Source organism: Antechinus flavipes, chromosome 1 (genome assembly GCF_016432865.1).
Source record: "Antechinus flavipes isolate AdamAnt ecotype Samford, QLD, Australia chromosome 1, AdamAnt_v2, whole genome shotgun sequence".
Lineage (NCBI taxonomy): Eukaryota > Metazoa > Chordata > Mammalia > Dasyuromorphia > Dasyuridae > Antechinus > Antechinus flavipes.
Genome location: NC_067398.1, coordinates 715,425,822 through 715,487,343, shown reverse-complemented (window position 1 = coordinate 715,487,343; position 61,522 = coordinate 715,425,822). Strand labels below are relative to the sequence as shown.

The 61,522-nt window shown below is 53.6% G+C and overlaps 2 protein-coding genes across 2 annotated transcripts; both read right to left on the bottom strand.

Annotated features, from left to right (window-relative positions):
* Positions 1-17,474: 17,474 nt before the first annotated feature.
* MTFP1 (mitochondrial fission process 1) lies at positions 17,475-22,773 on the bottom strand. Its single transcript, XM_051973117.1, has 4 exons — positions 22,604-22,773; positions 20,347-20,474; positions 19,820-20,052; positions 17,475-17,633 (listed from the first exon to the last, which is right to left on the bottom strand). The coding sequence occupies exons 1-4, from the start codon at positions 22,665-22,667 to the stop codon at positions 17,561-17,563; spliced, it is 498 nt and encodes a 165-aa protein (XP_051829077.1). The 5' UTR covers positions 22,668-22,773; the 3' UTR covers positions 17,475-17,560.
* Positions 22,774-24,995: 2,222 nt separating this feature from the next.
* SEC14L2 (SEC14 like lipid binding 2) lies at positions 24,996-49,403 on the bottom strand. The gene is made up of 12 exons (XM_051973115.1): positions 49,249-49,403; positions 44,555-44,630; positions 39,707-39,750; positions 37,819-37,878; positions 37,432-37,620; positions 35,743-35,838; positions 34,925-34,985; positions 33,004-33,087; positions 31,311-31,417; positions 31,066-31,205; positions 29,527-29,696; positions 24,996-26,428 (listed from the first exon to the last, which is right to left on the bottom strand). The coding sequence occupies exons 1-12, from the start codon at positions 49,300-49,302 to the stop codon at positions 26,286-26,288; spliced, it is 1,224 nt and encodes a 407-aa protein (XP_051829075.1). The 5' UTR covers positions 49,303-49,403; the 3' UTR covers positions 24,996-26,285.
* Between the last annotated feature and the right edge of the window lie 12,119 nt (positions 49,404-61,522).

The window sequence follows — 61,522 nt, the reverse complement described above, 5'->3', positions numbered from 1 at the left end:
GACATATTGTATTGCGCTGAACCACATAAGAAAGATGAGAAGGATCTGAGTAGGGATGGAGTCAACTTCACCAATAAAGTGGTGGAACTGGTTAAATATAGTTTATCTGAAGAAGATCTGGAGTTATTAGTGGACTGCAAACTTAATATAAATCCACAGCATAATAGGACTGCCAAGAAAGCTGATTAGATCTTCAGCCTCTAAAAAAAAGGAAGTGGGGGTCCTCCTGCCCTCGATCCTGGTCAGCCCAAACTGGAATTTCATGGTCGGTCCTGACATGAAGAACCAGATAGATTGATGTGCCAGGAGCACGTAAAGCCTTGAACCCATGGCAAAGGAGGGTAAATCAAAGGAAGTAGAGATATTTAGCCTTGAGAAGAAAGAATTCCAGGAGGGGCTGAGAATTACTGGGAGGAGGGAGTCAAGGAGGATGATTCCTAGGAGGAGGATCTAATCTTGATAGAAGAAAAAAATTTGCTTATGAGAACTATCCCCAAAGTTTAAAGGCCATTTGGGCAGGCCTTTGGGGCCACCAATGAATGTTCTTCCTTCCTCTCTCTTCCTCTTTCCCTCTCTTTTCTTCTCTCTCCTTCTCTCACTCTGTGTTCCTCGTTCTCCCTTCCTCTCCTCCTCTTTCTCCTTCCTTTCCCTCTCTCCCTTCCTTCTTTCCCCTCTCTCCCTTTCTCCCTCTCCCTTCCTTCCTTTCTCTCTCCCTTCCTTTCTTCCTCCACAAGGCAATTAGGGTTAAGTGACTTGCCCAAGATCACACAGCTAGTAAGTGTCATGTGTCTGTGGCTAAATTTGAACTCAACTCCTTCTGACTCCAGGGCAGGTGCTCTATCCACTGCACTACCTGGCTGCCCTAAATTGTTCGTTTCAGTATAAAAATTTATACCACACAAATTAGCAAAAAGAAAAAAATAAAGTTGTTTTATGGTTTGTGTGGCCTTAAGAAATTATTGGATAAAATGTTTGCTATTCAAAGTCCTTCCTAGTGCTTTCTAGTGTTCTTACACCTCATTCCCTTTGCTCCACAATGCTGGCCTCCTATCTGTTCCAGAACACGACGCTCCATCCCTCCGCTCAGAATATTCTCTGGTTTCCCCCAAGCCTGGACCACTGCCTCTTCTTAAGGGTGACTATCGACCTCTGGCTTCCTTTAAGTCCCAATTAAAATCCCCCCTTCTACAGAAAGCATTCCCTAACCCCTTTCCATGCCCCCTCAATTATTTCTTGCCTATCCTCTATCTAGTTTGCTTCATATAGATTTGTTTGTATGTTATCTCTCCCACTGAACTTTAAACTCTTTAAGGGCAAGAGCTGCCTTTTGCCCCATTTTATAAAACCGCATTTAACCAGTGCCTGGCACCTAGTAGGTGCTTAATAAATGTTTACTGATTGATGCTGCTTAAACTTAAAAGTATGTCTTGTAAACATTGTTTTTCTTCAGAACTGGCTGTTAAACATTTACCAGCACACCCTATGATAGTATCTCTTAGTTTCAAAAGGACAAGATTACCTCACCCTGGGGAAGTTGGATCTGCCAGGCAGAGAGACAGCAGGAGCTTAAGCAACAGAAAATGGAGAGTGTTTTTCAGGGAAACTGACCCTGAGACTTACAGCAACCGGAGTCTTTCGCTGATTCCTCCCTCTACTTCTCGAAAACAAACAACAAAACAAACAAACAAAAAACATCCAGTAAAGAAAAACTGTCCTACACCTACCTGGAGAAAAGCTGGAAAAAGGGAGAATCTGTTTTATCCTCTGTCTCTCCCTTTTGTTTCTTTGTCCACTGTAAATGGTGAGAAGTGTACGATTAAGCATTTCTCTGCTCTTTCCTTTATTTAAATTTTATAGTGATTTTTCTGAATAAATGTAGGGATTTTAATTCATCCTGAGTTAATGTCTTCCTTAGATAGAATATGACTAAAAGGAAAAGCCAGTGACTATTTGGCTAAACAAAATTTAACTGACTGGGAAGCATCATGTCCTGTAGCGAAGATCACCGGGGACCTGGAGTTTTTCTAAATGTCAGTAATAATCTGTATTTTCTAATTTTTCTAAGCTTAATGGATTTTTAATGGAGTTCTAAGCTAATGGATTCAGGATCTTTGCCCTGGTTGGCTATTGTCCTTAATTCTCAAAGAGCATCAAAATGACATCACTAGTTTGGAATCAAGTCATAGTGTGTCCTACAGTGGCGGATCAGACTAATACGAGCTCGGGATGCTCCGCCACAGATAGGACACAAACAGGCCCTATGAACATTTGGGGCGGATTCTCTAACTCTGTGCGTCTTGCATTTCCTTTGGGCTAATTCAATTCTGCTTTGCTCACAGAGCACAGCCCCTTCTCTGATGAGGACCCGCCATGCTGGGTGGTCCTGGGCCAGGGTCTCCCGTGTTATACTATCAATTCTAAAGTTATTATGAGAGACCTTGAGAGTGTCCTTGGACCGCTTCTTTCTGACCACCTTGTGAGCGCTCGCCCTGTGTGAGTTCTCTATAAAATAATCTAGTAGAAAAGCATACATTTGACATTTGAACAATGGCCAGACCAATGGAGTTGTGCTCTTTGCGGTAGAGTCAGATCGCTGGCCAGTTTAATCAAAAAAGGACCTCCGGGTCTGGTACCTGATCCTGCCAGATCTTTGGGATCTTCCTAAGATAATTCAGATGGAAGCGATTCAGTTTTCTGGTGGATTGTCCAGGTTTCACAACCATGAGGTCAGCCCCACGGCTCTGTAGATCTTTGGTTTGATAGTCAGTCTAACACCTCTCCTTCTCTATGCTTTCCTTCCAAAACTTCCAAACACAGAGCTCTGGCTCAGAAAATAGCAGCCAGTAAGAAAGAGAGTAGTTGATCAGTGGGATAAGTTAGGATCACAGGACAAAATAGGGAATAACTATAGCAATCTAGTGTTTGAGAAACCCAAGGACCCCAACTTTGGGGATAAGAACTCATTATTTGACAAAAGCTGCTGGGAAAATTGGAAACTAGTATGGAAGAAATTAGGGATTGACCCACACTTAACACCATATACCAAGATAAGGTTGAAATGGGTTCATGATCTAGATATAAAGGATGATGTTATAAACAAATTAGAGAACATAGGGTATTTTACCTCTCAGATCTGTGGGGGAGGAAGGAATTTGTGTCCAAAGAAGAAGCAGAGTATGTTATGGAATACAAACTAGATAATTTTCATTATATTAGGTTAGGTTCCAACTCTGATGTCCCATCAAAAATGGTCAAAGGATATGAATAATAGTTGATTGAAATTAAAGAAATTTTATAAAATTTATATAATTTTATTATATAAAAATTATATAATTTGTAAAATTAAAGAAAATTTATACTCATATGAAAAAATTCTCCAATTCACTATTAATCAGAGAAATACAAACTAGGACAACTCTGAGGTACCACTTCACACTTCTCAGATTAGCTAAAATGACAGGAAAAGATAATAAATATTAGAGAGGATGTGGAAAAACTGGGATACTGATACATTGTTGGTGGAGTTGTGAACTGATCCAACCATTCTGGAGAGCAATTTGAAACTCTGCCCAAAGGACTATCAAACTGTGCGCACCCTTGGATCCAACAGTGTTTCTACTGGGCATATATCCCAAAGAGATCATAAAAAAGGGAAAAGGCTCTACATGGGCAATAATGTTTGTAGTGGCCTATTCTGTGGTGGTAAGGAACTGGAAACTGAGTGGATGCCCATCAGTTGGAGAATGATGGAATAAGTTATAGCATATAAATATAATGGAATATGATTGTTCTGTAAGAATTGACCAGCAGGAAGATTTCAGAGAGGCCGGGAGAGACTGACATGAACTGATGCTGAGGGAAGTGAGCAGAACAAGGAGATCACTGTACACGGCAACAACAAGATTATGTGATGATCAACTCTAATGGACGTGGCCCTCTTCAACAATGATGAGATTTAAGGCAATTCCAATAGACTCGGGATGGAGAGAGAGACTGTGGGGACTGAGTGTGAATCACAGAATAGCATTTTCACCTTTCGTTGTTTGCTTGGTTTTTTCTCTTTTCGATCTGATTTTTCTTGGGCTGCAGGACGAATATGGAAATATATTTAGACGAACAGCACATATTTAATCCATATTGGATGGTTTGCTGGCTAGGGGTGGGAGAGAGAGGAGGGGCAATCTGGAACCCAAGTTTTTGGAAAGTGAATGCTGAAAGCTAGCTGCATGTATTTGGAAAAATATATAGTACAATTAAAAAAAACAATAAAAAAACTAAGAAAGAAAGAGGTGGGGGGAGTATGGAGTGGAGAGAAAGATGGAAGGGCTAAGACATATCTGTTGAGCGCCATTATCTACCGGCCCCCTCTCCTTCCTTCTTCAGTGAGGTCACTGCTGGCTCGGTCTGGCTCCATCCCACTCCTGCCTTCATCTTCGACAGCGTCATCATGTGACCTGTCGGCCCCTGCGTCCCCTCCTCCCCCCCACCCTGACCTTGCCTTCACCCTCGGGGCAACTTCCATCTTCATGGACTGCAATTCCTTTATCTGATCATAATCTGTTCTGATTCCACCCTCCTGCTTTCTGACCTGCTTTAACCTCACTATGACAGCCAATCCCGCCATCCTTCTGTCCTTCCCTAGGACACCACTCCCTGAACGGATTCTCCTCTCCTCCCTTCTTCATCTTGACCCTTTAATGGATCCATTTAACCCAATGGTTTCCCGTGGCCAAGCCTTGACTTATCAAGCCCCACAAAGCCCATCGCTGGTCACTCCCCCCATCCAGGGCTTTCGCTCTTACTCTCGTGCTATGGAAAGGACCCGGAGAGTCACCAAAGCTCGTGGAACGGGTCCCTCCCAATGTATGTTACATAATCTCAATAGGCTCTCAAGCTGCCAGGGAACCCTTTTACGCTTCCCTCCTCCACTCACTGTTCCGCCCCCAACAGCAAACTTTCCAAACTATTTCCAAACTATTATTTCTCCTCAAAAACCCTACCCCCACCCTCACAGCCATTCATCATGGGCTCCTCTTCCCATCACTCATTTTGGCCCTGTGCTCCCCTATGGCCCTATTTTCACCCTGTCCTCCCCCTTCTCCCCATTTTTACCCTGTCTTCCCTATCTCCCCATTTTTGCCTCCTCCTCTCCCCATCTCCACATTTTTGCCCCTTCCGCCTCACACGAATCCCAATCACACGGATCCCAAACCCATTTTCTGCAGCAGACTCCCCGCTCCATCATCCTTCCTGTGCAACCTTCCCCATTTCTGATACCACTTCCCAGGGAGGCTGGTTCGGAGCAGAACCACAGCCAGAACCACTCCTGGCCGATGGCTCACCACAGGGAGGGGACCCGGCACCCAGAGGGTCCTGGAGCTCTCCCCTTGCAACTACAGAGTTCTGGAAGCAGGTGACCACCGGGCGTGGACTAAGGAGCTCTTGAGGTTAATTACCAGATATCAACTGGTCCCTAAAGAGCGGGGAATAACAGGAGGCATTCTGGGCCGGCCGATGGTGAGCAGGACCGGAAGCTGTGGATGGGAGATCGCCTGGTAGCTCAGCTCCAATCCGGGGCCACGTGGGGGGGGACAGAGCACCGTGTGTTATGGCTCCGGGTAGGGCACACGAGGGTGAGGAGCAGAGAAATCGGCCCCAGAGAGGGAGAGGGCAGGGGGCCTGCCTAGACTCAAACAGCGCGCCAGCCCCAGAGCCACGGCTTCCCAGAGCCATCAGTTCATTGTGAGGGAGAAAAGGAGGGAGGGAAGAGAGGGAGGGGGGGAGGGAAGAAGGGAGGGAGGGGAGAGGAAAGGGAGGGAGGAAGGAAGGAAGGGAGGGAGGGAGGGGAGAGAGGGAGGGAGAGAAGGAGAGAGGGAGGAACCCTTAAGTACCTGCTCTGTGCCAGGCACTGTGTAAGGCTTTACAAAGTGTACAATCAGCTGCCTCTGGAGATGGTGAGCTCCCTCCCTCCTCCCTATCCCTTTCATTGAAAGTCTTCAGTCGGAGGCAGGACAGCTCCACCCCCATCCAAGCATATCCTAGCAGGGATTCCTCTGGTATCTTAGGCCAGTGCCCTCCGAGGGCCAGGCAGGGCAGGACTCAGTCACTAGGCCCCTCTCTGACGGAGGCCCTTTTCCCCTCTGGGTCTCAGACTCTCCTTCTAAAACAAGGACTCAGTGAGAATGAAGCTCCCTTTCTACCCCTAGGATCCCCTCCCAGACCAGGGAGATGCAGGCAGGGGGCACCTACACACTGAGAGCACCGCTCTAGGGCCCTGGCCTGGGAGGCAGGAAAATCTAGGTTCAACTTCTGTGTCAGACAATTATATATGACCCATAGTCATCCGCCGCCTCTCTCTAGAACTCTCTCTTCTGTAAAATGAGGGGCTTGAATGCAAGTCTCGAGTCCTTCCTAACTTTAGATCTAGAACCCCCGACCCCTCGGGACTGTGACCTTTCAGGGCCCTTCCAGGCCAGCTTAGCGTTAGGATTTAAGTGTTTTGCTGCTCAGATTTTCCATGAGGGCCCATAACCTTCGCCCCAATCTCTTATCTTTGTTCCTCCGCCTTTTAGGACTAGGGGAAGAGTGAAGAGCAGGAAGTCTGCCTTTATGACCACTGGATTGATTTGTACAGGAGTAACTTTGGAGGGTTCCCCAAATCCTGAAAGACAAAGGGCCCCCTTATTTCCCCATCACTTTCATCCCCCTGTTACCTCAGTGCATCTGCCCCATTCCCTCTCAGTGTCACCTTTCTCCTCCCTTCCCTCCAACCCCTAACTTTCCCTACCCATAAGGCCAAGGGGTGGCTGGACAAAGCCATTTCCTACCCTCCTGTGCAGGGGCCGGTTGGGCAGGCTCCCACAGCACTGACCTACACTGTTCAGCGAGGGGTCATCCAGAAGTATCCACCTGTGGCCATGGGGGGCAGGGGGGGAGAACAGAGGGAGCAGCCTAGGTTGGACATCAGGATACTAAGTTCTCCTCCCTGCCCAATTGTCAGGAACCTCGTGTTCTGTCTTCCATGATCATCCCCCAGCCCAGCTGTGCTTACCCAACAGAAATAGACCATGAAGGGATCCATATCAAAGGCTCGACACTTGTCACTCCCAAAGAACAAAGCTATGATTCACCTAAAGCATACATCTGACTAGGTTACTCCCCTGCTCATGAGGCTTTGGTAGCTCTCTATCGTCTCAAAATGACAGGGACAACCCTTCAGTTGCTGTTTCGGGGACCATCACTCCTTTTTATGAGCAGTCATTGTGCAAAAAATCATCTGGCCAGTAAATGGACAGGTGCTATTGCAGCCCCTTCCTCCACAATAAGCTACTGAAGACCCAGAAAAGAAGGTTCTTCAAAACCCACGGGACCACCAAATGGAGGCTCAACAGCCAAAACAGATCTGGCTCTTTAAGCATAAGAATCCTAAGCATCATGGGGCCTGTCACAGGATCGGAGTGAGCGCCATGCAATCCAACCTTCCTCATTTGACAGCTTAAGAAACTGAGGTCCAGAAAGGGGAATGACTTGTCCTGGATCACCTGGTTATCAAGTATCTGAGGAAGGATTTGAATCCATATCTTCCTAAGACCAAGACTGGAGCCCTAGCCTCTAAGTCACCCGACCTCCAGCTGAGAGTCCCTTTCACTATCTTTGCCCAAAGCAGGCAGTCCCATGGAATCTGGTCTGGGGCTCCGATCCTCCTTTACCTGTTTGTCTCTTTGTGGAAGGAGCAGGCCTTCTTCACGCTGTCAGAGGGGACTCTGGGGTCCCACACGACCAGATGGCATTGAAGATTAACCTGCAGGACAAGACCCAGGCGTGAGGGAGGAGAAGTCTGAGCATGGCTCAGGGAGGGCCCAGCTCTACCTGTTCAGATGGGCCCAATATGCAGACTCCATCCTGGTACAGTGAGGAGGGGGCTTCCTAAGGGATCCATAGTAGACCTGTGAAGGGGAAGTTTTGTGAACTCTGCGGGAGGAAGGGAAGATCGCATCTGTATTGTCACTTAGTTCCAAGTGAAATTTTAACATTTCCTTCAAATATTTAAAAACATTGTTCTTAGAAAAACCAAGATGGCAGAGAGAAGCCAGGACTCTCCTCAATTTCCCTTGGGAACAATGTTCTTTCAAGCCTTTAAATGGATTTTGCAGCAACAGAATCTACAAAAAGACAAAGGGAAAGAATTTTCCAGCTTAAGATAATTTAAAAGGTCTGCTGGCTCAATAGGCCAGCTGGGAGGCCTCCAGCCTCACCACAGAAGACCCAGAACCCTGGCACAAAAGGTACAACTAGTCTGGGCCACCCTAGTGTGGGCAGGCCACAAGCCCTGGCGTGGAAAGCCAGTGATCAGGTCCCTGGCCCCCAACACAAGATGCTTAGGACAGCCTCCTGTGCCCTAGGAATAGGCTCAACTGTAAAAGTCATGAAATACACTTAAAAAAAAAAAACGAGTAAGAAACAGAAAAGAGCCCTGAGCACAGAAAGCTACTATGCTGAGAAGGAAGATCGAAACACAAACTCAAAGGGGACAGCAATGGAAAATGCCACCCCTCAAAGAGAGATATGAACTGGTCTCAAGATCAAAAGTCTCTCCTGGAAGAGCTCAAAAAGGATTTTAAAAATTAAATTGCAGAGGGCCACACATAGTGTGGGAACTCTGGGTAAGGTATAAGACCCTTTAACCCAGAGGGAACCTGCTGACAATGTCTGATTTGGCTCTTCATCTCCCTTTGGTGCTCTCACCCTTCCTGAGAACTCAAGTCCCCCACTATCTGAGGCTCTCTACATTAAGTAAGAAGGGCAGCTAGATTACACAGTAGATAGTGCCCCAGCTCTGCAGTCAGGAGGACCCTTGAGTTCAAATGTGGCCTCAGATATTTAATATTTACTAGCTGTGTGACATTAGGCAAGTCACTTACCCCAGTTGCCTTGCTAAGAAAAAAAAAGAAGAAAAAAATCAAGTAAGAGAGGTAGAAGAAAAATTAGGAAAAGAAATGAGAGCTATACTGGAGAATTATGAAAAAGAAAAAGTCAACAACTTGGAAAAGGAAGTAAACAATTCCTTAAGAAATAGAATTAATAAAATGGGGAGGGGGGGAATCTACTGAAGGAAACTTCTTTAAAAGTAAAATTAGTCAAATGGAAACAGAGGTACAAAAGCTAACTGAAGAAAATAATTTCTTAAAAATTAGAATTGGGCAAGTGGAAGCTAATGACTCTGATACATCAAGAATCCGTCAAGAAACTCAAAAGAATGAAAAAAAATAAAAGGAAACTACCTGAAAAATAGCTCTACCAGAGGTAATTTAAGAATTATCTGATTACCTGAAAGCCATGATCAAAAAAAGGACCTAGACAGTATTTTTCAAAAAAGGATCATGAAAAATTGCTCTGATATCTTAGAACCAGAGGGCAAAACTCCCTGAAGAAATCCACTAATCACCTCCTGAAAGAGATCCCAAAATAAAAATTCCAAGAAATATTGCAGCCAGATTCCAGAATTATCAGGTTAAAGAGAAGATACTGCGAGCAGCCAGAAAGAAACAATTCATATATCAAGAAGCCATAGTCAGGATTCCCTAAGATTTAGCAGATTCCACATTAAAGGATCAGAGGGCCTGGAATATGATATTCTGGAAGGCAAAAGAGCTTGGATTATAACAAAGAATCAACTATCCAGCAAAACTGAACGTAATCTTTCAGGGGAAAAGATGGGGGGGGGGGGGAATAAAAAAATAGGGCGCTTTCAATCATATCTGATGAAAAGACCAGAGCTGAAAAAAAAAATTCGACCTTCAATTATAAGACTTAAGAGAAGCAGAAAAAAGATAACAATGAAAGAAGAAAAACAAGATGTTATTTAAAGGTTAAACTGTTTATATCTGTCTGTGAGAAAATAATATTTTGTAACTCTTGAGAATTGTATCTTTGTGATGGCTGTTACAAGGGGTACATAGACAGAAGGTTGTGGGAATAAGTTGACTTCGATGTGATGATATAAAAAAGGACATTGAGATACAAAAATAAAAAAAGATTGTACTGGGAAAAAAGGAAAGGGGAGGGAAAATGAGGCTAATTAGCTCACATGAAGAGGCATAAAAGACCTATTTTAGTAAAAGAGAAGAAGGGAGGGAGATGAGTGTTTGAAGCTTAATCTCATCAGATTTGGCTCAAAAAGGGAATAAACATACAAAGTCAGTTGAGTATAGAAATTTCTCTTACCCTGTAGGAAAATAAGAGGAGAAAGAAAAAAGACAAGGAAAGGGGGCTGTTAGAAGGCAGGACAGATTGAGGGAGGTGGTGGTCAGAAGAAAAACACCTGTGAGGAGGGACAGGGTGAAAAGAGAGAGGAGAATATAAACAGGGGAGAAAGTAGAATGGAGGGAAATATATAATTGGTAATCATAACTGTGAATGTGAATGGGATGAACTCTCCCATAAAATAGAAGTAGACAGCAAAATGGATTAAAAAAACAGAAACTTACAATATATTGTTTACAAGAAACTCACAGGAAGCTGTAGTTTAAAAAAAAAAAAAAAGGCTGGGGTGGCAATCCTGATTTCAAACAAAACAAAAGCAAAAATAGATCTAACTAAAAGAGTTAAGAAAGGAAGCTACATTTTGCTAAAAGATAGGGTATAGCATCCAAATTCTTAATGAAATTAAGTAAGTGCAGGAAGAAATAAACAGCAAAACTATACTAGTGAGGAACCTCAACCTTCCCCTCCCATAACTAGATAAATCTAACCACAAAATAAATAAGAAAGGTGGTGTGGAAGTGAATAAACTTTTAGAAGATTTACATGGAATAGCCCTTTGGAAGTGAGTGGGAATAGAAAAGAATATACTCTAATTCCCTTCACAGTATATGGCACCACCACAAAAACTGGCCACAGATTAAGGCATAAAATCTCACAAATGCAGAAAGGCAGAAATAGTAAATGCATCTCTTTCAGGTCATGATGCAATTTTAAAAAATTACATGTAATAAAGGGCCATGGAAATAATCTAAAAACTAAATGGAAATTCAACAATATAATCCTAAAGAATAAATGGATCAAACAAACAAATCATGAAACAATCAAAATTTCAGATAACAACAACAATGAGGCAACATATCAAAACTTATGAGATGCAGTCAAAGCAGAAATTTTATATCTCTAAACACTTGTGTGAATAAAATAAAAAAAGAAGAGATCAATGAATTGGACACACAACTAAAAGAGCTAGGAAAAAGAGAAATGAATAAAATTAAAAGTAAGAAAAGTATTGAAGTAAAACTAAGAGGACTGGTTTTATGGGGAAAGGCGGAGGGAGGAGAGATACAGTAGACTAAATTCTGGTTCCTAAATTTGGATCAACTGATCCAGAGGGAAATAAGGGAAACCAAGAGAATAATAATAAAATAATATATATAACATAATGATTACAACAATGTAAAGGAAAGAATTCCAAAAAGAAGCCAGGCACGACTAACATGACAAGAAAAAATAATAAGGCATTCTTTTTTCTTGGAAGAATGGTAGGGAACTGGAATAGAATGAAGTGTACTGAATATTTTTATGCCTTTTTTGTCTCCTCCCTTTCCTGAACTTGGCTCAGTGCCTGTAGGTGCTTAATTAATTAATACTTATTTAGAGGTAGCTGGTTGGCACAGTAGATACATCCTGGATCTGGAATTAGGAAGAGAGTTGAAGGGGCAGCTAGTGATGCAGGGAGCACCAGCCCTGAAGTCAGGAGGATCTGAGTTCAAATTTGACCTCAGACACTTAACACTCCCTGGCTGTGTAACCCTGGGCAAGTCATTTAACCCCAATTGAAAAAAAAAAAAAGGAAGAGAGTTCAAACCCAACCTCAGACACTTAGCTATATGAACCTGAGTAAATCACTTAACCTCTATCTCAGTTTCCTTGGTTGTAAAATGAGGATAATAATGATGTAAAAATAAATTTTGTTTTTAAGTAAAAAACAAAACAAAAATTATTCAGCTTCCTTGCACATCTAAGGAAGTAAAGCTCAGGAAAGAATCTAGTTTCAAGCCAAAAAGAGTCCTCACTTACATCTGAGTCTAGTTCGGTGAATTGGTCTAGTTCTAGGGAGAGTAGCAGTCTCTGGGGATGCTCGGGGCAGGAATCGGGAGCTAGCTTCCCAGCCATCCAATAAAACACCTAAATTAGAAGAAATCAGAGAGGGGGAAAGCATCCCATCGGTAATAACTCCAAAGAGTCCTTTAGGGAGAAGGCAGCAAGCCCCAGGAAAGGCAGGGAGAACAGGGACTATTGGCTAGAGACTCTATGGGCATCTGCACCCTACGGCTCCATTCTCCTAGATTGTCAGAGAAGTAGGGACCCTAGAGAACCCTGAAAGCGACTTTCCTAATACCACCCAGTATCTTCCGAACCAAGGCCGAAGGCATCCTTACAATTCACATTGCCTCAGACACACAATGTTTTCTGATAGGAGAAAGGTCCTGACCTCCCTCCAGAGAGGGCGATTGCTCAAGGGCAAAGGCCACCCGGGCTGCCAATAAGACCCTCCGGCTATAAGAATGTAAGAATAGTCTAGAAACAAGCTCTCCCATCACCACCTCTATACCAGCTTCTCCACCACAGGCCCATCTAGGAAAAAATAGAGCCAGGAGACACCGATTAAATCTGACTCCACTCCCAATTGACTAACCTTCTGAATCTCATCCTCAGCGGGGAGAAGATCCCTAGGTCCCTTCCATCTGACAGTCCAGAAGAATGACGCTGTAGGGTGCAGATGCCCACCGGGATTTAGAACCTCTACCCGACCTTTTTCCCTGTGACAATCAGACCCGGAACACGTCCTGCTGCAGTTCCTAGGGCATCTCTACCTTTGATCCCAAACTATTCTTAGCTTGCTCAAGCGTATCTCCAAGACAGTCTCCCTGGGGCCACCTTCTTGATCTATCAGAAAGAAGAGAAAAAAACGAACCCCAAAACAAAACTGGGGGAGGGGAGTAATGAACAAGAGCCCCCCCTTCCCCATTTCTACCTCCTGGGCTCCTGTGCTTAGACTTTGGTTACTATGGTGAGAGGCTTTATAGACTGGCTTTCTGACTGATGTTTCCTTACATCAGAACTCTCCTCCCTAGCACAGCCCTGGCTGACAATACCCATAGTTCTCGAGAATGTTGTAAGCCGGAGGGGCTGGCTCAGGGCTGGTCCGGGGGAGGCCACCCAGGTGTCCACATAGAGCTGCAGGGGCTGCTGGAAGTCACGGGGCCTGGGAATTCTTGCCTGGAGTTTACAGCCCAGGATGACATTGGAGTTAGCCGTGACCTTGACAGCGGGTGTACCCAAGCCTCCCAGAAGAAAGAAGGGGGGGGAGGGAGAGATGGATCTGTTGGAAGGGAAGGAGGGAGGGAGGGAGGAAGAGAGGAGGGAAGGAAAGAGAGATGGATCTATTGGGAGGGAAGGAAGGAGGGAGAGAGAATCTATTGGGAGGGAGGGTGGGAGGGAGAGCGAGATGGATCTATTGGAAGGAGGGAGAGATGTGTCTATTATTCCACTTGGAGATGAATGACCTCAATCGCATTCAGAGGCAGGTGGAAGGAAGAGAAGCCCCGATTCTGCCCCGAATTTTCTGGGTGGCCTTGGACAGGGAGCTGTTCCCGGTTCTGATTCTCCATCCGCATGATGAGAGACTAGACAGTCTCTGTTGCCCCTTTCACTTTTGAACCTCTGTTCTAAGACCCTTCTCAGCTCTAAATCTGGTTGTTGACTGAAATCAGAAAGGCTGAAGTGAAAATCTTTCCCTGTGTGTGTCCCTAGGAAAAAGCTTTCACTGATGTTCCTAGTGACTATTCTCTTATCTATTTCCATACCATTTTTCCTCCTGCCATCCAGGTGACCCTGGGCAAAGCACTTAACTCAGTTTGCCTCAGTTTCCTCATCTGTACAATGAGCTGGAGAAGGAAATGGCCAACCCGTCCAGTATCTTTGCTAGGAAAACCTCAGATGGAGTTATGGAGATGCAGACGTGACTGAAAATGACAAGCAGGTCTTTCTGATGCCGTGCCCAAGGAAAAAGTAATTCCCACATCTCTGGGCATCCCGAGGACCTACCATAGCCCACCTTTCTCTGATAATGTTGCCCTCATATATTTTGTCACCAAATCATTACAATTTTAAGAAGTTCATGGACCCAGGAGATAAAGTTCTAGATGGGGGAAGTCACTCGAGAACACCAGTAAGACTTATTTTGGGGTAGATGGCAGGTCTGGTTGCCTGCCTCAACTTGCCCTAAAAACCTTACCACCCAACAGGCCATTTCAGCCAAGCAGCCTGGGCTCACCAGCTGGGAGAAGCCACACTCCTTCAGCGGGACACGGCGATGAGTCGGGAAGGGGCACAGCTGCCCAGGCGCAGGGAGCGGCCATCGAGGATGACTTCTTCACGGCCAAAAGGATGTCAGCGTGGTTACACTGCTGGAGAAGTGCATCGTGGGCCAGGAAGCGGGCACTGACTCGGGGAAAACAAAGACCAGGCCTTTGGAATCTCTCCTGCCTTGGGTGGTCCCTCAGAACTCGTGCAGGAGCACGGGAAGCCAATTGCCCTTGGAGCAGTGGGTGAGGAGGGAAGGCAATGAAGCCTGGTAGGGCCTGTCCTTCCCACAAGGCCATAGCCACTGCCCGCTTTACCTCAGTCTTTCTGGGTCTGGTGCTTGGTCCATTAGAGATGGATCCCATAGAGTTAAAGGCAATTCCTCTTCCCTGCCCCAAGAACACTGGCTTCTTCCTCTCTAATAGCGGCTCTTAACTCTTCTTTGCATGGTAGCCCCTCTGGTAGTCTCAGGAAGCCTCTGGACCTTGCTCAGAATCTCAGTTTTTAAATCATTGAAGGAAGCATCCATTCAGTTGAAGGCCAATGAAAAGGAAGATGGCGGTTTTCCCCCAACCAGTTCACAAATTACCTGCAATCTAGGGAGCTCGGGTTTAGAACCCAAGTCACGTCCTGTGGATCTGGGGCTCGTGCCCCTCCCAGCTGCATCCTTCCTTCGTGTTCTAAGGGGTCTCTCAAGTGGGAGATGCTCAGCTGTATATGCTAAGTGCCCTTCCAACCCCAAGCCCTTGTATGGTCCAGATAGTTTGTGTTCTGACAGCCAACATCCTGAGGCTCGTCCCCGCTTCTCCCAAAAATCCTGGGTTCTAAGAACACTGACAACTCAGAATTCTGAATCTCAGCATTGTCTGCTGAGCTTTTCTCCAGCTGGGAGGGCAAAAGAAGGGGGAACTCGAAGGACATTGGACTGGGCAAGGGCTGGAGGCAAAATGGAAGAGCCTGGGCTCCTCCCAGGGCCATGTCACCCGATAATTCACGGTGTGACTCGAGTTTGTCCGGAACTCAGTATCGTCATCACAAAAATAGAGACCGTAACCCGTGCTTGCCTCCCTACGGTAGTCAGAGAGGTCAGAGGGCATAAAGGATGGTCAGGCCTAAAGTGTAACAAATCTAAGTGATAAAAATGGACCGTCAGAGCTGGGAGGGGCCTTAGGACAGGGAGTGTCAGAACAAGTAATGTCAGGGTGGGAGAAAGGCGGGAGGGAGCTTAGAATAGGGGATGTCGCTGGGAAGATGGCCTTCCTTGCAGACACAGTGAAGTGGTTTGCATTTCCTTTTCCAGCTCACTTTACAGAGAAGGAAACTGAGGTGAGCCAATTTAAGCGACTTGACCAGGAACACACACACAGTTAGAAAGTGCCTGAGACCAGCTTTGAACTCAGGGAGATGAGGCATCCTGATTCCGAAGCCCAGTACGCTATCCACTGCACCACCCAGCTACTCTTGTCTGTTATTCTGAAGCTTTAAAGTAGTTTTGTCAACTAAGTCACTCTTCCTTTCCCCACCCTCTAAAATGCCAGAGTTAGATTACGTCAAGTTTTACAATCCCTCTGAGCTTTGCCAGTCTATGTTCTCTTCCTACAACACCTAAGAAATCGAGGCCCCAGCAGCTGAAAGGTAATCTGCCTCCCCTCTCCCCTTTCTAGCTATGGCTCCCTGTCCCCTCTACAGGAGTTTCTGGGCTCCTTACTTCTCCTTCTCAAACTGTCCCATCCCAAACCCGCCTTCAATCAGAAGCTCCGCCAGTCAGAGGACGGCCCCCAACATCCCAGGCCTCTCATCGGGAGGACTCCGTCTCCTCTGGATTCTGACCCAGGACCCTTTGGCCCTCAGGGGAAGCCAATGGACCCTCTTCAGAACAGTGATTTAAAGTACAATAAAATTTAAAAGAATATTTATAATAAAACTTAAAATACGTAAGATTACAGAGAAAAGCCTGAAATCATTGTCAAAATGGTATAAATAAATAGATAGATAAATAGATAAAGAAAAGGGGAAGGGAAAGAAAGAGAAAAAGAACGTTCATGGCTGGGAAGCTAAGAATGTCATCTAATCCGATTCTGAAATCCTGTTTCTATGGAACTTTCCACGGCCTACCCCTGACATTTCTGATACTCTGTTCTAAGGTTCCTCCCAGCTCTGACACTCCTTGTTCAAAGGTCATTCCCATCCCCTGTTCCGAGTTCCCTCCCAGCCCTGACATCCCCTGTTCTGAGTTCCCTCCCAGCCCTGACATCCCCTGTTCTAAGCTCCCTCCCAGCCCTGACATCCCCTGTTCCGAGTTCCCTCCCGGCCCTGACATCCCCTGTTCCAAAGGCCCTCCCACAGACATTCTATATTCAGATCTCTCCTAGCACAGATAATGGGGCACTCTCAGGCTCCCAGAGGGGACATTTCGGGAGGAGGAGCCTCCTCCGCACACGCTCAGGTGGCTGCTCTGTCCCCGCAGACATAGGACGTCTGCCCAGTCCTTGGTGGGGTGGGTAGGAAGGGAGAAGAAACAAGAGGGCTGCCCCCCCACCCCCTCCCAGGAACAGAAAAGGCGGATTCTGCTGGACGTGATTCGTGTTTATTGATCACCTAGAGAAGTCACAGCCTCCCAGAATCCTGCAGGGCCACCCACGGGCCCCTCTGGGCAGTCTTCACATGGCTCTTCACAATGAGGTCACAGTATCCTGGGTTTCCCTCCCTGTTCCCTGATCATCTGACTGATATTGCACTCTCCCATAATTCTCCCTGAGCAACTTTGGGCAAATCTTCTTCCCTCTGGGAACCTGTTTCTTCATCCATCGCCCGGGGCTAATGGTGCTGGCACTAGGGCCCTGCCAGAGCTGTTGGGAGGGAAGCACTTTGTAAAAGTCAAAATGCTTAAAAAACTGGGGCAGGGCGGGGGAGGTGGGAGTGTGCTTTTTACAGTGTTAGTTGGGGGGAGGGGGGGGGGGCGGGGAGTGAGAGAATCCCGACCCAGCAGTCCCAGGACCCGGCTCCACCACGACTTCACAGTATAAGGACGGGCCATGTTCTTCCCTCCACCCTGGCCGCCATCTTCCTCCATCAAGTGAGGGGGAGGAACGAGATGATCTCCGGGGTCACCGAGCTCTAACGTCGAGGAGTGCGGGCCCGGCTCCCCCAGGAGGACGGGATGTCAGGTGGCATGCGGGCAGGGCTGGTCCAAGACGGGGCAGATGCATCAAGCAGAGCTGGGCTTCTCCTGGGAAGGGTAGATCTTCCGGAGGCTGGAGTCCATCAGGAAGTCCACTGACCTGGGGGGGACACCGAGGCAGGTGGGGGTGAGAGGACAGCAGCCTCCTTGGAGGTCACTTGGGGGGGGGGAAGTCCGACCCCCCACCGTACAGAGGAAACGGAAAAGTGAACTTGCCCAGTAGTAGCAGAAGCAGACTCTGAATCGGTCTTCCCGACCCCAACTACTGCACCCCGCTGGTGCTATAAGGCACGGAGCACCTCGGGAAGACCCAGTTCAAACCCAGACTCAGACACATCCTTGCTGTGTGACCTTAGTCAAATCATTTCTCCCTGTTCCGAATCCCAGGCTTCCTGACTCCAAGTGGATGGAATCCATGATTCTAGCTAGTGCACCACCCAGCAGCTAGGTGGCGCTCTAAGAAACAAAGCACCTTAGGAAGACTCGAGTTCAAATTCAAACTCGACACATCCTTGTTGAGAGACCCCAGTCAAGTCATTTCACCCAATTAGCCTCAGTTTCCTCATCTGTAAAATGAACTAGAGAAAGACACGGCAAATCACTTCTGTATCTCTGCCAAGAAAACTCCAAATGGGGGGTGAAGAGTCAGATAGGATTGAAAAACAGCCTGGGGCAGCGGGGTGGCCTCGAAGTCAGGAGGCCCTGAGTTCAGATCTCAGACACTTCGCACTTCCTGGCTGTGTGGCCCTGGGCAAGTCACGCGACCCCAAATGCCTCAGGAAGAAAAAAGTAGAAGGACAACATACTACCAAGGAGCCTGGCTCCAGAGGCCTTCCCTTCCCACGGGGGGCAAAGCACGTGGCCAGGAGACTTCCCCCCGGTGTCCGCCCTAAATGGGCTTCTTGTGACAAGCCCCGCCTGGCTTTCCATCCTGGGCGAGCCCAGTGAGACTAATCCTTCTTCCCCCAGTCCTTCCGAGCCTCCTCCTGGCTAACGTGGCCAGTTCCTTCAACCCAGCCCCCGCCAACATCCCCGAGCCCTTATCCCCCTCGCTCGCTCTCCAGGCTTCTTATCTCCAACCACAAGGCCCAGAAAGAACCCCAGCCCTCCAAGCGAGGCCCGCCCGAGGCCCAGGCTCCCGTCCAGCAGGCCCGCCACCCCCTCCCCCCTCCCCCAAGGCTGAGAAGCCAAAGTCCTCACTCGGCTAAGTTTCTGGGCTCCTAAACAGACCTCGAGCCTCCTCGGAACTGCAGCTCCCAGATCTCCCACACCGCCCCCTGGTGGTCCCGTCCCTGGGGCCCTCAAACGGGCTCAGGTCTCCTGCTCAGGCCCCTCCCACCCCTCTCACCATCCTCCTGTATCCCCGCTGCCCGGGGTGCCCCTCCTCCCACTTCCTCCAAGCCCGCGCTGTCCGGTTTGCAAAGCTCAGGACCGGACGGAAGCGATGAGCTTTGTGACCCTTCTCGGACCCTCGGCAGCAGCCGGTCCCACGGACCACCCACGCTCCTTGGGGGGGATTCGGCTTTTTCTCCTTTCCCTTCCTCCCTCTCTGTCTCCTTCCCAGACTCCTCCGCTGGCTCACGGTCCCTGCGGGGCCCCTGACCAGGAACGTTTCCCAGGGTCCATCCGAAGCCCTCTTCTCCTTTCCTTCCAGTTACGCTGTAACCTCGGCAGCTCCCACGGCCTCTCGAAGCAGCCGCCCCACAGTTCCCCGTCACACCCAGCCTCAGTGTCTCCCCTGGGCACAGGCCCTGCCCCACCACGTGCCTACTGAGCGTCTAACTGGGCTTCAGACCCAAACTCGGGACCTTTACCTGCGCACAGACGGCCCCTTTCTGTCCTCCCAGCAGCCTCCGATTCCGGGGTTTATACCCGGGCGCCCTCCCGGATTCTTCCCTCTCCCTCACTCCCTTGCCCAGTACATTTCCACCTCCATCTCCTATTTCACCTCCATCCTTTCTCTGCTCTTATTCTGCTGTCCCTGCCTTCTCTCATCCTCCCCAGTCTCTCACTGCTCCCAGAGTCTCTTGACACAGATCTGCCCCTGGGACCCTCCCGATCTAACAATCCTCAGTGGCCCCCTAGGACCCTCCTCCTCCGTGCTGCTCTCAGGCTTTTCCCAGGGTGACTCAGCTGCCTCCTCCCTGGGTCTCCACTCCACTCTCGGCCCGGGCTGGCCCCTTCCCCTGGCTGGTATCCTAATACTCAGCTCCCGGCCCACGGATCTCTAAAGGTGGCTGACGGGGTTTCGGGCAGGGCTGCCCCGGGGCGAGGGACTGTGAGCACCTGTCGATGGGGTGGATGATGACGGGAATGGCCATGAGTCCCACGGCCGTGGTCGTCCACTTGCGGGCAGCCAGGGGCCAGCGGGTGGCTCTGCCCAGGACGTAGAGAGAAGCGGCGCACAGACGGTTGATGGTGAAGCCCGGGATGGCCACCGAGGCCAGCGCCTGCCAGACGAAGGTGTCCACCACGGCCACCGCCATCTTGGTGGTCTTGCTTGTCTCTGGGCTCACGGCCTGTAGGGAAAACCGAATAGGAAAGATGAAGCTGCTGAAGCATCTCAAGGGGGACTCGTCCTGGCCCGGGGGCTACAGCACTAAAAAGGGGGAGGGTCTGCTTTCAAAGGGGGAGCGGTATCACTTTAAGAGGGATGCTCCCAGGAGAGTGAGGGAATGAGGTAGGGAGGCCATACCACCCCCAGGGATTTGGAGGGGGTGGGAGGTGGGAGAAGTGTCCACGGGGCTGTACCACATCTGGGGACCAGGGGGTGAAATGGGCTGAAACCCAGTAGAGAAACTCCCCGTACGCACAGCTCCGGCCTTCTTGCCCTTGTCCACAGCATCGGCCACCACGTAGGAGCTGGCCACGCCATAACTCAGCCACACCAGCGAGGTGGGCACGATAGCTCTGAAGGCCTCTCCCACTTCATTAGCATAACCTGCAAGGGAGAAGGGGCTTGTCCAGTCTTTCAGCCACCTCAAGACTCCTCTTGGGGTTTTCTTGGCAAAGATTCAGCCATTGCCTTCTCCAGCTCATTGTACAGAAAAGGAAACCGAGGCAGACGGGGTGACATGACTTGCCCAGGGTCACCCAGCTGGTAAGTGTCTGACTTAGGAAGATGAGTCTTCTTCACTCCAGGACGCAGAGCTGGCCCAGAAATGGGCAAAAGGTTGAGAGGAGGAGGAAGAAAGAAGGGTTAAGGAGAGGAGGTCAGAAGTCATTGAGGAACCTGGCTTGGCAAAATTGGGAGAGACACCTGTCTTGTAGTTTGGCTTCTGGTGTGCAAATGCCCATCCCCCTTGTGCCTGCAGCCCGGGGCCTTCACAGGGGGGACTCCCAGAATCCTAGTGGCTCTGGGCAAGCCGCTTTACCTGATCTGGTGAAGCTTATGGACCACAGAACTTTTTAAATGCATAAAATAATATATCTAGGATGACAAAGGAAAGAGATTATTTTGAAATCGTTGTTAAAAATAAAAAACCAAAACAAATCCATAAAGCCCAGGTTAAGAACAGCTGCTCCAGGCTCTGCCTCCGAAGTGATTGAGGAGGGGGGAAGACAAGGCCCCTTTTCTTTCTCCTCCCTCCAAGCCCTCTGTCCCTCCAAAAGAGACAGGCCTGGGAGCAGAAAGGGCCCTGGCCGGGGAAACAAGTCCCCCAAGTTCCAGTCGGGCTGCGTCACTGGACAAATGCTCTCCTTCCCCAGCAAGTGGGGGGGGGGGGGAAGGGGAGAATGCAGCTCTCTGCCAAACCCCTTCCTGCCCCATCCGTTGCTAACGGGACTTAGGAGATCCTGACCAGTCCCCTCCCCCATCTCTCCTGCTCTCTGCAGAGCCCCTGGGCTCTAAACCATTGCCACCCATAGAATTGTCTACCCAAGGGCCCGCTGGAGGCTTCCATTTAGGAAGGAAGGGGCGGGGCCTCAATCCTCCCAAAGTTAAGTGCCGCCTCAATTTAGAAATGTGAGAGGCAGTGTGGCAAAATGCACTAATTGGAAAGAGAATGTCCCAGTCGGGAGACTTGGAGCACAGAACATCAGAACTAGAAGGGACCTCAAGACACAGAACCTTAGAACTGGAGACTTTGGGACACAGAACATCAGAACTGGAGAGACTTTAGGATACAGAACATCGGAACTAAAAGGGACCTTAAGACACAGAACCTTAGAACTGGAGAGACCTTGAGACACAGAACATCAGAACTAGAAAGGACCTTGAGACACAGAACCTTAGAACTGCAGAGACCTTGAGACACAGAGCCTTAGAACTGCAGAGAGCTTGAGACACAGAACATCAGAACTAGAAAGGACCTTGAGACACAGAGCCTTAGAACTGCAGAGGGCTTGGAGCACAGAACCTTAGAACTGCAGAAACCTTGAGACATAGAACCTTAGAACTGCAGAGACCTTGAGACACAGAACATCAGAACTAGAAAGGACCTTGAGACACAGAGCCTTAGAACTGCAGAGGACTTGGAGCACAGAACCTTAGAACTGCAGAAACCTTGAGACATAGAACCTTAGAACTGCAGAGAACTTGAGACACAGAACATCAGAACTAGAAAGGACCTTGAGACACAGAGCCTTAGAACTGCAGAGACCTTGAGACACAGAACATCAGAACTAGAAAGGACCTTGAGACACAGAGCATCAGACTTAGAAGGGACCTTAAGACACAGAACCTTAGAACTGCAGAAATCTTGAGACACAGAACCTTAGAACTGCAGAGACCTTGAGACACAGAGCCTTAGAACTGCAGAGGGCTTGGAGCACAGAACCTTAGAACGGCAGAGACAAACACACAGCGTCACAGAACTGGAAGGCACCTCCCACCCCGGCCCTCAGAGGCCAGACGACCTCCAGGGGTCCAGCAGCCAGTGCCGGCGGCCGTCGCCCCTGGAGGTCATTCGGCAGCCGGGCGAGGGGCGGTGAGAGGCCCAATGTCCCCCGGAGCCGCTGCCCTGCCTGGCCCTCCGCACGTCCGCGTGGGCGCCCTCGCCCGGGGGCCGGCAGGGGGTGCCCCGCGGCCCCCTCCCGCGCCCCCGCCCGGCCCCAGCGGCGCGCGCTCACCCAGGTAGCGCACCCACGTGTCGCGGTAGAGGTCGGGCTGGGCATCTCGGGCAGGGTCCGGCATGGTGCGCGCGGGAGCGGGCGGCCGCGGTGCTGGTCACCGGCCCCGGCCCTGAAGGACGTTCTCTCCGGCCCGGCTGGGGAGCGTCAGCAAATTACACGGCGGCCGAACGCGCGCGCAAACACTCACACACACGCACGTGGGGGCCCAGACGTGGAAGGCGGCTGGGAGCCCGAGGCCCCGCCCCGTCCCGCCTACGGGCCGGCCTGAACGCGGAGGCCGCGGCGCCACTCCCCCGCACGCCCTCGCCTCTCCCCCGCACGCCCTCCGCTCTTGTGCGCTTAACCCTAGGAGGGGCTTCGGAGGTCCCGGAGGTCCCGGAGGTCCCGGAGGTCCCGGAGGTCCCAGTTCCCCCGGCGCTGCTCTCCCTCCGTTGTAAGGCTCGGGTCCGAGAGGGACCACGCGAGGCGGGCGGGGGCAGAGATTTCAAGGCGAGAGGGACAGACTAAAAGTCGCAGGGGCCAGACCGCTTGTTTACAGATGAGGAAACTGAGTCCCACAAAGGGGGAAGCAGGTGCCCGAGGGAACATTCGAACCCCGGCTTTCAGCCCAGCCTTCCAAATATTACCGCTCCGTGCGGGGGAAGCGCCACACAGCTAGGACACAGCGAAGTCAGACTGGCTCTTAGAACGAGTTTAGAGGCAGAAGGGGCCCCGAAGGTCCCCTAGTGGAGCCCCACTGCCTCCTTTTGCAGAGGCGGAAACTGAGGCCTAGGGGAGTGAAGGGGAACTTGGAGTCAGGAAGAGCAACTTCCACTCCTGTCTCAGACAGCACTGAACCTCTCCGCCTCAGTTTCCCCATGAGTAAAATGGGTGGGTGCACTGAAAGACCCAAAGGTCTCTTCCAGCTCAAATCTGCGGTCCTGATGCATGACTTGCCAAGGTCACCGCAGATGTCAGAGTCCGAATTTGAACTCGAGCCTGTGATTCCCTCCCCTGTAGTTTTCCGATTCCTCGGAGGGTGAGGACGCTGTCTGCTTTGTGGCGGCCCGAGACCCAGCATAGCGACTGGTCCCTAGTGAGAGCCGCTTGTCAGGCTACACTGCCTTATGTGTCCCGGGGCAGACGCTGGCACCCGGGGGCACGGAAAAGCAGGGAGACGTCAGGGAGCTGGAGGGCTGCTGTGAGAGCCTCGGGGAGAGCTGAGGAGAGGGTGGGCAGGGCCCCCGGGAGCTGTCCAAAAAGGAGAAGAACTGGGGGGTTGGGGAATGGGGGACATCGGAAGGGTGAAGGGTTTAGAGACTGGGCGGAGACAGAATGCTGATGGGACTGAGGGGCTCCCAAGCCGCTGAGGAGGGGCCCCCAGTCTCAGAACCCCCATCCAGAAGACCACAAGCCCTGGGACACCCGAACAGCTCGGGCGGGCTGGCTTCCTTAAAGATCCAATTTGTGTCTGAAGCCTAACTCGCCTCCCCGCCCCCGCCCCCAGCCCCCAGCCCGCTCTGCCAGGCACCGAGATTCTGCTTTTGATGCAGGTCTTTCAAGGTATTCAGATGTGTGCGCATTGCCTGCCCCTCCCCCACCTCCAGCTCCCCCGGGGCACCCCCTCATTTCCCAGCCGCGTACCCAGTGCCTGGTCCCGGGCCGGGCACGTAGTGGCGCCTAATAAAACCTTGTCATCGATCCCGCCAGGACTGCGGGGGGACTGGAAGACTGGGGGCTCGCAAGGAGGAGGGGCCCGGACTAGGCCCCTCCCATGGGACTGGGGTAAGACTCGGGAGAGAATGTGGCGGGGAGGAGGCATCCAGAGGGGGACTGGGGAATCTCGGGGAACGGTGGGAGACGAAGGGGCTCAGGACGGGATTTCCATGGATTAGGAGGTTTCAGTTGGGGGCCGGAAGGCCTTCTTCCTCCGAGAGCTCCAGAACTGCGGGAGGGGGGCCTTGGAGGCACTTGGGGACGACAGAGGGGTTCCCCAACCCCCAAAATGGAATTCGGAGACAGTCCCTAGAGCCACGTGACCTCGTCCAGCTCGCTTCCCCCCTCTCTCCACCCCTCGGGGTTCGCGCTGAACCAACTAGGGACCACAAGTCCCTAGACCCTCTCAGGCCACGTGGGGCCACCTCCGCGGCACAGCCGGACGTAGCTGGGACTTCCGCCCTCACTTGGAAGGCCACACTTGCTGCCCTTAGTAGACATGGTAGGAACACACGCCCACCAGTCCATCCAATTGCAGGAGCTTCGGTGCGCAGGCGCACCCGCTCATTAATAGACCCACCGAGGCCGAAGGATCCGTCCTTTGGCGGGTGAGCTCAGCATTTGGAGTTCTCTGGCGCCCCCCAGAGGAAGGCGGTCGGTACAACATGGAAGAAAAAAGACTGGAGAGCCTGAATCACATAGATTTATTTATTGGTTAATTTTCCTAACAGAATCTTTGTAAACCGAAACACCCACCCAGGGCCCCCGACTCCGGGGGAGCCGGCTCTGAAAGCGTCTATCCCCGTCCCTGAGCAAGAGCCCCCTCTGCAGCATCCCTGGCCAAGCGGGTGTCCCGCCTCCCCTGGGATAGTTCCAGGGACGGGGAGCTCACTACCTACATCCCCACCTTCCCGTCCCGCACAGCTCGTATTGTTAGAAAAGTCGCTCGTTTCCCTTAAATCAATGCAAGAAGTCTGCGCGCTACCAGTCCTACCCGCTACCCACCGGTTCTGCCCACTGGGGCCAAAGCCTCCGAGGGTGAAGGGGAAGCCCTGACCCTCCCTCCCAGCCCCCAGAAATAGGCCCTCGGCCGCTGGGCGGCGCTCCGGCCCCGCCCCCCTACGGGAATGGGGGAACGGTCCTTCATTCCCAGGGGCCTTGGCCGGGTGCCCCGGGCTGCGGCAGCTGCGCATCCAAGGCTTTCCCAGCCCGCTCCCACCAGCCACTGCGCCCCTTCGCCAAGGGGGGTGGGAAGACCCCCGAGCAGGACGCGGAGGCCAGTCCCCCACCGGGGCCCTTTCCTGCTCCTTAGAAGGAAGGGGGCCTGAGGGGCTTGGACAGGCCGGGCCTCGGGGCGCCATCTGGGGCTGGTAGAGCCGGGGAGTTTATCTTAGTGCAGCTACTAGGCTAGAAGCCCCCCGAGGGCCGGGCCGCGGTCTCCGGCCACAGACAGGGGCTGGCAGTGCTGGGGGGGGGGCAGGGCCTCGGGTCGGGAGCTCTCGGGATTAATGATCAGTTTTCATTAGAGATTAAGCCAAGCCGGCCCAGGAGGCCCTGCATCTCCTTCAGGAGGGACGAGCCAGGGCCCGGAGACCTAAAGGGGGGACACAGCCCCCTCTGCCCTCCCTTTGGGAGCGAATGTGCTTCTCAGGGTCCAGGCCCGGAGTCCTGGTGACCAATGGCGCCCCCCTCCCACCGGGCTCGGTGGTTTTGCCCAGTCTGGGGGGCCGGCTCGGGACAGAAACCGAGGTTGGCACAAACCGAGGGAGGGAGGGAGCCCCCAGTGCCATCCCTGGGGACCCCGAGTTAGGCCTGAGGGGGCAGAGAGGGAGGGCAGGGAAGGGACTTGCCCTGAGCCGCCCGGCCCCTCTGTGCCCCCCAAGCTACCCCCTCTCACCCCGTCTTCAGGCTGGGCTGAGGGCAGCCGCGAGAGGCAGGGGGGAGCCGGGGGGCGGCGGGGGCCGAGGCGGGACGGCCGGGGCCCTCAGTGCTGGGAAGGCGCCAGCCCCTTCTCTCCCAGCTGCTGCAGCCGCTCCTCCGAGGCCTTGTCCGGGAGCAGCACCTCCACCGTGAAGCTGACCTTCTTCGCATGGATGAAGCTGTAGGTGTTGTCAAACCTCAGGACGTCTGCAAGGGGGCAGAGAGGGAGAGGTCGGGTGCGAGGCCCTCGGGAGGCCGGGCCAGCAGAAGGGGCCGAACACGGGACTATCGCTCGGTTTCGGCTCCGAGGGGACCGGGAGGCCTGCGGTCGGCAGCACCGAGAACGGGCCGAAACACGGCAGTCCAGGCAGTTTTTAAAGCTTTTCCCTGTGACCTTGTCTTGGTCCAAGCCTGGCGGGCCGTCGTCTCCATTATACAGATGAAGAAATGGAGCCAAATAACTGAATCTGAGGGTCTTGGGCCCTCCGAGACGGAGGTGCCTCCAAGGCCCTCGATTAATCGGGAGAATTAGCTTCTAATTGGTACCTTTGGTACAGGCGAGATCTCCCTTAAACAACTGGGCTTCACTTTAAAAATACGGATTTTAATCGCCGGATCGTCCTATAACTGGTTTCCTTGTAATCCCGGGGCCGAGGGCCATGTCGCCGGCAAGCAGAGCGACCCCGGCCTGGAACATCCCTTAATGTGGGAGTAGTGCTCTTTCACTCAGCCCCAGCAGCAAGTCCCCAGCCTCCATCCCTTCAGTCCCAGTGGCCCTCCACCCCCCCCTCGGACACTGAGGGAGCTGGGGCCTGGGCTTAGCACCGGAAGGGACCCTGAAGATGGAGTCTGACACATGAGGAAACTGAGACTTGGAGGTGGGAAGGAAGGAAGGGGAGAAGGGAGAAAGGAAAAAGGGAGAGAAAGAAGGAAGGGAGGGAGGAAAAGAGGAAGGGTGGGAGAGAGGAAAGAAAGATGGGAGATGGGGAGGAAGGAAGGAACAAAGAAAAGGAAGGGAGGAGGGCAGAAGGAAGGGAGAAAAAGAAGGGAGGGAAAGAGGAGGAAGAAAGAAAGTATGGGAGGAAGGGAAGAAGGAAAGGAGAGAGGGAAAGAAGGAAGAGAAGAAAGAAGGCAGGACAACATATTTAACATGTAAAGGACTGCTTGCCATCTGAGGGAGGGGGTGGAGGGAGGGGGGGGGGAAATCGGAACAGAAGTGAGTGCAAGGGATAATGTAAAAAAATTACCCTGGCCTGGGTTCTGTCAATTAAAAGCTATTATAAAAGAAAAAAAAAAAAGAAAGCAAGAAGGCAGGAAACAAGCTTTTTAGCACTAACTATGTTTTAGAGACTGTGCTAAGTGAGAACTTTTATCCATTGTCTCTCCTAATCCTCACAACAAACCCTTGGAGGTAGGTGCCATTAGCAGCCCTTTTCTGATGAGGAAACTGAGGCACAAAGTGACCAGGCTCACTCCTAGTTCCTGCGGTTCCTGCTTCCAGGCCCGGCCCTCTGTGTCCCCCACCCCCCAAAGCCCACGGCAGGACAGCGCTGCTCTCAGAAGCTGACCTTGAGTTGCCAACTTCACTGAGGAAGCCCCCGAGGGCTACGGGAACCCAGAGCTCCCGGCTCCCACCCCGCCCTCCCTCTCCTGCGTGCTTCCTCCTCTGCCGATTGATCCATCGCCAGGGGACCAGGTCCCCGATTTGGAAAGGGGGGAGGGGCGGTGGCAACAAGCCCTCGGCCGGTCCCCTGGAAGCCGCGGGGGTCCGCGAGGCAGGTGAATGAGTGAAGTGAATGAATGAAGTGAAGTAGAATGAATGAAGTAGATGAATAAGTGAAGTGGATGAATAGTGAGTGAATGAAGAAGTGAATCCGAATTAACAATGTCGAGAGCGAGAATAGTGAAGGGGAGAAGACAAGTAAGTAAAAGTAAGTGAATGAAGAGAAGGGGGAGAGTGAGGGAAGGGGGGGGGGGATCTTCCTCCGCTCGCGCAATCGCAGACGAGTCTCTGGGCTCCCGGGTCTCAGCGTCGGGCCTGCCGGGGGAGGGCCCCTAGCCTGGCAGGGGGCGGGGTGGAGAAGGCCCGCCCCTTGCAGCTGATGCTGCGCTCCAACCTCCCTCCCTGCCGGCACCTGCTCCGGGTAAACTGAGCCCAAGGGGGCGGGCAGCCGGCCCCGTCCTGCCCCTGGGCCGTGGGGTGCTGGGGCTGAAATTAGAGGGATGTCCGGGCACCGGAAATTAGCTCAGCGTCTGCATACAGTCGGTGCCTAACTAATGCTCACTCACTGATTCCTGGGGGCTGGCCTCCCCCCAATAAGACGGCGGCCCCTCTCGTGGGGAGGCGATGGACGCCTGTGCAGAACAGACTCTCTGTAACAGGCCGGAGGAGTCGGAGGAGGAGGAGGAGGAGGAGGGCGAGGAGCCAGCGCAGACCTGGCCCCGCCCCCATCGGGGCTGCCATGGAGATGAGGTTCTGGGCTCCCCCGGGCAGCCACTGCCATCTCCCCTGTGCCCCTCCCCTCTCCCCGTCCCTCGTCCCCGCCCTCTCCCCATGGGCCTGGCTCCAATCCTGTCAGGAGGGGAGGGAAGCCGAGGGACCTGCAGCTTCAAGGTCTCCTAATTGGGCTCCCAGGGATCCCGGGGCTCACATGATCCCCCGCGCCGGGTCTGAGTGATGTGACCCAGTGATGTGACCCCGGCAGAACAAAAGCCCCGAGGGGCCGCCCTGAGTTCTAGCCAGCTCCAGAGGCTGTAACCCAAGTGATCGCTACTTCCACCAGGGGGAGGACCTGAACTTTGTGATTTACCGTTTATAAAATGAGAAATGGATAGTCTACAGCCCTGACTGCCCATAGTCCTGACACCCTCCCCCTTCTAAGCCCCCCCAGCGCTGACATCCCCTGTTCTAAGGCCCCCCCAGCTCCGACATCCCTGTTCTAAGCTCCCTCCCAGCTCTGACATCCTCTGTTCTAAGCTCCCTCCCAGCTCTGACATCCCCTGTTCTAAGCTCCCTCCCAGCTCTGACATCCTCTGTTCTAAGCTCCCTCCCAGCTCTGACACCCCCTGTTCTAAGCTCCCTCCCAGCCCTGACATCCCCTGTTCTAAGCTCCCTCCCAGCCCTGACATCCCCTGTTCTAAGCTCCCTCCCAGCTCTGACATCCCTTGTTCTAAGGCCCCCCCCAGCTCTGACGTCCCCTGTTCTAAGGCTCCTCCTAACTCTTGAAATTCTATCATTCTGTGCTAAATCCAGGCACCCCCTGGGAGGAGGTGTCTTACTTAAGTCAGGCCAGAGGAACACTTACAGATGCCAGGCTCTCCGCAGGTGAGTGTCCCGTCTTCAGGGACCAGGTGCGCATTGTACCTCTGGCTGGGGAGGACTTCGGTCATCTCGCCTGCTTTCTGACGCTCACCAGTCTTTGTCTTCAGGAACACCCCAAAGCCCACGTCTGCCCCATCCGACATGAACTGCCACCTGCAAGCGGGCACGGATCCCAGTCACACGAGCCCCTTCCCAACCCAGGCCTTTTCTGGGGCCAACAGCCTTGGTCTGGCTTGAGAGACCCGAATCTGGGCCCCAAGCTAACCAGGGGACTTTTCATGGCAATAAATGTCAACTCCTGCACTTGGGTTCAAAATGTCAATTGCTCTGACCCAAGACTGGCTATTCATCAATTTGATGAACAGAGTTTTTATTGGGCCTCCAAGTTATAACAAGGTCATCCAAAAAATTAACACAGAGGACCATCTGCTAGGGTCTCCTCCCCTCTGCTGCCCCTCCCCAATTATTATTAATTTATTTTGTACCAGGCTAGCCTTGTAGCCGACAAACTCCAAGTTCGAGTCCTGCCTTTGACATATGCCCCACTGTGACCCCGGTCAGAGCTTGACCTCTTGATGCTCGGACCAACTCGCCAAGACCATTAAGCAGCAGAGGAGGCACTGGCCCGCCCCTGCATCAATTCGATTTCAGGTCTAGCCCCGGCCCTTAATTTGCCTATATTTTGTATCTAATTATATATGTGTGCATGTCTCCTCCTCCCCAATAAAAAGCGAGATCCTTAGTAGCAGGGACTGTTGGACTTTAAAAATGTGTCTATAGGGCCTAACCTATTTCCTCGTGTACACAGTAGGTGCCTAATAAATGTTTGTGGCTTGATCAGTATATCTACAAAACAGAAGGTCTGATGGAAGGTCAGACCCCATGTGGATTTTTTTCCAGTTCCCCTCCCCCCAGGGTTTTCAGACCTGGGTTCCAGAGACCACTGTCTAGGAAGGACATGAATGAAGAGCACCTAGAATGGGAAGGGACTTTGAAATCGTGCCACAAGAAGAGGGACTGAGGGAATTGGAAATGCCTGTCAGAGAAAAAAAGACAGATCTGGGAATGATTGCTCAAGCAGTAAGCATTTATTAAACACCTACTGTGTGCCATGCATTGCGCCAAGTGCTGGTGTCTCTCTTCAAGTGTTTGAAGGGCTATTGGGGAGAAAAGGATCTTGGCACAGCCCCCAGCATACAGTAAGTACTTAATAAATGCTCGTCGCCTGCCTGCCTGCCGAGATTTGATCTGCAGAACCAGATCCAATGGGTAGAAACTGCAAAAAGACAGAATTGGGATGGACAGAAGAAAGCTCTACCCCAGAGGACAGCCCTGGGAGATAGTGAGCTCCCCATCACTGGAGGTCTCCAAGCAGAGGGATGTCAGGGCTGAACTAAAGGACTGAGGAGATGGCTTCTGGGAAGAAGTCAGCTCCATCCTTCCCTGCTGAGCTCCTGCTAAAGCTGAAGGGCTGCAGAGGGAAGGTGGGAGGGGCACCCGGAGGGCCTGGGCCCTCCCTTACCTGAGGACACACCCCGGGAAGAGGATCTCGTACTCCACCTGATGGGAGGAGCCCCTGCTGATCTGGACCGTGTGCTCATACTGCTGCTTTACCTGGTCCCGGATGTAATACTTCTTGGGGATTTCGCCCCCGTAGTTGATCTGCAGGGAGCCCAGGGGGTGAGTGGGGGGGGGACGGGAGGGGAAGGAGAACTCCTGCCCAGTTCTACCCCTCCCCCTCCCCTCTGGACCCCGCGGGGCCCATACCTTGGACTTGCACTTGGGGTCTCCGTCAGGATCCGTCATGGTGCCTCCGTAATCCACAGGCAGTTGGTCTGGGCTGATGTGCTTCAGTAAAATCTCCTTCCAATTAGCTGGTGGAGAGAGGAAGAGACAGGAGGCTCACCCCGGGAAGAGGCGCCATTATTTGCAGTGGGTCCCTATTTAGTTCGTTTGTCCACAGGTGTCTCCCCTCCCCCCTTCACCTGCGGTCCCGTCTTTTACCTGTCAGGCACGTGCTTGGCCTGTAATAGGCTTTTAATAAATATTTATTAAACCTAAGACCTCCCCCCAAAAAGCTGGCTCGCTAAATCTCAAGCTGAGGCAATAACTGCTCCCAGGGCTAGAAAGGTTGGCTGGCCCTATCCTCGTCCCATTAGCCAGCCTCCTCAAAGCCTGTTTTTACCCACCTTACAACCTTACTGCCTCCCAGTTTCTTAGCTTATAAGAAACCACAGAACCTCAGAGGCCTCAGGGACGGAAGGAGCCTCAAAGGTCTTTTGGTCCAACGGCCTGCTAGCTTCAGGGATCCTCTTTAGGCTTATTCCTGATAGGTGGCTCTTGATCGAGACCCTTTAAGGCTCCACAATGCTAAGTGGTGCGATAGAGAGAGGGCTGGTGGGGGAGATCCCAATTCCCTTAATTACTACATGACCTTGGATAATCCATTTTACGTCTCCCTGCCTCAGTTTCCCCTGTTCATAAAATGGAGATCACAATAGCCCCTACCTCACCTGAGTAGTGAGGATCAAATGAGAAAGTGCCTTGTAGACCTTAAAGTGTCAGAGAATTGTTAGCTATTATTATTCGCCCACCTTCGGAAAGCCCCTTCTCTCTGGGTTATGCCCATTCTTCACCCTCAGCTTCATCTTGACCAGAAGCGGCCCAGACTCTATCAGAAACGCCCAAGCTCGGGAGAGCGCCTTCTGATCGGAAAGGTCTTGAGTCTAGGCCTGGCCGTGGACAGAAGGTGCATCTGTGCCCAGCTCTCTGTCCAGAGTTTTGTATTTTCTTTTCTACGTACATGTTCTCACCACCCATTCCCAGTAGAGCTCCCTGAGAGCAGGAACTGGTTCCATTTTGTCTCTGCCCACACCCGGTGCCAGGTAGAGGGTGAGGTACGATGGAGGCATTTCATAAACGCTGCTCAGGATAAATGGCTGAATCACCACGGGGAGTGGGAAGAGAGGTAAGGGCTTGGGACAGAGCATCCCCTGCTTGCATCACCTAGGCAGCAGGACCAATTCAAGACGGAAACGTTTCCCGCCATGGTTCTTTCCTGAATGGGCCAGAATCATCAGACAGTCAAGGAACTGCAGAAAAAACCAAAGGTTTCCAAGCCGATTTTCTGAAGCCAATTCGGCTCGGTTTCAGCTCTGTGGCCCTTCAAGCCCCGATGCTTGTTGTCATTCGCTTACGGATGACTCTTCCTGACTCAGTGGACCATAATGTCCATGGGGTTTTCTTGGCAAAGATACCAGAATGGTTTGTCATTTCCTTCCCCGCTAGATTAAGGCAATCAGGCTGAGTGACTTGCCCAGGTTCACTTAGGGAGAATCTGAGATCGGCGTCAAACTCGGGGCTTTCTGATATCAAGCCAGGGTTCTATCCACTGAGCCATCTAGTGGACTCTCTTAAGACCAGGAGAGGTCAAGGGTTGAGGCAGGGGGACGCTACTCACATCCCAGAACCATGATTTTCTTCCTCGTGTCTTCACTCAGGAAGGGTTTGATAAGGTTGTAGGCCACAGGGAATAGCTTGGGAGCTAGAACAGACAGACATAGGAAGAAATCAGGAAGCGGGTCAGAGAGGAAGCAGCTGCCTGCCTCCTTCCAATTCCCGTCCCTGAAGCCAGGTAGAAAGCCTTGGCCTCCCCCCCTTGTCCCCCTCCCATCCCCTCCTCAGGCAGGCCACAGTCTCCTGTTCCCCTCCCACAATCCTGCAAACCAGACAAGTCCTCCGGCTCATCTCTCCTGTCCTACCCCTCCCCACCAGCAGGGGGCTATCTCCCCTCCCATTCTTGAAGGCCGGGGTCAATGTCCTCAGGGAATCTTCTAGATTTCCCCTCGGCAGGGGCTCTTCTCTTCCCTCGTGATCCCTCCCAGCCCTCTGTTGTCCCCCCGACAGTGGCAGGGAACAGCTCCCATTCCCCTCCCGACCTGCAAGTCCTGGGATATAACATCCACCAAACTGTTAAAGTCAACCTGTATTAAACCCGACTCTCTTTAATACCTCTAGAGGCTAGACAACAAAAAGGCAGCAAAGATTCTCCTTTTCTCCCTGAACCTCAGTTTCTTCATCTGAATAAAACTGAGGAAGTTGCCCTAAGTGACCTCAAGGTCCCCTCCGAACTCTAGATTTAAGGGCCAGCACCAACCCCACAAGACTCTCCTACCTTCCAATCGTTCCCTGTACACAACATTCTATCTTCCACCTCCACTTTTGCACAAGCTGTTCCCTCCTCCCTCCCCAGCTCCTCATTTCCCAGGTCCCTTCAAGGATTAATGACCTTCTCTATCCCCTGGGCCTTCCCCCTTCCCCTTATCCAAGATCACATTGTCTTCTGACTCCTCCCCATCCCCAACACGGGAGCTCCTCGAGACTGTTTCATGATTTCTTCGAATCTGCAGAACCTCGCTCAGTGTCTGGTACACAGCAGGTGCTTAATAAATGCCAGTTTCATTAATGATCAATTGGTTCTCTTTATTAAGAGGGCAGGAGTTGTTTCATTTTTGTCTTTCTACCCTTCCCTCCATAGGACCTGGCACAGCATCTGGCACACAGCAGGTGCTTAATAAATGCTAGTTTCATTAATAGACTGCCTGAGTCATCCCCTTTTATTGAGGTTGCTCATAAAATGTAAATTTCTAAGGGCAGACACTGTTTTGCTTTTTTTTTTTCCTACTCTTCTCCTCACAGCAGCATACGGGCACGCATTAGGTGCTTAATAAATGCTTATTGCTTGGTTGATCTATTCTAGAATGTTGTGAGGGTTTACAGAAAGTAAGCTCCTTAGGGTCAGAGCTGATTTTCTTTTTGTCTGAATCTCCAACACCAAATATGGTTCTTAAAGCACTTTAAAGGTTTACAGATTACCTTGTAGCCATTATATAATTTGAATATCACACCCAATAGATCAGCTGAACCCAGTACCTTGGGTTCAAAGTACAAAGTGCAAAGATTATCTCCATTTTGCAAAGTAAAAGATTGAGGCTCGGACAGGAAAAGGGATTTCTTTAGTTTCACAGCTAATATGTGTCAGAAATGGGATTTGAACTCAGGTCTTTTCAAACATGAGATGATTTGCAATCTGATCATCTCTGTGTCTAGCACAGTGAGGTGTATACTGCAGGTGCTTAATAAATGCTGTTGAATGACCAAAGTCCTCAGCAGGAAGGGCATGAGGATGAGGAGTCCCTCAGTGAGCACCCCAACAGCCAATGCTCACCACCCCCCGGTAGCCAAGTTTTAACCTGATAGCCAATGCTCACCACCCCCTGGTAGCCAAGTTTTAACTTTAGGCCCATCCATTAGGCCTCCTCTTCACTGACCTCTGCACATCTCCTTCCCACTTGCCTCACCATTCAAGACCCCCAACTTACCTTTCACAACAAAGAGGCGTCCAAGGGTCTCTGGGTAATTCTCCTCAAACATGCAGAGGAACTGGGGGAGGTGGGTTGAAGGTAGAATGAAGAGACCTGTTACATTCGTAGCCTCTTTCTTTCCCTAGGAAGGCCTCCGCTCCAGCCCATCTAGAGTCCTCCTGCCCCTTTTCCGACAGGGCCGGCGAGGGAGACTCGACCGCCATTGCACCCGCTCCCCAGCCCTGGCCTCCACCTGGGCAGCCGGGGCAGAGGCTGGACATCGTCTACAAATGAAGCTGCTGACCGTCCCCTCCCCCCTGCCTCAACTATGGCCGTGAGAAACAAGTGTCAGAGGCCCGATCTAGAGCTCGGAAGCCCTTCCTCTTATACGTGAGGAAACGTGAGATCCAGACCCTAGATCTGCAGCTGGGAGGGAGCGTCCCATCCGGGCCCAGCCTTTACTCAACAAGAATCCCCTGCATTGTATCAAATGCTTATACAGCCCCGACTTGAATCCCCCAGGGATGGGGAACTCACTACGTAGAGGTGGCCCAGTGGCCTGGAGTCAGGAAGACCCAAGTTTAAATCCAGAAGCGGGGATTTGCTAGTTGTGTGACCCTGGGCAAGTCACTCCAATTATGTTTGCCTCAGTTTCCTCCACTGAAAAAACAGGGACCATAATAGCACCTGCCTCCTGGGGTTGTTGTGAGGAACAAATGGGATATTTGTAAAGCGCTTAGCACTGTGCCTGGTATATAGTTGGCACATAATGAATGCTTATTCCTTTCCCCTTTGCAGCCCGTCAGACCTGAAGCTAGAAGCCTTGGTTCTCTTACCTCTCCATAGAGTTCCACAGCAGGCTTCCAGAGATGCTTAAGGCCCAGCCCCTCACAGTCGTACACCATGGTTATGGTTTCGATTTTCTTCCCCATCTGTGGGAGACGGAACAAAACTGCCTCTTAGAAAGCTTAATGCAGCATCCTCCTCCTCTCCTTTACCTGCTTCTCAGGGTCCTGCCATGTCAGGCCTGGGAGGGGCCTTAGAACAAGGGCTGTCAGGGCTGGGAAGGGGCTTAGAACAGGGAATGTCAGGGTTGGGAGGGGGCTTAGAACAGGGGACGTCAGGCCTGGGAGGGGGCTTAGAACAGGGGACGTCAGGCCTGGGAGGGGGCTTAGAACAGGGGATGTCAGAGATGTCAGGGCTGGGAGGGGGCTTAGAACAGGGGATGTCAGAGCTGGGAGAGAGCCTAGAACAGGAGATGTCAGGGCTGGGAGGGGGCTTAGAACAGGGGATGTCAGGGCTGGGAGGGGCCTTAGAATAGGGGATGTCAGAACTGGAAGTAAAGCAGGTTGTGGTCCCTTTAAGAAACTGATTTGTGATTCCTTTCAGATTGATTTGTGATTCCGATTAGTCCCGCCCCTCCTGGCTGATGCCCTAAACCTGCACTTTTGATTCACCAGGGAGATCCAGGTCTGTCCCAGCCCCCACCGATCTGAGCCAACTTGGGACTCCGCCCACGGGCCCCTTTAGCTAAATCTCTCATTATAAAAAGAACCAAACTGAAATCGTCTCTTTGCAGAGGTTCCAAACATGGCAGCTCTATGCTAGGCCCGCCAAGGGTCTCCGCCCACTGGAAGACTGTTTCCAGGGCCATCCTCTCTTTACCTGCACCTATTTCCTTAACCAGAATCTTACTCCCCATCCCCATAATAAACCTCTTTTATCAATCTAGCTTTTCGGCTCTATAAGCTCCTTTACAGGGAGCCTCTGCGCCGCCAGAAGGGGGTTCCCCAAAACTCCCCACCCTTGCGCCGAATCCTCAGGGGTTTCAGGGGAGCTCCATTTGACTCTCTGGACCCCGAACCTACCACTAGACCTCATTTAACTCCCTGACCACCAGAAACCCCGATTTCACTTGGGTTCCCCAAACCTAAACCTCATCAGACGGGGTCTTGGAACCCTGAGTCTGATTCCTCAGAGTCTCCCAGAAAGCGAAGAGACAATTTGCCAAGTAACACGTCCCTGAGAGTGAAGAGTAAATCCAGCCCTCGTGAACGCTGACACCAAGATTAACTAGAGCACCCCCGCCTGATGGTCAGCGCCCTTCCTAGCGCGGCCCCTCACACCACCCGTCCCTCCATGTGTTGCTCCATTTCCCACCTCCAAGCCTCTGTCCTGGCTGTGCCCCGCGCCTGAAATGCTCTAGGCCTCCCCTTTCAGCCTGGGCTTCCTTCCAGGGTCAGCTCCCGCCCACCTTCCGGAGGCCTTTCCAGGGTCCCCCCACCGTGTTCCCCTCCAGATTTACCTTCCCTCTATAGGCTAGGACACCCGGTCTTTCTCGCCCATTAGATTGTAAGCCCCTTGAAGGCAGGGCCTGGGTTTTCGCCTTTCTGTGTATCCAGAGCACAAGCACAGTGCCCGACACACCATAGGCGCTTAATAAATGCCTGTGGACCCACTGGCTTTTTCTGGTGCAGCTCAGTCCCAGGGCCACAGGGGGCCCGCTCCCCTCCACCTCCACCCACCTTTTCCGACTGCTGGGCACACACCAGCCGGAGCATCTCGCAGTCTCTCATCTTGGTCCTGAGCAGGTCCTGCTTGGAGGCCGACAGCAGCAGGCCCCGGACGTCCAGGGGCCCGATGACGTCATACCAGACGGGACAGCCGTTGAGGTCGAAGCCGCACAGCCCCCCGGACAGGTACTGCTGGACCACCTGGACGGAGACGGGGCAGCGGGCCGGCCCTCAGGGTCCCCAGCAAGGCCCGGCTGCGGAGGGAGCCCGGGGGAGCAAGGGAATCGGGGGCCTCCCAGCTTTTGTACAGAGGATTCTAGTATCCCGGTCCCTTTGGGAACTGGTGGGGTGCGGGGCTGGGGGTGGTCAGGGTTGGGGGCTGCAGTTCATCCTCCTCACCTCCGGGGGATGCCAACTCATAATATTCTCAAGATCCTTTTGTTTCCGGAACTCCACATGCTGTGAAAACACAAGTGTGTATGGAGACAGAGATAGAGAGACAAAGACAGAGACAGACAGAGACAGAGAGAGACACAGAAAGAGACCAAAAGAGAGAAAAGTAAAGACAGAGACAGAGATAACAACAGAGACAGAGACAGAGAGAGAGAGACAGAGACAGAGACAGAGACAGAGAGAGACAGAGTAACAGAGACAGAGGCAGAGACTGAAACAGAGACAGAGAGAGACAGAAAGAGACCAAAAGAGAGAAAAGTAAAGAGAGAGACAGAGAGATAACATCAGAGACAGAGACAGAGAGAGAGAGACAGAGACAAAGACAGAGACAGAGAGAGACAGAGTAACAGAGACAGAGGCAGAGACTGAAACAGAGACAGAAAGAGACAGAGACCAAAAGAGAGAAAAGTAAAGACAGAGACAGAGACAGAGACAGAGACAGACAGAGACAGGATAGAGACAGAAAGACAAAGACAGAGAGAGACAGAGACTGAAAGACAGAGAGACAGAGACCAAAAGAGATAGATAAAAGTAAAGAGAGAGAGCATGACAGAGGCAGAGACAGAGAGGACAGAGAGAGAGACAGAGACAGAGAGACACAGACAGACATAGAGAGAGAGACAGGGAGGGAGGGAGGGAGAGAGGGGCAGGATTCTTTCCCACAGGGACCTCTACAACTTCCGGCGCAGTACGTTAAGCCAACTCAGCCAGGAGCCACAAGAGCTGGATTCAAATCCTCGTTGCACCAGATCCAACTGTGACTTTAGCTCGGTCCTTTCCCCGCCTGAGCTCCAGACCCCCCTCGTGCCCCTCCCTCACTGGGACGCTTTCCTTACGAGGAGAGAGCTTTGAAAAGTGGTGTTCACTCTAAAAATGGGGGCATTTCCCATGGATCTCCTCAGAGCGGGCAGAAGGCTCCTTCTCCGCTCCCTCCCTCTCCCACGAGAGCAACATTTCTAGGGACCCTGAAAAGACCCTGAAAAGACGTCAGCGTCCCGAGGCCTTGTTATCGGTGATAATAAAAACAGTCTAAATGGGCCGTCGGGCCACGAAATCCAGGGTCGGTCATACAATGCCATACAATGTCTCTAACGGGCTGGGTCAGCACGGCTGGACTGAGGCCCCCCAAATGCTCAGGAGGATCCCTGAGAAATGGCCAGGAGGACTCACTGGGAGGAGTCACTGGAGGGGCTGCAATCTGCAGCGGGGAAGGGCAAACCCAAGAACCAGAATAGTAATAATCCCATGGTGGCTGTAGTCCCTTCACGGCTGCTCTTCACAAACACGGAGCCTCACTGTGGGCCGCACTCTCCCAGTCAGGGGGCACGGGCCCCGGCGATTTCCAGTCGTCGCACTTGGAAAACCCTGAGTTCCAGTCCCAGCCACCCCGGAACACTTAACACTATGGAACTGTAGGTAAGTCACCTGACCCCTTAAGTCTGGTTTGTGAGGAGGGGACGCCCCCGACCTCACGGGGGTGCTGGGAGGAAAGCGCCTTGCCTAAGTGCTCGAAAAATGGAAGGGACTGGGGGCCGGGGGCCGGGCTGCACGAATGGGATGAGGGGGACTTCTGGCGAGGTGGCGAATTTGGGGGGCCACAATAATCCTGGAAGAGTATCTCCTAAGGACTAGGGTCCTCAGGGTCTGGGCATCCCCTCCCCCATAGTCACCAACCTCCAATTCAACTCGGCGAGCACACAGTAGGTGCTTAATTCACGCTGGTCGCGGATGCCTTTGAGATTTAACTGAGCGATTTCACCAGAGCTCATTTTGGGGGGATGGAGAGAAGGGGGGAAGATGGGGGGCCGGTTGAGATGCTGAAAGGGAGCCTCACCTTTCTCAGCATGGCCTCCGACTTCTGCAGGTCGAAGCTTCGAGCTGCAACAGAAAAGGAGACGGAGTCACGGCGAGGTCATCGGACCGAGGCCATTCTTCTGCCTGCTCGCTCCTCCGGCCATCCTGGGCCTGGGAAAGAGGGCCCGCCCTGGCCTTGGCTTGAGGGGCTCCTTTCGTAGAACGGTTCTGGGGTTGGACCAGGAGGGCGAGTTCGGGGAACAGATCCGTTTCCCCTGCCGTGAAATCGGGGGGTGACACGGCGCATGATAAGGAAAGGCAGGAGCGGAAGCCGGATTTGGTCCCGACGCTCCCTCGGACGCCCTGCAGCCCCAGCCTGCGACTCCCTTACGGTCTCAGCAGGGGCAAGGCCCGTAAGCGAGCCCAGGTCCCCCCCCCGGGGTCAGAGGGGATCACGGCTCTCCCCCGCGGGTGAACCCTGAGCTCCTTTATCTCCGCGGCCTCCTCCCTCAGCCAGCTTATCTTCCTCCTTGCGGGACTTCAGCCCTGGGACCTGGCGCTCAAAGGTGAGCGGAGCAGCGAGAGGGGGGAGAGGGCGCCTTGTACCGTCTCCCCGAGGCCCCCGGAAGGCAGGGGAGTCACCACCTGGCCGCGCCGCCGGCCTCCGTCCGGCTCTCTCTGAACATGAGTTCAAACAACAGCCGTTATTTCTTGCTCTGAAGCGGCCCCTCCGGCCCCCCGTGGCCCCGGCTGACGCCCTCTGGGGCTTCCCCAAGGTCTGGGTGACCTCAGGGTCCCTTCCGGCCCCACCCACCCCATTCAACGGGGTCCCCAAACCTCCTTATCTCCAAAGCAGACATCAGCTCCCAGGTGTGGGGCAGGGGGAAAGGCGCCGGGCGAGCTGCCGGAGGCCTCAGAACAGGGGGCCCTCCCATGAAAAGGCCCCTGATAACTGCACATCTGCTTCTAAAACCTCCAAGTCCCTTCCGGGTAAGAAGCTCGAGCAAAATTGGCCCAATTTGACAGGGCAGGAAACTGAGGCCCAGAGAAAGATCACTGAGGAACGGAGGCCCTGGACTCAGGAAGACCCTGCTTAGCTGGTGATCCTGGGCAAGTCACTGCACCTCGGTTTCCTCATCTGTCAAATGGGCTGGAGAAGGAAATGGCAGATCCCTCCGTATCTCGCAGAGAAAACCCCAAACGGGGTCCCAGAGAGTCGGGCCCAGCTGAAAAATGATTTCCCAACAATCAGGACATCGGGGGGAGGCTCGGAACCCACCCCCCGCTCCCAGAGACAGCCGGACTTTCCCACTGTCCGGCAGTCTCTCTCAGGGGCAGAATCACCTGAGCCCAAGCTCACAGGCTGGTGGGAGCAGGAGTGAGAGTGGTGGCCGCCGCGCCACCCCCAAAGCCGGAGGCAGCACCCGGTGGGCCTGGATTCGAGTCCTCCCTGCTGAGGTGGCCTCAGGGGCCCTCGGCTTCTCTGGGGCTTGGGGCAGGAGGGCAGGGCGGCTGCCATGATATTAGCCCCTCAAAGGCCTTCCTTACTTCATTTGATCCCTCCAACTTTGGGAGTCGGGGTTATGATTATACCCATTTTATAGATGAAGAAACTGATATTGGGTGGCTTGACCAGAGTCTCTGAGGTTCAAATCCAAGCTTTCTTGCTCATGCTGAGGGACTGAGGCCGGAGCGGGGAGCCTGGGAGTGCTGCTGCCCCCGGCCACCCGGCCCGGGAAGGCTGAGACAGCCCTTATCTCCTCAGGGAGCTAAGGTGAGCCCTTATCTCAGGAAGAGCTTATCGCAGGGTCCAACTCCAGGGTCTTCTGCCTGGCCTTTGTCCTCGACCCCACCCAGGAGCCCCAACCTCCTTCCCGGCCGGGCCTGACACTTAAGCGGCCCCAGGGGACCGGCCCCGGCCACACCACGAAGGCAACCCCGCTCCGTGTTCCAGCCCCGGGCCCGCACGCGAGGGGGTCCGGCCAGGAAGCCCGGGGCTCGAGATCGTCCGGCCTGGGCCCGGCACGCGAGCGCCACAAGCGAGTGGCAGCTGTTCCCCCGGGAGCCCTGGGCTTCCTCCCCCCGGCCCGCCGAGCTGAGGCCCCTCCCCGCGCTGCCCCCGCCGGTCTCCCTGACCACGAGCACTCGGCTCCAAGCTCCAGCCCCGGAGCCGCCTCCATAAAGCCGAGGGCCGTGGAAATAGGTTTTATGTGAGGGCACATGAGGGCTCCGGGGAACACGCGCCTGCTGAAGGAGGAGCGACCGTGGCTCCCGGGGTCTCCGAAAGCCACGAAAGCGTTAAACAGGAAAACATAAAACGTGTAATTCAGGAGGGAAAATAAGTCGCAGAGATGAGAGCGCCTTAAAGCCCCCAGAAAGGGCGGCCGCTCTCAGCAGGAGGGAGGAGAAGGAGGAGGATGACTTTTTTTCAAAGTACAAGAAGGATTATCCCGGCTCCAGGAAGCCGAGAGGGAGGGCAGGCTAGGGAACATCGCTGGGGAGGGAGTCGAGGGGCCGGGGCCCGCCACGTGGTCAAGAGTCCCTCTGGGCCTCAGTTTCCCCATCTGTAAAATGCCGGGGGCAAGAGCCTCCACGATTTCTCAAGTTTCTTCCAGTTCTGCCGAGCGAACCTCGTGTGGTCCTGCAAGAGCAGAAGCGGGGCTGGCCCTGCAACCTTCCCCTGAGATAAGATCGGAAAGAAACTGCTCATCGCAGGCTGCCTGAAACCACAGGAAGGACACTCGGCCGGTCCCGCCATGACCCCCGAAGGGGGCCCGGCCTCCTCCCCGCCCTGCCCTCCTCCTGGCGCCGAGGCTCCGCTCTGGGCAAGGGCCGCGTGGGAGCTGGGAGCCAGGGGGCTGGAACCCGCCCCGCCCCCACCCTCTCCTTCCATCCCCCGGCCAAGCTCAGGCCAGAGGGTGATGGGAACATGGCCCCCCTCCTCCCCTCCCACTTCGCTGAGCCAAGCCGGCTCTGGGGCCGCGGCCAACGGCCTTCCTTCAAGATGGGAGAGCCCGAATCCAAGGGAGGGAGAGAGGGAAGACCCAGCCAGAAGCATGAGACAGCAGGCTCCCCAGGGGCTGTGTGCACAGTCCCCGGCCTCGGGCACGGGCCCTGCCCCCTCGGACGCGGGTCAGGCTGTCCAGGGCTCAGGAGGAGTCAGGCTGGGCTCTGGGGCAGGGGCCCTCCCCCTCAGATGTGGGTCAGGCCGGGCTCTCCGGGCCTGGAAGCGCTTCTGTTCCTCCCCCACCATTCACAACTATGTCACCAGGCTCCTGGTTCTCAGCCCCCACTCTGGCCTTGACTGATGGGAACCCTGAGTCTCCTGCAGTCTCTTGCTGGAATCCCTCTGGCAGGGGGAGGGCATGGCCCTGCTTTAGTGAGAAGAGCAGGGGAATGGCACGGCCTCCCCTCCTTGCCTGAAAGCCTGGAGACCTGGATTCAAATCCTGCTTCTCTCACTACCCATGCAAACTTGGGCAAATCACTTTCCTTCTGTGTCTTTATTTCCTGGGTGATAAAATAAGAGAATGGTCTAGATTTTGTCCGAGAGCTCTCCAGAACCTTCTAAAGTCTTACCCAGCCAAGGTGGTCCAGATTCTGGGTTCCAAGGACCCTTCTCGTAGAGGGCCGGAACTCTGGAGAAGTACATTTGAGACAAGGATACTTAGAACAAGGTGTTAACTCAGTGGGATTGATGGTTCTCTACCTCACATATATCTAGTTTGATATGATGATATAATCGCTCTAGATTGACATCATGATATAATCACCATAGTTTGATATCATGATATAATCGCTCTAGATTGATATGCTATAATCACTCTAGATTGATATAATGATATAATCACTCTAGAATGATATGATATAATCGCTCTAGATTGATATGATAAAATCACCATAGTTTGATATCATGATATAATTGCTCTAGATTGATATAATGATATAATCACTCTAGATTGACATGATGATATAATCACTCTAGATTGATACAATGATATAATCACTCTAGAATGATATGATATAATCACTCTAGATTGATATGATAAAATCACCGTAGTTTGATATCATGATATAATTGCTCTAGATTGATATTATGATATAATAACTCTAGATTGACATGATGATATAATCACTCTAGAAGGATATGATATAATCGCTCTAGATTGATATGGTAAAATCACCGTAGTTTGATATCATGATATAATCATTCTAGATTGATATGATATAATCACTCTAGATTGACATAATGATATAATCACCATAGTTTGATATCATGATGTAATCACTCTAGATTGATATTATGATATAATAACTCTAGATTGACATGACATGACATTCTAGAATGATATGATATCACTCTAGATTGATAAGACAAAATCACCGTAGTTTGATATCATGATATAATTGCTCTAGATTGATATGATATAGTTGCTCTAGATTGGCTTTTACTCAGTATACTTGATGATGTAGTAGGGGATTTAAGCTGAGAGAACGGGGGCCAGAGTCATTCTCAGATGGAGACTGGCAGCCTGGCAGACTGCTGGAGGAGACTGGCTCAGACTATGACAGACACAGACTGGGAAGGAGACAATAAAGGTTCCATCTTTGACCAGCTTCGTGGCCCTCCCGCCCTCATCACTCCTCCACTGAGACCAAGGACTCGGGCTGGCCCCGAGGGCCTCCTGAGAGCCAGCCGGGACACTGCACCTTCTGCCCCGGGCACATGAGAGGCCCGTTAGCGTGGCCATTCCGGGTCCTAGGAGTCCTCCCGGCCCTGCCACCCAAAGGACACGGAAGCGTCAGCACTCGGCACAGCAGAAGGGCGCGGGTTTCAGGGGCGCACTGACTCCCGGCTCAGCCAGCTCCCCTCCGCACTCCCAGCTCACCTCGGAGCCATCGCAGCAGGAAGTAGTCGTCTGGCGTGGGTACCAGGGGCAGCACATCCTGGAGGTTCTCCCGGAACTACGGAGAGAGGAAAAAGGTAAGGCATTCTCCAGCCAGCACCGCCCCCCATGGTCCCATGGACCCTCCTTTGGGGCCTGTAAGAGACCCTTGGTGGCCACACACTTCGGGACCCACCACTGCCCAGGCCAACTTCCTACTGCAAGTATCCAGTCCCTGCTCGCATACTTCCGGTGGCAGGGAGCTCATTACCCCATGACTGTTCACTCCATCACTCGTCATTATAATGAACCAGAAATCCACCTCCCCCAAACTTCTCACATTGCTCCTGGTCCTACCACACAAAGTAAGCTTTCCTTCCTCACGACGCTGAGGACTTAATGTTTATTGATTGACTGATTGATCTCTTCCGACATTTGAACCCTGCCCTATGCCTTTCCTTCTCCATGCTAAACACCCTTTGACTAGAGTCCCTTGTGGGGGAGGGAGAGCTGGATGCCACGAGTTTCAACCGCATCTCCAACCGGAGCCAATCGCCGGCTTTGGCTGTAAAACGGGGAGGCTCCTCCCTCCCTCACAGTATTCTGGGAAGGTTCCTCAGAGACTCAGAGGCAGACAGAGATGCCGGGGTCAGGATGGGAGTACCTCCTGCCACACGGATCCAAGAGCTTGGAGAACTTAAGTACTTCACACAGGCCGGAAGTGAGACTCACACCCAGGCCTTCTGGCCTTCGAGTCCCTCCACAACAGCACAGTCCCTTCCTCAGGGGATGACAACGGCACCTGCTTCAAGGAGCTGGCGGTCCAAAGAGGAGCCCGCTCCCAGGCTGGTCCCGGGGCCGGCAAAAGCTGAGTCAGGGCCCCGGGGTTTAAAAAGTCCTTTTACTAACAACATTCTGCTACTCTGAGGCAGGAGCAGTGCCTCCGGCCCAAATAAAGGAGCTCTGGGAAATTTAAAAAAGGAAAAAAGCTCTCGGCGACAGATTCAAAACCCAAAGCCAAAGAGTGACTTTTTCCTGGCTCTGGCCGAGGTCGCCTTTCTGGACCACGTCCCCCATCACCAGGAGCCCAGCAGGAATAGTGGGAGCTGGAGGGTTTAACCGCTCCCCAGCCCTGTTCCGCCAGTATCCGGGCAGACAAAAGCGAGTCACTTCACCTTGCTTCCCCAGTATTGTCATCTGTAAAATGGGTACCATCACAAGCCCTGCCTCCCAGGGCTGCTGGGAGGAACAGATGAGATAATGATATAAAGAATGCATAGAATGTGAAGTACAAGGATGCTGATTATTATCTTTAGCATCATTCATTCATTCATTAGTATGGGCTTGTCCTAGTTTGGCAAAAATTTTTTGGACTAGACCTTTGATTTCACTAGCAAAGGGAAGTTGGAAGGAAGGGGAAGAGGAAATAAGCATTTATTAAGCACCTATTATGTACCAGACTCTGTGCTTAGCACTTTACAACTCTAATTTGATTATTATCCCCATTTTGCAAATGAGGAAACTGAGGCAGCCAGAGATCAAGGACTTGCCCAAGGTCACAGAGCTAATAAAAATCTGAGACTGGAGAAGGAGTTCTTTAGAAATGGTATCTGCCCTGAAACTTGAGAGTCCCAAAGAGCTGGGGCCGGGACCACTCGCTCAGGGTCACCCAAGTGTACCTGTCTCGGCTGTGGCATCCCTCTTCTCAGTTTGCCAAAGTGCCGTCCCAAAATGGTTTCAAAGAAATCAACACACACACACTCCCACATACAAATCACACACACACACACACAGTCACACACTCACTCACACACACACAAATCATACATACACTCCCACACTCAAACACACACACACTCCCACATACAAATCACACACACACACACACACACACACAGTCACACACTCACACACACACAAATCACACATACACTCCCACACTCAAACACACACACACTCCACATACAAATCACTCACATACACACAAATCACACATACACTCCCACACTCAAACACACACACACACTCCCACACAGAAATCACACACTCACACACTCACTCACTCACACACACACACTCACACACACTCACATACTCCCACTCACAAATCACACTCATACACAAATTATATACTCACACACACTCACAAACACACACACACTCATACACACTCACACACACACTCACTCACAAACACACACACACTCACACACATACACACACAAATCACATACTCACTCGTACACACACATCACACTCACACACACACAAATCTCTCTCACACACACACACTCACACAAATCACATACACACACACTCACACACACACAAATCACATACATACACACAAACACACACACTCACACAAATTACACACACACTCACACACAAATCACACTCACACACAAATCACATACACACACACTTACAAACACACACTCACACAAATCACACACACATACTCACACACAAATCACACACTCACACACACTCACACACAAATCACACACTCACACACACAAATCACATACACACATACTCACACACACAAATCACACTCACACACACAAATCACACACTCACACACTCATTCACACAAATCACACACACATACTCACACACACACTCATTCACACAAATCACACACAAATGACACACACACACTCACAAACACATACACACACTCACACACTTGCTCACACACACAATTCACACGCTCACCCACACATTCACACACTCACACTCACACACACACACACACTCACACACATCTTCCCACTGGGTGCCCTTGGGGTACCTGTGTTAGTCTCAGTTTTTTTATCTGAAATGGGGACCAGAAAGAGCTAATCTTGCAGATCCCTTCCTTGGGGATGGCCCAGAATCAAGGGGGGGCAGAGAACCCGGTCCGGTCATGTGTCCTGGGAGAAGGCTCGGGTCCTCGGCTGGAAATGAGAAGGCCAGACTCCTGCTTACGGTCTATGAGCAGAACAGTTATTATTACTGAGCTCTCGGTCCCAGAGGCCACCTTGCTTTTTCACACTTCCTGCTACAAGAGCTATCGAGGTTCTAGGCACGCAGTAGGTGCTTAATAAATGCTCGTGGACTCGCCTCTCTCGAAGGCCCTCCTGGACTTGCACTCATTCTGGTGCCATTTGGGGCACAGGTGGTGGCTGGGCTTCCTGGCCTGACCTTCTGCCCCCGGGGCACATCCCACAGGTCATTCACCTTTCAGGGCAGCCACACAGAAAACCAATGAGCAATGGCCACCTCCACTCTGGCACGAGCCTCTCCCGGGTGCCCGAGGCCATTCTGCCCCCTCACCGGCCCAGGCCTGGCGCGGGAGGGGGAGGGCAGAGCCAACTTCCTCAGAGCTCGGGGCCAGCTCCTAATCTCGGGCTAATCCCATTCCCCAGGTGACCCTGATAGGTCAGTGCCCGAGGAGGCTCCCTCCCGCCCCAGGCCAAAGGCACCCACGGCGGGAGGAGCCCTCCAAGCCCTGTCGGCCACGGGGAGACAGAAACCTCGGGGGAGAGTTCGGGGACCCGGGACGTCCCCCAAAGAAAGTCTCAGCTGGGGCTGGGGAGCAGGAAGCGAGCTGGAGAGTGGCCAGGAAGGCTCGGGGGCCTCCTCACCCCAAAGAGAGGCAGCCCCAGGAGGAAGCTGGCAATATCTGAGCTCTGGGAGGGGCCCCAGAAGGCAGAACCCGGCCCTGGAGGACAGACTGCGAGCTGGGGGAGCCCTCCCATCTGGAGGGGGGCTGAACCTCCCATCTGGAGGGGGGCTGACCTCAGCTCGGAGGTTAGGGCCCTTCTAGCATCTCTTCCACCCCCTGCTGAATGAGGAGTGGAGCCAGTGGGGGGGGGGCCGAGGTGGGGGGTGCAACTGTCCCTTTATGGCCTCTGACCCCAGTCCCTGGTCCACCCAGAATCCCCTTCTCTGTCTGGTCCTTCTGTTTCCAGCCGGCCCTGAGGGTCCAGAAGCAGGCCCCTCCTCCTCCCTCTCAGCTTCTGGAGAGCCCCCCCCCCACTCCTTCAGGAAGGGATGGGAAGCCTCGGTGCCAGGAGATGCCCCAGCCTGACCTCGGGCTTCCTCTCCCCTGCCCTCTAGGCGGGCATGGCCCTGTCTCCTCTCCATCCGGAGGTGACTCCCCTCGGAGACCGGAGGGAGAGGAGCCCTCCCCCCTCCTTCTGGCCTCTAGGAAGGAGGGGGAGGGCGGCAAGGCACCTTCTGCCCGGCCCTGAATGCCTCCTTTGTGCCCCCGGGCTCCGCTTTTCTCCTGGGCAGAGGGACAGGGACAGAGAGGAGGAGGGGAGGAGGCCGGGAAGGAGAGAAGTTGGGGGGGGGGGAGAGAACTTGGGCCGGGGGAAGAGCGAACTTCCCAGCCTGCCCTCTCCATCCCTTCTCCGGGTACCCTCCGCCCCCTCCCCCCACCCCTCTCCCGGCAGCCCTCCCCGGTCCGTCCTCCCCGGCCAGCCCAGCTCAGGTGCCCCCCGCATCCCAGCCCGCCCCGCTCCGCATCCCGATCTGCCCTCCCCGGCCCGGCCCGGCCCAGCCGCCAGCCGCCGTGACGTGCGCGGAGAAGGGACGCGCCCGGGCTGCGGCCGCCGCCGGGCGCGAGCGGAGCGCGCAGGTGGGCGGCGCATCATCCCCACTCGCCGGGACCCTCGGGCCGCCGGGCGGGCGGGGAGCCGGCTCACCTTGGCCAGAGCCTCCTCCTGCCGCGGGCTCAGGTCCCCGACCCGGCCGCTCATGGTGCCTCGGAGCCCGCGCCTGCCAGCGATCAGAGGGGGTGTCCGCACCCGCTCTCCCGCCGCCCCCGGCGGCCCGCTCCCAGCCTTTTTGCCCCGGCCGCGGGGGCCCGGTGCCAAGCGCCGCCCCTTAAAGGGGCCGGACGGCCGCGAGGGGGGAGGGGGACGGGCCCCGGGGATGGGGGCAGGCCCAGCTCCCCAAACCGGAGGACGTCACGCTGGAAGGAACGTCGGGGATCAGCTAGCCCGGCCCTCTCATCTTGCAGGAGGAAACCCGAGACGCCGGAGCCGCCGCGGCCCGCGGGAGCCCGGAGCCGGGACTCGGTGGGCCCTCGGGGCCCCCGAACCCCTTCGCCTGAAGGGATCACGACCCCCCATCTCCACCTCTGCCGGTGTCAGGCTGGGGGTCTCGGGGGCCCTCGATTCACCTCTCAGGCCTAAAGGGTCCTTGGCGGGCTCGGTGGGAGGGAGGGTGACCCTCGGGAAAGATGCTGAGCCTGAAACCGGGAAAGCCGGAGCGCCGATCTGGCCTAAGACACCGACTAGCTGCGTGACCTTGGCCGCGTCACTTACATTTCCCCTCAGCTTCCTCCTCACTAAAAGGGGTATAAATCATTGTAAAGCGGCGGGTTGTCCTTTTTCCGTGCAGTCCGACTGCATGAGCCCACTGGGGGTTTTCTCGGGAAAGATCCCGGAGGGCTTTGCCAACTCCTCCAGCTCATTTCACAGATGAGCAAACTGAGGCAGACAGGGTTAAGGGGCTTGGCCGAGGTTTCCCAGCTACATTTGAACTCAGGACTTCCTGCCTTCCCGGCCAGCACCCTCCCCTCCCCCCACCACGGGGGTGCTTACTTAGTGCTTATTCCCTTTCCCTTTTCTTCTCCCCATCTTCTTGAAGTCGCCCGAGCCCTGAGCCCTGCCCCTCCTTCCTTTACCCGCCGCTCCCTAGAGCCCATAAAACCCCGATGTCCGGGCGGGAGAGGCTCTAACCACTCCCCCCCTCCCAAAGGGGACCCTCTCTGTCCCTGTCTACTTCATTTGGTAGAGAAAGGGACCGAGGCTTCCTGACGGCCGTAGCAGGCGGCCTCAGTTTCTCCACTAGCTCAGCTCCCAGCCCCTTCCCCTTCTCTCCTCCCCCCTCCCCCCAGTCTGGGCAGCGATGTGGAAGGGAAGGGGGGAGGGGGATCTAGCCAGTGAAAGTCCCCATCTTATCTCTGTTATTATCTGTTTCTCTCCCCAGAGCCCGGGGCCACTTGTGTCCCCAACCAGTAGGACAGGAAAGCCGCTCCTTGCCAGGCCCTGCCCCCTCGGGGCCTCCGCCCGCCCGGCCAATGGCACCGCCTCGGGCGCGAGCTCCCGGGCTCCGGGGAGGCGCCCTCTGCCCCCGGGCGCCCGGCCGCGCGCTCGCCCCCGGCCACGCGCGCCTCCCGCCGCCTCGGAACCCGGAGCCTCAGTGAAGGCTGGTTCTGAGCGGGTCTTTCCTGGGCAGCCGGGGCCGCGTAAACACGTTTAACGTAGATTTTAACAAGTACAACGTGTATTGGGTTGTTGCCGTCCAGGGGAGGGGGGAGGGGAAGATCTGAAACACAGACCAGGGTCAGCGCTGACAAATGGTCCCTGCGGGGGTTGAAACTAAAGAGCTTTTGGACTCGGACACTTAACACTTCCTTGCTGTGTGACCCTGGGCAAGTCACTTAACCCCAATTGCCTCAGAAAGGAACACAGAGAGAGACAGAGACGGAGAGAGAGAGAGAGACAGAAAGGGATAGAGACAGAGAGAGACACAGAGATAGAGACAGAGAGAGACACAGAGATAGAGACAGAGAGACACACACAGAGAGACAGAGAGACACACAGAGAAACACACACAGGGGAGGGAGGGAGGGAAAGAGAAAGAAAAAAGAAAGAAAGAAAGGAAGGAAGAAAGAAAGAGAGGAAGGGAGAAAGGGAAGGAGGGAGGAAGGGAGGAAGAAAGAAAGAAAGAAAGAAAAGGAGGAAGAGAGGAAGGGAGAAAGAAAGAAAGGGAGGAAGAAAGAAAGAAAAAAGAAAGAAAGAAAGAGAGGAAGGGAGAAAGAAAGGAAGGAAGGAAGGAAGGAAGGGAAGGAGGGAGGAAGGGAGGAAGAAAGAAAGAAAGAAAAGGAGGAAGAAAGGAAGAGAGGAAGGGAGAAAGAAAGAAAGGGAGGAAGAAAGAAAGAAAAAAGAAAGAAAGAAAGAGAGGAAGGGAGAAAGAAAGAAGGAAGGAAGGAAGGAAGGAAGGAAGGAAGGAAGGGAAAGAGGGAGGAAGGGAAGGAGGGAGGAAGGGAGGAAGAAAGAAAGAAAGGGAGGAAGAGAGGGAGGTAGAAAGAAAGGAAGAAGGGAGGGAGGTAGAAAGAAAGAAGGAAAGAAGGAAGGAGAGAGGGAAGGAAGGAAAGAAAGAAAGAAGCTTTATTAAAAAAAAAAAATCCCCAAAGGAACAGAGAGCTAAGCAGCCAAGCCCCCCAGAAGAAAGGCCACCGGGCCTCCTGAAGCCGGAACCGAGGTTGGATTCTGGGAAGTGCAGAGTCTCCAGGAATGGAGCAGGTGGAACGACAGTCAGCTAGAATTGAGGAGAACTCAGCCCCGCCCTCGGCGTTTTCATACCAATCATAATTATCATTGATGTGGCTCCCAAAGGTTTGCAAAACACTTGGGCTCCGTGGTCTTTTTGGCCCTCACCGGAAGCCTGGAAGGTAGGGACTATTATTAGCCCATTTCACCGATGAGGAAACTGAGGGAGGCGGAGGCTGAGCCGGGAGTTCCGGGCCAGTATTTGAGGGAGGACTAACATTTGCCTCCAGATTTAGGTCGAATGCGCTGGGAAAGGAGGTCCACACTGGAGCAAGGATCTCCCGGGAGGGATTCGGGGTCAGCCCCAGGTCCGGGAATCAGGGAGACAAGGAGAGTGAAGGAGGATCCGGCTCATCTAGCAGAGGAAGGGATCTTTCTCAGGGAGCGAACAGAGAGGCTGAGATGCAGAGCTTCTGTGCTGTCACATGGCAAGGAGCTGATGAATCAGGAGTCAATGGAAGACCCTCTGACCCGAGCGGCCTCCGGCTCTTTCTTCCCTCTCCTCCGGCCTGGAACTGGGCTCCACCTGGGCCTTCCCAGCCCCAGAAAGCTCAGAGCTCAAAGCTGGTGCAGTGATGCTGGCCAGGCTTTTAGGGCCCGGGGAGACAGAGTACCCAGGCTACAGCAGCCAGGGAAGTGGGGCACCGCACTGGCCGATGGAACACAGGGTTTGAATCTAACCTTGCATAGTCTCTGTTCTAAGCCCCCTCCCAGCCCTGACATCCCCTGTTCTAAGCTCTCTCCCAGCCCTGACATCCCCTGTTCTAAGCTCCCTCCCAGCCCTGACATCCCCTGTTCTAAGCTCCCTCCCAACTCTGATATCCCCTGTTCTCAGCTCTCTCCCTCTCTGACATCCCCTGTTCTAAGGTCCCTTCACAACCCTGACATCCCTACCTAAAGTCCCTCATCGCTCATTTTATGTCCCAGGTTTCTTGAACACGCCCGTTCTCTGTCTAGGTTATACTGGAGCCAGTTTAAAGGGCTCAGGAGGGCCACTTGTTGAAGGCAAATACAACAAAGGCAGCTTGTTTTTTTTTTTTTTTAATAGCTTTTTATGTACAAGATATGCGCATGGGTAATTTTTCAGCACTGACAATTGCAAAACCTTTTGTTCCAACTTTCCCCTTCTTCCCCCCTCCCCCTCCCCCAGATGACAAGTTGACCAATACATGTTAAATATGTTAAAGTATAAGTTAAATACAATATAAGCATATATGTCCAAACAGTTATTTTGCTGTACAAAAAGACTCGGACTCTGAAATAGTGTCCAATGAGCCTGGGAAGGAAATCCAAAATGCAGGCGGGCAAAAATAGAGGGATCGGGAATTCTATGGAGTGGTTCCTAGCCTTCTCCCAGAGTTCTTTGCCTGGGTGTCGCCGGTTCAGTTCATTCCTGCTCCATTGGAACTGATTTGGCCACAGCCAGCAGAGTTGAGCAGCTCGTGCTTTGATCCTGTTTCAGTTTAAAGGTGGCTTATGGGCACATTTTTTGAGAGGCAGTTTTGTCCAAAATCTTTCTGGATGGTTTGTGTTCCGTGTCTCCGATGGGAGCATCCCTCCGTCCCATGTCTCCCATTCCTCATTCCATGTTTCCCATTTCCCATTCCCTGCCTCTCATCCTCCCACCCCCTCCTTCAGGGTCTCTCATCCTCCCTTTTCTGTGTTCCATCCTCCTTTCCTGTTTCCTATCCCCCGTTCCCTGTCTCCCACCCCTTCCTTGTTTCCCACCCCCCTTCCTTGTTTCCCATCCTCCTTTTCTTTCTCCTATCCCCCATTCTCTGTCTCCCTCCCCCATTCCGTCTTTTGTCCCACATCTGGGGCCTAGCCGCCCCCCTCTCTCCCCGCCGGCCCTCCAAGGCCGCCTCAGTCCTGCTATCCCAGAAGCCTTTGCCCCATTCCGGCATCTTCTCATTGTCCCGGTGCACCTGCACCCTTCCCAGGTGGGGGATCGGAGCCCAAAGCCGCGGGGCCGCCCCCTGATATCTGCTTTCAGGGCACAAAAGGGAGAAAGTGAGCAGCTCTGGCGGCCTGCCCGGCCTCCTGCTGGGCTCCCCCCCACCAGACTCGGCTCAGCTCATTAGTTCCTGCCCTTCCCTCGGTATCATCTTCTCCGGCTAATCCCCGGCTCGTTCTCACCGGTCTCCAGTTGTCTCCAGGGAAGTCAAATCCCCTTAGAATGAAGTGTCCCAGTTATGGGAACGCAGCAGGGGGGCAGGAAGAGGGCTAAGGGGAGGGGGCAGGAAGAGGGCTAAGGAGGGGGCTGCCCCAGCAGGTGTTCTGGTGGGAGAGCTCCCGGCTCCCACAAAGGTCAGGTCTCAAGGCCCCGGGCCGCCCCGCCCTCTCCCGCATGTTCCCCGACTTACCTCCTCTGTGATTCTAGGCTACCCTCTGACTGGGGGCCGGGGGAACCCCGGCTTCGAGGCCTGCTGTGTGGCATTTGGGAGCCACGCTTGGCCCGTCCGGGCAGGGGCTCTGCTGCTGTTCCTACCGGTCCCTTCCTAACTCAGGGGCAGGCTGGGAAAAGGGGGCTGAGCAACATCCCCGGACCAGATGCTCAGGCCGGGCAAGAAACGGCTCCTTGGGATCCTGTCTGGTTCTCTGGGGCTTTCTGGGCTGAGATACTGCAAGGATTGGCCGTTCCCCCTCCAGCCCGTTTTACAGATGAGGAACCGAGGAAGTGACTTGCTCAGGGGCACGTAGCTAGGAAATGACAGAGACCACATTTGAACTCAAGACTTCCTAACTCTACTGCACCACCTGTCTCCCTTTGGGAGGAAGTCTTAGTGATCTCCTATCTCCACCTTCACCCTCCTTCTAGAACATGGGCACTTCCCTGTGCGTGGTGGCCTGTTGGGTAGAACACAGACATATAGCAGCTGGGTGATGTGGGCCACACATAATCCTGTTTACCTCAGTTTTCCATCTGTAAAATGGGTTGGAGACAGAAATGGCAAACTGCTCCAGTATTTCTGCGGAGAAAACCTCAAATGAGTTTGTTCAGATGCAGCAAAATGGGGCTAATGGCAAGTCGGACAATCATCCTGAGATGATACCAGTGAAGGCCTTAGCACATAGTAGGTGCTCTATCCCTGGCACATAGTAGGTACTCTATCCCTGCTAGTTATTCTAGTTATCCTCCCCCTCTCTTTGACTCCTCTCCATAGCTGTGGGTCTGATTAATGGGACCAGATAACCCCTTCCTGTCCCTGCCTACTCCCCAGCTTTGGACTCGGGGACCCCGGCTGGCAGGATCTCGCACACCCACTTCTGAAAAGCTCATAACATCGGGCTGTGTGCTCAGTGGGCAGCGCCCTTTGGCCAGAGTTTACATCCCAACAGGACCACTTGGGCCAGCTCTCTGTGTGTGCTCCTGGGTCCCCTGATGGGGAGAGCCGGGGCTTGGGACAGTGCCCACGGCAGCTTCCTCCGGGTACCTGGCCTTGCCTGTCTGCTGCTGAATGAATCCCTCCAGTGACCCCTGAAAAGAAGGACACCTCACACCCAGGAGGCCTCAATCTGGGAGAGAGGGGGCGAGAATCTCAGGGAACTGAGAGCTGTTTAGCGCCCCCCCCCATAGGAAACTTCCTGTATGAAATGGCCAGCTATCTTTTTTTTCTTTCCTTCCTCCCTCCCTCTCTTCCTTTTTTCTTTTCTTCTTTCCTTCCTTCCTTCCTTCCCTCTCTTTCCTTCCTTCCCTCTTCCTTCCTCCCTCCCTCCCTCCCTCCTTTCCTTCCTTTCCTTCCTCCCTCCCTTCCTTCCTTCCTTGCTTTCTTTCTTCCTTCATTCCTACTTTCTTCTTCCTTCCTTTCCCTTTTTCTTTCTTCCTTTCTCTCTTTCCTTCATTTCTCCTTTTTCTTTCTTCCTTTCTCCCTCCCTCCTTCCTTCCTTTCTTTCTTCCTTCCTTCCTTCCTTCCTTCCTTCCTTCCTTCCTTCCTTCCTTCCTTCCTTCCTTCCTTCCTTCCTTCCTTCCTTCCTTCCCTCTTCCTTCCTCCTTCCTTCCCTCTGTCTCTCTCTCTTTCATAACTGATAGCAGCTTTTTATTGGTTCCAAAAGCTAAGCCCCCCCCCCATTAGGAGCACATGTAGCTGCCTCTTTGGAAAGAGCATCTTAGTCTATTTTAACTGATAGTTGAAACCCCCCCAAAGCACTAGTGCAGTTTTTAAACCTGCTCTGAAAACTTCAAAGGGCAGCACGAGCTGCTTCCTTTACTGTGCAATGTGCAATTCCAGTCCAAAACCATAAGGCCAAGAAGAAGAAGTGAGACCCTCCAAGACCCGCCCACTTTGCCCCAAGATCCCCTGGGAAGCTGCCGCACTTTCAGTGCAAGAAAAACCCGGCATCTCCAGGGTTGTGGGGACGCGTGCGTTTCACTCTCACTAATGTCAGCTTGTGCAAAATCAGCAGGGAGGCTGTCTGGGGGCGACAGCTCATGGGATCAAGCTGGGAGGGAAGGCGCCTAGTTCGCCGCAGCATCTGCGGGCCTGGACTTTTGGACTGCATCGGTGTGCGACCTTAAGGTGCTTTAAGGTTAACTTTTAGTGAGCGGCACACGGTTGGAAGAGTGTAGACAGTGGCCAGCCCGCTGACGGGGAGCTCACTACCTAGCAGGGTATATCGAGTTCGGGGACCAGCAGCTGCCCCCCGCTGGCCGGGCTTGGGCCCAGCAGTGAGCGGGCGGATGGGAGGATGGAGCTTCACCTCCAGCTCCCAGGCGCACCCGGCGGATTCCCCGGCTTGCCCCTCCCTGCCAGGGCTTAAGCTAATCTCTTCAATGCCCAGCAAATTTCCTCCCAGAGGCCTCTGGGGGCCATTGTGCTGAGATGGGAAAAGCCCAACGTCCCAGAGCTTGGGTGGCGGAGGGTGCAGTAGGAGGGGGAGCCAGCCCTGCCCAAGAGGGCCCCGAGGTCTGAGGGAAAAGCCTGAATCCACACTCAGGTGGGCGCCCCCTTCCAGGGACAGGGTGGGGGTGCGGGGCCGAGACCCCTCCTCTCCTAAGCAAGAGGCATGGGGGGGGGGCTGGAAGGCCCTGAGAAGCCTGTGGGGTCCCGCCCCCTCTAGTTACAGAACCGCAAACGGCCCAGAAAGACCCAGCGCCGAGGCACAGAGCCCTGGGGCAGGATTCAAATTCCCGGCTTGTTCCTTCCAAGCATGAATCTTGACTCGCTGCTCCCCCTGGTGGCCACAGGGGGACTCACAGCACCTGGAAGAGGCCAGAAATGGAGTTAAATTCTGCCCTTAACACCCGCCGGCGGCGCCTCCAGGAGCCCTCCAGCGTCTCTCGGAGGTGGTTTATTCGTTTGTAATAACAGGGGTCTGGAGCACGTGGGGCACGGCAGCCCAGCCGGTCACTCTGCTCTAAGGTCCTCCCAGCTCGGACCCTGGACTGCCGGGAGACCCCGCGGGGGTGACCCCTCCTTGGTGTTTGAGGCTGAGAAAGGTCAACGGTCAACTTCAGGGTTAGCATTCATCTGCACGAGGGAGGGATGAAGGAGGGAGGGAAGGAAGGAGGGAGGGAAGGAGGAAGGGGGGAAGGAGAGAGGAGGGAAGAAAGGAAGGGAGGAGGGAAGGAAGGGAGAAAAGGGCAAAGGGAGGAGGGAAGGAGGGATGGAAGGAAGGAAAGAAGGAAGAGAGGAAAGGAAGGGAGGAAGGCAGGAAAGCAGGGAGAGAAGGAGGAAGGGAGGGAGGGAGGGAGGGAGGAAGGAAGGAAAGAAGGAAGGCATGGGGGGAGAGGGAGGGAAGAAAGGAGGGAAGGGAGGAGGGGGTAAGGAAGAAGGGAATAGGGAGGGAGGGAAGTCGGAGCCCAGGGTCGGGAACAGCGCCCTCTCCAGGAGACCAGGCTGACCTCCGCCGGCTCTGGTCAGGAGAGGGATCTGTTCGGGAATCAAGGAGCCCTGTGCGGATCAAGCAAGCAAGATGCTTTGGGGGCCCGGGCTGGGAGCCCGCCAGTGTCAGGGAGCCCGGGGAGGGGGCGGAGGAGACCCGAGGTCCGGGAAGCGAGCCCGGCCCCGGGAGCCCAGAGTCCGGGAGGGGAATAAGCCGCCAACGGCTACAGCTGGCGCACCAGCAGCGTGCCGAGGCCGCGGGAGAGCCCAGTATCCAAAGAAGGGAGTCTCTGAGATAAGACTGGGAAAGTTGGGGCAGACCCTGGCAAAGCTTAGAAGGCCTTGAATGCCAGGAAGAAAAATCTGGCAGCAATAAGGAGCCAGTCCTCTCCCCTCCAAATCAGTCCCCAGTGCCCTAGAACTTAGCACAGTGTCTGTTACAAAGTAAACACTTGGGTATAAACATGGCCAAACAATAACAACAGCCAGTGTTGGAGGAGGCGGGGAATGGCGCTGATACATTGTTGGTGGAGCTGAGACTTCTCTCTGCCATTTAGAAACAAAGTTGGAATTATGTAAATAAACACAAACGCCCACGTCCTGTGCCCCGAGGGAGCCCCCGGTAGGAAGTCTTCACATACTCCAGAATATTGATAGCGGCCCTTTCTGTGACAGCTAAGGATGGGAAACAAAGTGGAAGCCCACGAATGGGGGATGGGAGAACAAAGGGTGCTACCCAACCGTGACTGTGAGAAATACAGACAAGCCTGAAAGGTCCCCGTGATCCCACGCGGGGTGAAATCCCCAGCACCCCAGGACACACGGGCAAACCCGGCTCGGCAGGGCGGCAGGTGCCAGGCGGTACCGCGGCAGGCGCCAAGCCTCGGCTCAGAGGCAGCTGGGAGGCTCCGATTACGGGCTTTCCGACCGGCCGTCTGCACCTCCGCTCGGGTTACGGGGCGGCCCCGCGGGCCCCATCTCCCGTTGGTGGGCACCGGCACGAGCTCCCGGGTCATCTGCGGGGGTCCGGGGGGAGCCCGAGAGATCGGCTTCCTGCCCGTCACCAAGGGGGTGGGAGAAGGCTCCTTTTCTGGGCCTGGCAGGCCGGGCCTCTGGCGCAGGATCCCCAGCAGGGACCCGCCGTTCAGGCATTCTCCCCTGGTCTGCCTGCGTTGCTCAGGGCTCTGCCCAGAGAAAGCGTCCGGCCCCCGCAGACACCCGCAGAGGAGGCGCCCGGCCCTCACGGACACCGGGCGAAGGGCTCTCCCCGTGGGATGCTGCGAGCGCGCCCTCCCACGGCCACATCCTCTGATAGCAACTCCCTCTCCCAGCGCAGAGTGAGCCAGTCTCAGACTTCAGACTCCATGTCCTCCTTCACACCCCTGGAGGCTCAAGGGGACTCAGCCACCTCAGAGATGCACTCATTCACACACACTCGAGACTGCCCAGCGCCCCCACTTTTTGTACAGGGCTGATGGGCGCTGGGGGCGGCAAAAACCAGGAGAGGGGCCGGACACGGCTGCTTTCCAAGGCATCAATTGTGCTTCAAGCCATCCCTCACATCGCTTCTCTTCCCCATCTGTCTCTCTGTCCTTCCCTCTCTCCCTCCCTCCCTCCCTCTGTCCCTTTGTATACCTCTTTTCGGTCCCTTTCTCTGTCTTTGTCTCTTTCTCTATTTCTCTCCTTGTCTCTGATGCTGTCTTTTTATTTCTGTCCATTTCTCTCTTTCTGTTTGTCTTCTCCCTCTGTCTCTCCCCGCCTCTCTCTCGGTCCCTGCTTCTCCCTCTGTCTCTCCCCGTCTCTCTCTCGGTCCCCGCTTCTCCCTCGGTCTCTCCCCGCCTCTCTCTCGGTCCCCGCTTCTCCCTCTGTCTCTCCCCGCCTCTCTCTCGGTCCCCGCTTCTCCCTCTGTCTCTCCCCGCCTCTCTCTCGGTCCCCGCTTCTCCCTCTGTCTCTCCCCGCCTCTCTCTCGGTCCCCGCTTCTCCCTCGTCTCTCCCCGCCTCTCTCTCGGTCCCCGCTTCTCCCTCGGTCTCTCCCTGCCTCTCTCTCGGTCCCCGCTTCTCCCTCTCTCTCGGTCCCCACTTCTCCCTCTGTCTCTCCCCGCCTCTCTCTCAGTCCTCGCTTCTCCCTCAGTCTCTCTTCTCCGGTTCTGGCCTCTCCTTGGGGCTGTAGCTCTCCCGGGCTTCCCCTGGCTCTCCTCATCCCTCCATCTCCATCTAGCTGCCGTTTACTTCCCTTCCCTGTGTCCCTTTTCCTGCGCACCTGCCCTCCACATCCTTCCCGCTCTTTCTCTGGCTCCTCTTCTCCTTAGGCTCTCCCCCTGGGGGTTCTGCCCCTGTCACCCCCCCCCACCTGTCCCCGGCCCTCTGCCTCTGGCTTCTCCCTCGTATCTGTCTCAGGGTAACCATGGGCAAGCCTCAGTTTCAGGTGTGTAAAATGGACAGCAACCCCCGCAATGCCTCCCTCACAGACCTGGATGATCCAAATCAAGGAGCATTTCCGGAGTTGCTCCTGTCTGCCAGGAACTGTGCCCCTGCCACAGAGACCAAAGTGGACGGTGAAGAGGACGCTGGCTCTGGAGTCGGAACTCTGTCTCTCCCCGCTTTGCTTCTTCCTCTCTATCTCTTCCTTTTCCTGTTTCTCTTTCTGTCTCTCATCTCCCTCTGTCTTTCTCTGAATGTCTCTGTCCTCTGTGTCTCTCTGCCTCTATCTCTTTCTGCCTGTCATCTCTCTGACTCTGTCTCTCATCTCTTTCTCTGTATCTGTCTCTGTCTCCATCTCCCTCTTCCTCACGGTCTGTCCTCCATCTCTCCTTCTCCTCTTTCTCCTTTAAATTTGTCATCTCTGTGTGGTTTAAAACTAGTCACTCGACCTCACTGGACCTCAGTTTCCTTCTCTGTAAAATGAGCTTTTGCTCCAGAAGTGTATTCCTAAGAAACCATCCAGGCCCTTAAGAAGCTGACAGTCTAACGGGGGAGACAAAACGTCCCCACGGAAGCCCGGCCATCAGGTGGGGGGTGAGGGTGGGGGATGGGGGTGCCTGGCAGCTGGTCTGGGGATTAGGAAAGCCTGCCATGTAAGCGATCCTCCAGGCCTGGCTCCGTTTCGTGTTCTTCGGGGTCCACCAGGCCCACCAGAGCGTCTGCTCTCCATGCCTTCGGCAGACTGGAAGCTCCCTGAGGCCAGGAAGCCGGTTCCTTTTTGGCCGGGGGCCCCCATTGCTTACCACACTGTTGTCACTCAGTTGGGGCAGACTCGGTAACCCCATCGGGGGTTTTCCTGGCAAAGATACTGGAGGGCCTCGCCATTTCCTTCTCAGGCGCAAGCTATAGGTGAGGAAACTGGGATCAAATGACTTGCCCAAAGTCACGCAGCTGGCAAGGGCCCGAGGATGGATTTGAACTCATGAAGATGACTTTTCCAGTGTCCTATCTACCTTGCCACCTCGCTGCCTTGGCTAGCTCAGAGTGGGAGCCTAATCAATGCTTGTCTGTAGCTTGCTAGATTATACTTTTCTAGTCATTCAGTAGAATGTAAGCCCCCTGAGGGCAGGGATTTATTTCATTTTTGTCTTGGTACCTCTGTTGCCTAGCACACAGTAGGAGCTTAATGAATGCTGTTGGCTTGACTATGTTCCTATCTGTAGCTACTCAGCAGAATATAAGTTTCTTGAAGGCAGGGATTTCATTTTTGTCATGGTGCCCTTATTGCCTAGCACATAGTAGGAGCTTAATAAATGCTTGTTTATACTTCTCTCTCTCTGTGAGGGCAGAGACTGGTTTTATTTTTTGTATTCCCAGAGCCCAGCACAATGTCT

Coding starts and splice junctions, on each gene's coding strand:
- MTFP1 (XM_051973117.1), bottom strand. CDS start 22,667: ATGCCGGACCCTGCCCGAGATGCCCAGCCCGACCTCTACCGCGACACG. Junction 20,053..20,346: donor AGGGCAAGAAGGCCGGAGCT/GTGCGTACGGGG, acceptor TTTTCCCTACAG/GCCGTGAGCCCAGAGACAAG. Junction 17,634..19,819: donor ATCATCCACCCCATCGACAG/GTGCTCACAGTC, acceptor TGTCCCCCCCAG/GTCAGTGGACTTCCTGATGG.
- SEC14L2 (XM_051973115.1), bottom strand. CDS start 49,302: ATGAGCGGCCGGGTCGGGGACCTGAGCCCGCGGCAGGAGGAGGCTCTG. Junction 39,751..44,554: donor CCTGCTGCGATGGCTCCGAG/GTGAGCTGGGAG, acceptor TTTCTGTTGCAG/CTCGAAGCTTCGACCTGCAG. Junction 37,879..39,706: donor CGGAGGCCATGCTGAGAAAG/GTGAGGCTCCCT, acceptor GTGTTTTCACAG/CATGTGGAGTTCCGGAAACA.